At 40.2% G+C, this 62,121-nt stretch overlaps 1 protein-coding gene across 1 annotated transcript; it reads right to left on the reverse strand.

Annotated features, from left to right (window-relative positions):
* Positions 1-22,051: 22,051 nt before the first annotated feature.
* On the reverse strand, positions 22,052-60,338 carry npr3 (natriuretic peptide receptor 3). The gene is made up of 8 exons (XM_084729352.1): positions 59,381-60,338; positions 35,330-35,452; positions 32,143-32,318; positions 26,940-27,075; positions 26,080-26,174; positions 25,861-25,975; positions 25,682-25,766; positions 22,052-23,412 (listed from the first exon to the last, which is right to left on the reverse strand). Exons 1-8 carry the CDS (start codon positions 60,039-60,041, stop codon positions 23,301-23,303), a joined length of 1,503 nt encoding a protein of 500 aa, XP_084585478.1. The 5' UTR covers positions 60,042-60,338; the 3' UTR covers positions 22,052-23,300.
* Between the last annotated feature and the right edge of the window lie 1,783 nt (positions 60,339-62,121).

The following is a 62,121-nucleotide window of genomic DNA, read 5'->3' on the forward strand; positions in this document are numbered from 1 at the left end:
TTGTGGGACTACAGAGACCTTGGCTTTTGACCACCAAACTTTTGTTTAATCACCAAATGCAATTATATTACTGCCTGGTGTTCATGAGACACAGCATTCACATGCATGTAATGGACTTGAATCACCTTTAGCTGGGGACCACCAAAACTTAATCACTTAATCGTTGATTCCAAGTGGGCATTTGCGCCAAGTTTGAAGAAATGTCCTCATTCTTTTAGATATCACATTTCCAAGAATTTGACAGACAGCCTGAAAACATAATGCTTCCAGCTTCAACTGTTGTTAAGGAGATTTTTAGATTTTATAAGGCAAACAAATACTTAGTAGACTTTGGTGCCTCAATCAGTCTCAGCATTGGTACACAATATCTCCTAAGAGACCCTCTCACAATCCATGCACCCAACTCAGTTAACATGCATAGTACACTGGTTGTGACCATGGCCTTACCTTGCAGAGTTCAAAAGCACACAGCTGACACCCTACCCACCTCTTTCACTGATCCTTCTGATCAGGCACATATTGTCCAGGGGGGTCAAGTGTAACACAGTACACATGTGTTTTCTTTTATGAGTCGTCCCTGCAAGCACAGACCCTGATAAGGAACCTGACATGAGGGATAGAGAGATAGAACTGTATGAAAAACAAGGTGCCACCCTTTCTTTGACAGGCCTTTAGCTGGGTACACTGTCTTCATAGCACACAAACAACTGTTTTGTCAGCATAAGTAGCAAAGCTGTCTTGAGAGACAATGCCTTCAGAGAGGAACACTCCAAAGGCTCATAAAGATCCATCACCAAAGTCTCAAGAACCAGCAGCAATTCCCACTGAGGGGCTGAAGCACACATCACTGAATGTTGCCTCTTAACCCCTCGCAGGAAGCATTTCCAAGAAGGTGGGCTAAAACAAGTCTGACACCAAAACCTTTACTGCTTGTATGGTCTGTACAACTTGTACAGACAGTCCAGCCTGTATTAGCCTGTTCCTCTCAAGAGCCAAGCCTGGAGAGTTTGGTCCAGTGTGGATTAATGTGCCTATTGCTTCACCTTCCTGTGAAGGCCCCTCAGTCAAAGGGGATGGTCCACAGCTGGGCCACAAACATTTGGGCCATCTTTACATACCACAGTGCTGAATGGTGGTCCAGGCTACCAGGATGGCCATCACCATAGAAGCTGGCAGGAGACACCAGTAAAGGGGAAAGAGAGGTGGTTGTAGTACTCAGAATAAGGATATTCATCTGGCCAGTGCAGCAGCCTGATCAGTTTGAGGGGGCGGTGCAGTTGGTGGTACAGATGACAACAACAATGCAGGTTGTTGGCTGCAATGGCCATCTGCACACCCAGCCAGTGGGGGCATATGTGTGAAAAAATGATCTCAGACCATAGCTATTTTTGTAAGCTGGTACTGGGGTAAGTGCTTGGGAAACTGATCTAATGATACGTTCCTGTCTTATGTTGTGTCTTGGGACTAGATCAGTGAGTGTTGGAGATGTGTTCTTGTCTTGAATCCAATGCTAAAATTTCATAGCCTTATTATTTGTGTAGTTCTGAAAGGTCAAGGCATTAGAATGTGAAAGTGCAGTGAAGTGGTGAGTCCAGAGGGGAAATTTACCATGGATCTTATAAACTCTATTGTACAGTCTTGTTATAGGTTCAGTAGTTTCCTTTGTGGTGAGGCACCAGATTGGGAGACAGAAAGATATTGTTGAGAGAATTACTGCATGAAGATACGTGTTAGAGACAACACTGGTAATATATGGTCTGATCTTGGTATATACATACAGTTTCTGATTGAGCTTCTTTGTTAAATAATGAACATGATTTCAGTAAGTAAGATGTGAATCGAGAACTACTCCAAGATATTTCTAGGTTTCTGTAATGGATAGCTTATGACTAGCAAAGTGAATTGGGTCTGATATAGATTTCTTAGGTGAGTGGAAGTATATACATTCTGTTTTCTTGACATTAATAATTAAATGGTTAGCATTCAACCAGTAGTGTAGGATACCAAGAGTTTAGAGTTGATAATATTAGGATCTGGGTCAGAAATGACAGTGCCATCAGTATATAGCAAACAATTAGAGTATTTACACACATTGGGAAGATCATTGATGTGCAGTAGAAAGAGTAAGTTACGTGAATTTGTGTCATTAAATGTGGGCTCTGCTGATGATCCTTGCATGTTCTGGGGTGCTTTGAAAGGCTTTATAAGGAACACTGCAATATCTTTCTCATCTCATTAAAGTAAGGTTAGATTGGCTAAAATACATGAACTGGAGGCAAAATTGACTGAATTGGAGCAAAAACAACAAGCAACATTTAATGACAGCCTAAAACTAACCATTAATGTAGTATGTTCTGAACTGAACTCGCTGTTGAGACAGAGAGCAGAATTTTTAATGTTGAGGACAAGGAGGAACTATTATTTCAATGGCCCTAGACCTAGCCATCTTCTTGCTTTAAGGTTAAGGCAAAATGAAAAATTTTCAAACATCACATCAATTAATTCTGCAGGTGGCCTTCTAACAAGCCCTGAAGATATTAATACAGAATTTAGAGGGTTTTTCTCTGGCCTTTATTCCTCAGAAGTTACTGGGCACACCGGAAAGAGTCAGGACTTTATGAGACACCTAAATCTCCCTTCATTATCACAGGAGGAAGCAGACCATTTGGGGTCTCCTTTTACACTAAATGAACTCAAAGCAGCCATCTTTGGTATGAAGAGAGCAAAATCTCCAGGGTGGGTATATATTCCACCTGAGTTTTACTCAACCTTCTGGGAGGAACTTGGACAGTACATGTTAAATATGATTTTAGCATCTGTAGAAAAGGGCTCCTTTCCTGGGGATGTCAATATGGCTCTCCTTGCTGTCTTACCTAAACCAAATAAAGACCCCACTCTATGCAGTAGTTATAGGCCTTTAAGCATTCTGTGTGCTGAAGTAAAGGCGTATGCCAAAATCTTGGCCTCTAGAATTGAGCTACATATGACCAAGCTTGTGCACTATGATCATACTGGTTTTATTAAGTCCCGTCTAGCAGGAGACAACATTCGCAGACTACTTCATGTAATACACCTTTCGAAGGATATAACAACACCCTGTGCTGTGTTGTCACTTGATGCAGAAAAAGCCTTTGATCGACTCGAGTGGCAATATGTATGGGAGGTCCACGGTAAATTCGGCTTTGGTCAGGGCTTTATCAACTTGGTGAAGGTACTCTACAAAAACCCATCAGCCATGGTGACAGCCAACAATATATTATCTACCCCAGTCTCCATCTCTAGAGGTTCCCGCCAGGGCTGTCCACTCTCAGCTCTTTTGTTTTCTCTTTCTTTAGAACCTCTAGCCCAACGTATCAGACAACATCCCCTTATTGAACCCATTACTTTTTGCAATACACACCACTATTTGTCCTTATTTGCAGACGATATATTACTGTATGTCAATAATGCCCCCTTCTCAATCCCTCACATTCTGGATGTTTTTGCCCAATTCAGCTCTTTCTCCGGATATAAAATTAATTGGTCCAAGTCCCAACTAATGCCTCTAATGGCCCTAAACTCATCTGCACTTCCTTCTCACATTCCTGTTGTTAAACCTTTAAAATATCTGGGTATTGATATCCATCCTTCTTTACAATCTGTTTTCACTAAGAACTTTCAAAACATCCTGAAACAAGTTGAGCAGGATTTGGTCAGATGGATGAAATTGCCTAATTCCTTGTCAGCTCGAATTTCCATAATTAAAATGGATATTCTCCCCAGAATTAATTTATTTTCCAGTATGATACCCCTTCCTCCTCCAATTGGCTAATGGGACTTTATGTGGGGTGGTAAACAACCACGTATTAGGTTTTCCACTTTACAAAGAAGGAAAGAAGAGGGTGGCTTGACTGTCCCAAATTTTAAATTGTATTTTTGGTCGTATGTGCTCCGTCCTGTGTCAACATGGCTTGACCCCAATGCTAAGGTCTCATGGAGAGCAATAGAGGAGAACCTTGCCCACCCCCATTGGCTACAGGACCTTGTTTACTCTGCTGTGCCTCCTAAACTTGCTAAGCGCCAGCTCGGTCCAATTATGTCCTTTTTATTATCAGCATGGCGGCTTGTAGAAAAATACACTCAATCTTCTTTAAAATGGCACATGCACAGCCCCATATTTAATAATTTCAATCTTATTACAGGAGGAATCCCCTTTCAGTTCTCACAATGGTCTACAAAAGGTGTTGTTATTTTGTCAGATGTATGGGATGCTAAAGGAATGAGATCATTTGATGTTTTATTTTCTATGTATAATGTCCCCAGAAATTCATTTTTCTTCTACCTCCGCCTCAGGTTAGCAATGAAAACTTATGGGGTTCCTTGGGGTAAACCTTTAACAAGTCATAAACTCCATTCTCTTCTTGACGTGGAGGGTCACACTAGAGGCTTAGTATCAAGGTTATATTTACTTTTAAATTCTGTCTGCAAACCTCTGGCAATCAAACATGTCTGGAGTAGGGATCTTGGTTGCGCTGTAGATGACATTTGCTGGTCAACAGTTTGGAATAATTTGGATGGTTCATTGAAAAATCCAAACCATAAACTGATATATTTCAAATTTTTGCATAGGATGTACTTAACACCTAGAAAACTCCATTTAATGAAGCTCATACCCTCTCCCAACTGTGAGCTCTGCCCAAATGGGGAAACAGAGTCTTTCCTGCACATGTATTGGAATTGCCCAGGGGTAATGCATTTTTGGAGAATGGTATCCTCAACTTTATCTAATCTCCTTGATGTTAAATTGCCATGTTGTCCTAAGCTGCTACTGTTGAATGATACTTCCTCTTTGGGTCTACCGTCCCATCGTATACATGGACTTTTAGTTGGTCTGACAGCGGCAAAAAAAATGTTAGCCCTTCGTTGGCAGCCTCCTCACTGTCTGTCACGGAATCACTGGCTACATTCTCTGTTGGACATTGCATATTTCGAGTTGTCAGTGGCAAAAATGCATAATGCTAAATAATCAATTGTCAGTGCCTGGATCTCTTTTACTGACAAAGTAAAAGAGCTTTTGGATTCATAGTTCATTCTTGATTATTGTTATGTAATTCTACCATGTTGTTTAAAGAAGGGAGGTAGGAAGGGGAGGGAGAAAAGAGTGCAAAGAAAGATAATAAGCAAGTCTTATTTTTCTTATTCCTTACCTTTTTATTTATAATCAATTTATTTTCTATTTACTTATTTACTTAGTAATCAAATTTATTTATTTTATTTCTTTTTTCATTTTATTTTATTATTTTCTTCTCAGTTTCATTCTATGTAGCTAATTGTATTAGATGGGATGGCCGCCAAGGGTGGGAGTTGGGTTAAAATGTTTTTTTTCGTATTTGTATGTTTATATGTTTTTCATTCTATATCAATAAAACAGTTGATAACAAAAAAGAGTCAGTTAAAAAATAATAATAATAATTAGTTAAGGAAAAAGGATTTCATGTATGTAAGTTCATTATTTCATTATTTCATTGTGTTTAATTTAGATGAGAATGTTAAAAACTCAGCTGCTGCCATCCACTGGCCTATTGTGGTGTAGCGGCCGCTGCTTTGTTCAATTGAATGCAAAACTTTATTCAGGAAGTGCAAGAAAACAGAGACAAAATGGCACGTTTAGCCAGCTTAGTGATGTTCCAGCCACTTCGGCATACACCTGGTTCAAGTTGCATCGTCAGTATGTTTTATGTGAATTTATTATTACATGCTAGGTCAAAATATTATATTGTACTATTGTATTGTAATATTGCATTGTAATTGTACTCTTTGTTTACTTTCGTTCTAGTTTCACACTTTGCCTAAACAATAAACCTGGCAGAAGAAAAGTCCAGAGTCATGTTTGGAGTGTTTGACTGCCTGTCAATAAATACACGCTACGTATTGAGGACAGGACAGTGAAACGACGGCATCACAGCGAACTCGGTAACGCTGATTGGCCGACAACAGACGCTTCCAAGATGCCACGATGCCTCAGCTAAGCACGGCTACCACGGAAGTATCTCACCAGAAGCTATCAACGCCATCATGTCTGCCAAATCACATCAAACAAGATCTCAAGCCTCAAGTTCTTCTACTGGTTCAGCAGCAGCCAAGGCAAGTGCAAGAGTAGAGGCAGCAAAGACTTGTCTAACCTACAAACAGAAAGAAGTAAGTCTAAAGCTGGAGAAGGCTAAATTAGACGCATCCATTGAACTCCTGCAATGTGAGAAAGAGGCAGCTTCGGCCGCAGCAGAGGCAGATGTATTAGAGGCTGCTGCTCAATCACAAATAGATGAGCAAAGCATTGGACATTTAGATGATCTCTCTGCTTTTGAAAGTTCACATCGGACTGAAAAGTATATCATGGCCCAAACCAAGTTAGTAAAAAATGAAACTGCTGAAATGCAAGAACCTCCATCACTCGATAACCCTCTAGCTGACACAGTTGAACCCCCATGTGACACTCATTCCCCACACACCAACCCAGGAGACTGTGGACCACCACCAGAGATAAAAACTCATTCTAAACAGCCCGTGTATAGGCATCACCTTCCAGCTCCACCTCTCCTGTCCCCCCATCCACCTCCAGATAACTATAACAGAAATCACAACAGGACATCACAAGAAACAAAAGACAGCTATTATGATCCCACCTTCAAATCCAGGCCCTCAAGTCATAATGATGGAAACATCAGTGAATTTGTCAGATACTTTGCTCATCTGGAAATTGTGGCAACTGGCCTCCTTCAGTTCAACGACAAACCACAGTTACAGAGCCTGGAAACGCTCTTTTGAGAACACAGTAAGGGGGTTAGATCTAACAGCAAGTGAGGAGATGGATCTGTTGTTTAAGTGGCTTGGTAAAGAATCTGCTGAGCATGTTGAACAAATCAGGGCCATACACATTAATCATCCAGATGCTGGGTTAAAAATGATCTGGGAGAGACTCAACCAATGTTATGGCTCAGCAGAGGTAGTTGAGGATGCTCTGTTTAAACGAATTGACAATTTTCCAAAGATCACAAACAGATTATGTGAAGCTGAGAAAATTCAGTGACATTCTCATGGAGCTTCAGAGTGCTAAGGAGGAGGGAGATCTCCCTGGCCTCTCTTTCCTGGACTCTGCAAGGGGCTTAAACCCAATCGTGCAAAAACTCCCCTTCTATCTGCAAGAAAAGTGTGTTTCAGTGGGTGCAAATTACAAACATGAGTACCAGGTCTCTTTCCCTCCATTTTATGTTTTTGTAGATTTTGTTGATCAAGAGGCCACTGTTAAAAACGACCCAAGCTTTAACTTTGCCACTCACCTTGACCCTGCCCCCAGACCTGAGAAACCTGCCTGGAGATTTAACAGACAGAGAGAAGTGTCGGTACACAAAACAGAGGTGTTTCCAACCCCCAGCTATGACCCACATGGGAATGCAAAGAAGGCAGATGACTGTAACAAACTGTGTCCAGTGCACAAAAAGCCCCATGCCCTCCTGAAATGCAGAGCTTTTCGTGAGAAGTCCCTCGAAGAACGCAAAACGTTCCTGAGAGAGAACAATATTTGTTTTAGATGTTGTGCCTCTTCAACACATTTTGCTAAGCATTGTAAGGCAAAAGTACAATGTTTTGAGTGCGGCAATGAGAATCACAATACAGCTCTTCACCCAGGCCCAGCTCCCTGGAGCAAAGTAACTGACCCCGATGCAGAGCATGGCGGGGAGCAGGGTGCCACCCTGCCAAGTGAAATCACATCCAAATGCACTCAAGTTTGTGTTGAAAAGCTCGTTGGCAGGTCATGCTCGAAAATCTGCCTTGTGAAAGTATATCCAGCAAGTCACCCAGACAAGGCAATCAAACTGTATGCAATCCATGATGAATAGAGTAACCGTTGTCTTGTCCGTTCAGAGTTTTTTGAAGTGTTTGGTGACAATGGCCCTAGCTCTCCCTACTCACTGAGGACATGCGCAGGCCTTAAAGAGACAATGGGTAGGAGAGCCACGGGTTATGTTGTAGAGACTCTAGATGGTGCAGTTCACATCCCTCTGCCCAGCCTGATTGAGTGTAATGACATCCCCAACAACAGGGAGGAGGTACCAACGCCCAGTGCAGCACTCCATCATCCCCATCTAAAGAACGTCTCACACCTCATCCCCGAACTCTACCCAAACGGCCACATACTGATGCTTCTTGGACAGGACATCGTCAGGGTGCACAAAGTCCATAATCAGATAAGTGGCCCCAACGACACACCCTATGCACAAAAATAGACTTGGGGTGGGTTATAGTGGGAAATGTGTGTCTAGGTGGTGTGCACAAAACAACCACAGTAAATGCCTTCTACACAAACACGACAGAGAGAGGACGGCCCACACTGTTTCAGCCCTGCCCTAATCTTTTCAACATAAAAGAAAGATCCTGTGGCATACAAATCCCTCACCACATCACACCACAACAAAGTGACAGATCTAGTTGTGAAGCAGAGCACCTTGGATGTTGTGTGTTTGAACAAACCAAAAATGACAATCAAATCTCACCTTCCATCCAAGACGAGGCCTTCATGAAAATAATGGAAGAAGAAATTACAAAGGATGCAAACAATCATTGGACAGCTCCATTACCATTCAAATCACCACGTCAAAGGCTCCCTAACAACAGGCCACAGGGCATGAGTCAGCTAAAGTCCCTGATCCGCAGCTTTGACAAGAAACCAGAGATGAGAGACCATTTCTTAGCCTTCATGGAAAAGATTTTCCAAAATGGTCATGCTGAGATCGCTCCTCCATTAAAGGAGAGCGAGGAGAGATGGTATTTGCCCCTATTCGGGGTTTATCACCCCAAAAAGCCCAAACAGCTCAGGGCTGTGTTCGACAGCAGTGCACAATACAATGGACTGTCACTCAATGATGTCTTACTAAAAGGCCCAGACCTCAACAACTCACTCCTTGGCGTCCTCATGCGCTTCAGGAAAGAAGCAGTAGCCTTCATTAAGCAGATGTTTTACTGTTTCTATGTGCGGGAAGAGGACAGGAACTTTCTACGTTTTCTGTGGTTTCGTGACAACAACCTCTTCAGTGACATCACAGAGTATTGGATGAGAGTACACTTTTTTGGAAACAGTCCCTCTCCGGCTGTAGCAATATTTGGCCTACATCAATCTGTTCAGTGCCATTTCCACAGTGCCCTCCCCACTGTGGAAATGGCCGTGACTCTGCTACAAAAGACCCAAGATACCCTTGCCAAGTCAAACTTGAGGTTGCACAAGATTGCAGCTAGCAGAAAAGAGATCTTGGAAGCTTTTCCATTCCAAGATCATGCAAAAGATCTCAAAGACTTAGATCACAAAGCAGATGCACTGCCTATGCAACGCAGCCTGGGCCTCCTTTGGGACCTCAACAAAGACTGTTTCACTTTTAATGTGTCTGATGAAACAAAGCCCTTCACATGACGCGGTGTTTTGTCTACCATAAACAGTCTCTATGACCCGCTAGGCTTTGTAGCGCCCGTCACATTCCACGGCAAATCCATCCTCAGACAACTCACAGCAGATAATGATGACTGGGACGCTCCGCTGCCCCAAGAGATGGAGGAGTCATGGGTTCTTTGGAGAGAGTCACTGAGCGCGCTGTCTAACCTCTCAATCACCAGAATATACACTAACATCTCGCTTTCACAGGCTACGTACAAAGAATTGTGCATCTTTTGTGATGCGTCATCCAAAGCCATTGCAGCGGTGGCCTGTGTGAAGGTAACTGATGCAGACGGCAACTGTGAAATTGGCTTTGTCATGGGGAAATCAAAACTCACACCACGTCCTGAACAAACTATCCCCAGGCTAGAACTGTGTGCTGCGGTGTTAGCAGTTGAGATTGCTGATTTGGTCACAGGTGAGCTGGACATTGAGCTGGACAGCACCCATTTCTACACAGACAGTAAAGTTGTTCTGGGATATATTTACAACGAAACCAGATGCTTTTATGTCTACGTTAGCAATCGGGTTGCTCGGATTAGGAAGTCTTCACAAGCAAGTCTGTGGCATTACGTGCCTACTAACCAGAACCCAGCAGATCTTGCAACGCGGTCTGTCCCTGCACATCAGCTCGTGCTCACTAACTCGTTTACTGGCCCCAAATTCCTGCTCAAAGACAATCAAAGCCTCATCCAAGAAACTTTTGACCTTGTTGAACCCAGTTCAGACACTGACATCAGACCACGGGTCTCCGCCCTGAAAACCACAGCCGCCCTGAAACTACTTGGCTCTGAAAGATTCACTAAGTTTTCTCACTGGAGCTCCCTGCTCCGTGCCATTGCTCGTCTGCTGCACGTTGTTCATGTCTTCAAGCAAACTACCAATAGAGACAGTTCTTGTAAGGGCTGGCACTATTGTGTGATGGGAGTCACAGTGGAAGACTTTGAGCAAGCTAAAAACATTGTCATCAGATCAGTACAAGAAGAAGTGTACAGTGGAGAAATCAAGTGCATCAACACATAACAGGAAATTCCTAAAAGCAGTTTAATCAAAAATCTGGACCCCTTCTTAGACAACCAAGGTCTGCTTAGAGTGGGCGGACGTATCAGCGAAGCAAACTTAAGTCAAGCAGAAAAGAACCCACTCATTGTTCCCAGTCAACATCACATTGCAGGCCTCATTGTGAAACATCACCACGAAAAGACACGCCATCAAGGTCGGCTATTCACAGAGGGAGCTGTTCGTACAGCCGGTTGGTGGATTGTGGGTGGCAAAAGGAAAGTGAACTGTGTTATCCACCATTGTGTAAAGTGTAGGAGGTTAAGAGTGCCCCTCAGTGTTCAAAAAATGGCAAGTCTCCCGGCCCAACGTCTGTCAATGGAGCCACCATTCACAAATGTGGGCTTGGACGTTTTTGGCCCCGGAGTGTTTTTGCACAACGCACAAGAGGAGGCATTATCCAAAACAAAAGATGGGCTGTCATCTTCACATGTTTGAGCATGAGGGCAGTTCATATTGAAGTTATCGAATCTCTTGACACATCAAGTTTCATAAACTCACTCAGACGGTTTTTGGCTATCAGGGGTCCGGTGAAAAGCATCCACTCAGACCGTTGCACCAATTTTACTGGTGCTTGCAAAGAACTTCAGATACCCTCAAACATAAACAATGCAGCAGTCAAAACATCGTCAGGACAGGGATGTTCATGCACGCCCCCTCATTCCAGTGTCGACGGATCCTACTGACCCATTCATATTGTCCCCTGCTGTTCTTCTCACACAGAAAGTCAACACTCTCTCAGCCCCTGCTGGTGATTTTGTTGTCTCTGATCTCTATAGGCACCAGTGGCAGAAGGTCCAACACCTTGCTAATGCTTTCTGGGACAAGTGGAGACGTCAGTTTCTTTCAACATTTCAAACCTGGCGCAAATGGCAGTCAAGCCAACCTAATGTGAACCCAGGGACTGTTGTTGTTCTGAAAGACATTCAGTGTCCAAGAAATGAGTGGCCGCTTGGACTCGTGACCCGAATGTTTCCCAGCACTGATGGTAAAGTGCGCACTGTGGAGGTAAAGGTTTCTGGGCCTCATGGAACCAAGCTCTTTACCAGGCCCATTTCACAAATAGTGGTTCTTGTTCCCCCAGAGTCATAAAAATTGGGGGTAATATTATTTTCTGTGTTATAAGAGAGTGGCGTCAATTACGCCAGGCGGGGAGTGTACTGTTTAATGCATAAGAGTCAGTTAAAAAATAATAATAATAATTAAGGAAAAAGGATTTCATGTATGTAAGTTCATTATTTCATTATTTCATTGTGTTTAATTTAGCTGAGAATGTTAAAAACCAACTATTGTGGTATAGCGGCTGCTGCTTTGTTCAATTGAATGCAAAACTTTATTCAGACAAAATGGCACGTTTAGCCAGCTTGGTGATGTTCCAGCCACTTCAGCATACACCTGGTGCAAGTTGCATCATCAGTATGTTTTATGTGAATTTATTATTACATGCTAGGTCAAAATATTATATTGAATGTTTATTTAACGATTTAAGTATTGTATTGAGGACAGTTAAAAAATAATATTGAGGACAGGACATTTGTTTTTAGTGATTTTATGATATCAGTGAGCTGCGCTAAGTAAGTGCTTGTATTGGCATTTGGAGGCTTATATATGACAATACTTGTAATCACTTGTTGACATGTAAAATTTACAACTGTTGCAATGTCTCTATTTCAGTTTCAATTTTTGTTATAGAATGTGCATATTTCTGATGCACATAAAAGGCAACCCCACCACCATTTTTGTCAAGGTGGTCTCTCCAATAAAGATGGTAATTTTCTATTGAAAGAAAAGTATCAGGAATAGTAGGTTTTAACCATGATTCAGAAATTGCCATTATATGTGCTTTTGATTGCATGAGCATAGTCTTAATTTCATCAATTTTTGGGGCAAGACTTTGAGTGTTTAGATGGCAAATTTTAAAACTGAATTCTGCCAAGTTGAGTGACAGTAGGTGGATTTTTTCCAGGACGAATTAATCTTTTTCGCAGTTTAGCTGGTTTAACTTTAACTGGTTTAACTAACTAACTAACATTAGTACACAGAGCTGCAGCAGATGAGGGTGGGGGAATAGTTGAAATTGTTGGATGCTTGAAAAGGGGAAAAAGAACAGGCACTGTAATATAAGTCATGACATCATCCAAGGCCACCTCAGAAACACGTCGCTCTGGAGGAGCACTGAGGTCAGATTTTAACACCTGTGAAACTGAGGAAGGCCTTGATGAGCATACCAATAGAGGAGACTGTAGTGGTCTTGAGACCACCTGAGCACAAGGGGGAGCTGGTGAGCCAATACCTGATTGGAATTATGATAGTGTTGCAGAAAAGAACTCAGCTTGTGACAAGCACACCTGGCCCTCTGAGCATGCAGTAGACAACAGTCAAATTGCGGGAGCATTTAAAACTGAGTAAAATATGTTGTCTGTTAAGATACGTGCACCGAGCCTGCTAGGATGGATACCATCCCTCAGATAAAAGGAAGAACATTTCCAGAAGAGGTTACAATTGTCAATAAAAAACCATCCTGTGTGCTACACTGGCAGACTAGAGCCATGAATGGAGGCTGAGGATATGGCTAAAATGGCCAACGCTGTAGCTCAGTGGTGGCAGGGGTCCAGAAATGAAAATGCGCTTTCCACAGTCTTTCAACATGTGAAGAAGCCTGCTAAAATCCTGCTTTAAAATTTCAGAAGTCTGGTTGGAGACGTCATTGCATCCTACGTGGATAACAACATTCCTAGCGCTGGGATACTTTGCCAGGAGACCGAGGAGATTTTCGCCTGGATGTCAGCCACTTTGGCACCAGGAAAAAAGAATGCCTCCGCTGATCGTCTCCTGACATGCCTCATAATTGAATCACTGATGACCAGGGTGGTAAGAGACAGTTTGTGGTGGAGTATGAGACTGTGCACTCTGTATGAGAGCAGATGATGGAGGACGGGCAGAAGAAGAGCCCCACGGAGCCAGGGTGAAATTCAGCTGTGCACAGCGAGGTGTGGGGTGACCGGTTCTTCCAGGTATGTTAATCAGGTGGGCCTGGAGTGGTGGAGATCCGCTGGACTTATTTAAAGTCATGGGAAATGGAAATTTGTGTGAATCCAGGATGTCATAGCGGTTGTTTACCTGGATGTCACAGGCTATGGGAGTACGAAACGACAAACTCCCCCTCCTTTTGCGGTCGCCAACAACAGCTCAGTATCTGTGTGTGAGGGAGTGGAGCTGACTGGGGCTTTTGGTTTAGCCCTGAGCCGAGGCCAGGGGTCCTCAGGGAAGGCGGGTAGAGTGGAGTCAGCGGCCGGGGTAGTAGCAGTGGGCTGCATAGAGCCGATTAATGGAGCAGCGGCATCAGCAGTGGGTGGAGTGGAACCCGTGGCCGGAGCCATAGTAGCAGCTTGTGTGGAGCCAGTAGCTGGAGAAGCAGCAGCAGCCGGAGCAGCAGCAGAAACAGGTGCAGGTGTATGAGCACCTGCGGCTGGAGCGGCAGCGGGCAGTATAAAGGCCGCGGCCGGAGGAGTGGGATCGTCAGCCGAATAAGGAGCCGTGGCCTCCAGCTCTTCACTGGTGGCAGACACTTGTGCCGGACCAAAGAGGATAGTGTCCAGGTGTTTCTCAGCTTCCTGGATTTTGTAGAGAGTGGAAATCCTCTGCTCCAGCTCAACGATCTTCTTGCCGAGGAAGACACAGCTTTGACAGCCGGACGGCAAGGTAAGTGGAGCCATGGCTACCAGAGAGTGTGCTCAGCTTGTTTAGTTTACTTGAGACCAAAGCGTCCAATTGCTAAGATCCTTGCTCCGATTAAGAAGTGTAGTTAAAACAATCAGGATCTACAAAGTGTACCCTAAAAAGGTTGCTCAAAACTATATAAATATTCAGTTTTGACAGAACTGTTTGGCGAGGGACACAGCACAGACACAACACAGCACCAACACACAGTAAAAGCATTGGAAGTGGTTGTTGGTGACGAGGGCAAGGAATGATAAGGTTGTTGTAGTGATGACTCCATCTGTAGAGATAAGCAGGTCAGGTGGTCAAATGTGCAATCACTGGAGAAAAGAGGATATAGAGTGAGGTGATTCCTTATATACTGTGCCACACGTGCCATAGGGATGTCCTGACTGGCTGACTATACATAGCCAAATTTTTAGTGAGCGAATACACATGTGATTGACTCTTACGCATAGTTTCCACAGGCCTCTGTTCCAACTTCAGCTGTGCTGTTGAAACAAAGTTTAGTAGCAGAATTATCATTATTACTGATTTATTAACAATTCTTCTTAACTACTACTTGTACATTCTTTTGGTAAAGAAGGCTTGCCCAGGGCTTTAGGACTAAACCCTAACCTGAGTTTAGGGTTTAAGGTATGAATGTCAAGACCTATTTGTGATTCCCAAAACAATGACATTAACTCACCTCTATTTATAGCTTCTTCTGCTAAGACAACACTGCTGATAAATGAAAAGCCCCTCCCCCTTTCTCCCTTTGGTACCCTTTAAGCATGACTCCACTGCAGGTGACACCCCATCAAGAGGTTGTAAATGGTTTTGTTAGAAGACCAATAATTGTGGTCATGCAGACATGCAGATGTTGAGCAGAATTTGCTTCCTGCTGTAGAGAAGATTGCTGCAGTTGGGTATTAAGGAACCATTCTCAAACTACTCTCTCCCACTAGCATTTAACTATAGAGTATCTCTCCACATGAAGCTATGGTCACAGCTGTGGATTGTTAGGGGGTGGGTATAAATAAACAAGTAAATTGTGGGATACACTCATCGCTTGCAGGAAACATCCATCACCACGGATACTGATAGACGCCTTGCTCCTGTTCCTGTCAGCTCCTGAGCCCAGCTGTTGTGTAATATGTTCTTTTTGCTGTTTCCCTGCAAATGAAGGTCTCCAAAATCCTGAAGGCATGTTACAATCTTTTTAAAAGCATTCATGCAGTAATTTTGATCCAGAAATTGTTTGGAGGTTGAAGGTGAATGAATGCATACCAAATAGAAGCAGGCGTGTAGGAGAAGCCTGGAGCATTAATAAAAGGAATTTGTGTAAGCCTATCAAGCACTGAAAAGCTGATCAGGATGACGTGAAAATAAAAAAGTCAAGCCTGATCCATGGATCAGCACTCATCCAGCAGCACATGGCTGCCCAGTCCTGTGGCCTCACTGCAAATCGGTGTAGGATTCACCTTAAAAGGTTGTGTACCAGTGAAACACAGAAACTGCGTATGCACAAAAAATATTCAGACACGTTATAAACAAATGATGAATGCATAAATCACAATCAACTTAAACTGTGGTGCACCTTTTGTGAGTGTCATGTAACATCCACAGTTGCCTGTAAATGGCCAGACATCTCCAACCAATATTCATTCATACTGACTGCATGAAAATGAAGTGCTAAAAAAAGAAATTTCACTGTGAAAAACTGAAGTTCTTGTTGTGAAGGTGGAAAAAGAAGAAATATGTTGTTTGGTGGACACACTGTGGACATTATTTGCCAAAAAGGCATCAGAGTGGCAGCATATGGGGGCGCTGTGAATGCTGCTGCCTCAAAAGGTTGAACTCTCCAAAATAAAAAAAGAAGTGGTTCAACATCAGAGTAAAAGCCAAAAAGCGCAAAGCCTTGCACAGGCTGAGTGTTTGTGCCACAGACAGGGGAAAGGTTACACCTTACCTTTTAATGAGAAACTGGCCAGAGTTATCAGGGAATCCCTTCTGAGTGAATTGACGGAGGAGACAAAAGTGTGCCAGTAAACCAAATGCATTCAAGTTGTGTTTACACATTCATGTTGTCACAGTCACAGTTGACACATAAATAAACACATCATGAAACACAATATATGAAGATATGGACTCATATCTGTCTGAATGAGACATTTAAAAGTGTAAACAGTTTGTCCAGCTGTTTACCTTATTACCTTATTATTCATAAGTATAGATTTCTGAACATGCAAGCATTGTTGAATAATTACAGAACATATTTGAGGAGTTATTTTTGCAATAATGAATATCTCTGTAGTTGCTAAATCATGTTTTTGTGTGTATGTGCGTATGTAAGTTACAGTCCGTTTATGCAACACAAAACAGAACGTAGTTTAAAACTGAAGTTCAGGAGCTAGACTACAGCACTCTCAGCTGAACACTATCACCCACTTCACTAATTCAAAACACCTGTGTCTCCCACAAATCCAATCACCTGCATCCTGCTAATCAGACAAATGCACATTTTCATTCCGCAGGTAACACACAGTTCGACACCTTGGACGGTGGTCCTGAAACCAGTCAGTCACAAATTCTACCACGTCCATCCCAGAATCCCTTGACAAGGAGCTGACTCGTCCTCCCTATATCCACCCAGGCCTCCACCACAAGCTCTGGTTCCACCTCAAGACACATATGTTCCACAAATACTTCCATTATTGATTATTAACTCTTCTTTCTTTCTCTCTTTCTTCCATAGGAATGACGGGGAACGATGCACCGAAGGTCGCCAAGACAAACCCAAACAAACGACCTCTCTTCACCTTGAGCCCTCTCATCCCTCAACCCTTCTACCCCTTCATCCTTCTCCCCATGACCCTTACTGTACCATCTATTGAACTATTAATTATGATGAGTGCAGAGGATGAGTTGAGGGGTGTCACTGTGTAGAGGATTCACACCCTGTGGAAAGAAGCTGCCCTGTGGTATGGCAGTGGATACTCCAAAATAATTTATCAAGTTTTCATTTCATTCATTACATATAGTTTGAACATGATGAGGTTCTTCTGCTTTATTTGTGGTTCAGGCTGTTGCTAGTTCAGGTGGCTCATACATACAGTTTGAATGTGGGATTCATCTGTTACCATCACCGCTGTCTATCTGTGTTGCCATGGAAACCTCAGCCACACACAGGGAAGGCAACAAGGTTCATTTATTTATCGTTCTACAACACAGGGTTGTACAACAGAAGTTGCAGACCCAGTAATATATTGTTAAGTGCAGAGGAGACTTGAGGAGTCTCACAGTCTGAGGGGAGAAGCTGCCATATGGTCTGTTGGTACAGCAGTGGGTACTTCTGTATCACCTGCCAGACTGAAGCAGGGCTGGTGCTAAGGTAGATATTTTATTTTTGTTTCCTTTAGGCTGTGCACAGGCTCCTCACCTCCCTAATATCACAAATTCACAGTGTACGGATACCAGTGATGTTCTGAGTGTTTTTATCTCTCGCTGCAGATTCCTTCTGTTGAGGGCCATGCACAATCTAAGGTAACTGAGGTACATTTATTTATCACATATACCATCATACACAGTATGACATATAGAGTGAAATGACTCTGACTCTGCATTTCAAGTTCAAGTTCAAGTTGTTTTCATTTCCACATAGTATACAAGTATATGGGAACGAATTGCCCAAGGTGCTAACGCAAACATATAGATATATAAAAAAACAAAAACAAATGTATAACCATAAAAAGATAACGAGACATCTTGCACACAGGAAAAAGAACAATTGCAAACAGATCCCTGAACAATGAGGCATTTGCCTGCTGGCTTTTTAAAGTGCAGTGTGTGCATCATTCCATACATCAGTGTCCAGAATGGTCTTATAATCATAGGTCAGACAGGTGGGACAGGCGTTACAACACACATTGATACAAAAAGTAGCACCATTTGTGGCAGTTGGAGGGGCTGCTGCATCTATGCACGCCACCATCTTAACCCTTAACCCTTTAAACTTTTGTCTCTCTTTGTTTCAACAGCTTATCACTTTTAGTTCAGCTTATAAAATGTTAAGAAAATCAGTTTCCTAATATTTCCTTTATAATGTGAATGCTCAGGTTTGTAAGATTTGCAATGTTTTTTTTTGTTTGTTTGTTTTATCAGCACTGTATGTTATCAGTATGGAGTTACCATACTCAAGTTTATTGTCATGGCATAAGTTGCCTTAAAGGGATAGTTTACCCAAAAATGAAAATTCATTTATTCACCCTCATACCGAACAAACACTGCTGGAGTTTCACAGGAAAACAGTGTTTAAGAATCTTCCAAACAATGGAAGTGAATGGTGACCAGTTTTCAAACAAAAAAAAAAAAAAACAACATAAAATGCCTTCATACTGATCATCCAGTATAATCCAAGTCTCTTTAAGTCCTGACATGCCATTTGCACACCATCACACCACACACACACAGTTCAGACATTGTGCATGTGGTTCCAAGCTAAAGATCTACAGTGAATATTCAGACTAAAAACAGAAAAATTGTTGAGCTCTGTCTCATCTCACTGTCTCATAACAGTGTCTGGTCACATCTTTGTGATGTGTTGTAATTTGTTGGAATATAATGTGACAAATATATTCAAGCCATTTAACTTTATACTGTATTATTATAAAGGCACATTTGCACATCATTTTATGTGTCTCATATCCACATCACATCCAGATGCTATTTAACAAGCATTTGTTTACACCTATATACACTTACATAATCTTAACAAACTTCTGATCAAGCTGATCTGGGAAAATAAATTAGAGGGTCTTAGTTTGGATTAGAAGCAGCCACAAAAATGATCTGACATAATTTCTTCATTCAAAAGAATCTGACCAATTAATCTGTTCACATGACATACATTATTGCTATATGCAGGCACTGCATAGGAATAATTGAAGATGATAAATATAATAGATGTTCCTCTTCTGAAAGAGGTGAATTTGACTTGTGGCACTATCCAAAACCTCAGGAGTTTATTATTAAGGGTCTCATATCTTCACCTATGTTTTTAATGTACAGTGTTAACTTTCCTTGTGAGAAAATTAAAAAAAACAAAAAACCTTATTCTCTCTATTCCAGCCACACTGGGGTCCCATGGACCACAAGAGATTGCCTGGTTGATGTGCTGTTCAAAAAGGCTGTGACACTACCACTGAGCCATCCAGATGTAAGTGTGCATGTGAAGTCTTCAGCCTACCAGCCAGACTTGTTTTTGCTTGGCAGTCTCTACAGTCTCACTTAGGGGCATGTTTTTGTACTTCTTTTCCATCCTCTTCACCTCTGTTGGCTGAGTGACATCCTTTCCATGGAGGACATGCTCTGCATGTTGCACTGATGATCTTATACCCAAGTATCTCCAGAATTAGCTGACATAAGATCAGGTCACCCATACTTGATAACTGGGACAAATCATGTCCTATAAAAAACAAAAACAAAAACCTTAAAAATATTCAGAATTAATAAATTAAATTACTACTATTATTCTACAAATTTCTTGGTGAAAGTGTATTTCCTAAGGATTTATATGTATGAAGTATATGTAAATTAGAAAATGTTCTCATCTACTTTGATTAATTTAGTTTCCAAACTTGCTCTGTGCCAGAAAACACCCTTCAGGAATGCACAACTTCAAATAAAAAAGGTGTTAAAAAAAACTTCAAAATCTATTTAAAATATATATATATATTTAGTTCATAATTCATAACAATGATGTTAAAATATTTCATGGTCCCAGTTTCTCAAATGTGGAGATTTTCTGCTTGTCCTTTTAACTGATTTAATCATTTTAACATATTGTCAGTAAATGTAGAGATCTGGACTGTTGTGGGACAAATTGTGAGGCTGAGTCTTTGGGCTGTGGGGTAATTGTGACAACATTTGTCATTATTTTCAGAATTTTTGCTAATCAAATAATCGATTGACTAATGGAGAAAATAATCAGTAGATAATTCCATCCTCACATTCACACAGGCATTTGACAGTCACCAAGTAACCTAACCTTCATGAGCCGGAGCACATGTAGGAAATCCACGCCAACATGGGAAGACCATGCAAACTCCAGATAGAAAGGCCCTAGCCAGAGTCTTCCTGCTGTTAGGCAACAGTGCTAACATGGTACAGTGGTTAGCAAATAGGATTAAGTTAAATAAAATCACTGCAGATAATATATACATTTTGAGAAAAATGTTTTAAAGCAACAGTAAATGTCTTCCGAGTTTGTCATGCCACAGAAAGGTTTTATTAACCACCCAGCTAAATTTGAATGATTAAAAAATTTCTGAGTACATAAAATGAGGTCTCAACATCATGACAAAATGAGCAGTTTTGTCTGCTCTGAAATGCCGGGGGCATGTCCACTCCACTGTCTCAAGAGTCAAACACTGCAAACACTACAACCTGAAAATAATCTCAAACATACATAAGTGTAAAATGTGTTTAGAATAAACACAGATTATGAATTTATTATTATACATTATAGTATGTATAGACTTATATACATATATTTATAAATTTGTCACTTTGAAATTGAATACAATAAATGTGTTTACCCTCAGAATATTTTCCCCAACACACAAACTAAAGGAAGCTTCTTTACCAAGTTCACTGTCTTTATTTTGTTTCATAAAAATCTTATCCTTAAATACGGCATGAATATAACAACCCAAATGACAAAGAGTTAGCTCAAAAAAAAAAAGATGTGGAGTGAAATATTTTTTTATGATGCAGTCACTTCTGTTTACAGAAAGCATCTCACACTGCCTTTATAACACATAAACATTTATCTATCATGAATATCAAAATTATTTATGACTTCAGTTCCACTTTCTGATAAGGAATACTTTATAAGGGGTTTATAATTTTGGAATTTATGTCTTTGGTAATGTAAGTGATAAGATCCCAGAACACAGTTCATATGCTAAAAAAGTTGTAAATAATAATAAACTGTAGTTTCATTCATTGAGAGTCTGTGTAACAGACAACCAACAACCACAAGCCTACTCAAATTGTTCTTCTTACTGGCTTATTACTGATCTATAAAGCAATATTAATTCAATAAGCATTAATCAAGCATAAAAATATGCCTTATCAGAAAAGTAGTTCCACAATTTGTTACACAAATAGAAATTGAATTCATGAAACTCATTAAAAAAGGAAATACTGTAAATGAGGCAACCTGAAGGTGTCAAAGAGATGTACTTTAAAGATGATATGTTATCCAGAGTTTCTCATATCAAGAGCAATGTGGTTTGTACGGAGGCTGCTGGATCTCAGCTGAAAACCTTACAATATCAGTAGCTTAATATCAGTAGCTTATAGCCGATCGATATAGAACTGACCTATATTTCTTTTTAGTTGGTTAGCTCTAGTTTTGCTCTGGCATTGTTGTTTACCACCTTTAAAGGGAGAGTTTGTATTTTTCTTAATGGGGTTGTATGAGGTCAGTGTATCACCAACAGTAGATAGCAGTCGACATGCCCCTAGTTTGGAGAAGCAGCAGGAATACCAGTGAAGGAAGCTGAGCAATGTCCTGCTGAGGACAGGGTCAGCAGCAGCACGTATTTTAGACACCTAAAAATCAGTTTAAGTACATATTTAGAATATTTTCACCATTTTGCAGTCGGAAAAGTCTGTCTGACAGCTGGGCAAACTAAAGTTAAACTGCTTGTAGAATTGCTCTCACCCCACCACCAGACTCCCTTGACAAAATCAGTCATTTTACAATGAGTCGCTGTGTTAGTTTCTTTGTGTTATTGTGTCTTGTGTATACAATAATAACAGATCGAGGCAGCAGTAAGACCAGCAACGGTTGTGCTCAGCGAGATAAAATGACTGTTTTCACCCATGGAGTCTGTTGCTTAGCCAGAGGGCAAAGCTCTTTGTCAACTGGTGAATCTTCGTTTCCAACCCTCACCTATGGTCATAAGGGGGTCATGACCAAAAGAACGAGATCTCAGATTTGGTGACCAAAATGTGTTTTCTCAGGAGGGTGGCTGGTATCTCCCTTAGGGATACAGTGAGAAGCTCAGTCATCCGTGAGGGACTTGGAGTAGAGCTGCTGCTCCTTTGTGTAGAAAGGAGCCTGCCAGGCATCTCGTAAGGATGCCACCTGGTCACTTCCCTAGGGAGGTGTTTCAGGCACGTCCAGCTTGGAGATGGGGCAGACCAAGGACTAGGTGGAGGGTTTTTATCTCCACCTTGGCCTGGGAACACCTCGGGATCCCCTAGTCAGAGCTGGTTAATGTGGCCAGGGAAAGGGAGGTCTGGGGTCCCCTGCTGGAACTGCTACGTTCGGATAAGCAGTTGAAGATGGGTGGATGGAGTCTGGTTGCTTTGGACAGAGCCATATTTGTCCCATCAGAAAAGTCCCTCTGATAGAAAGTTAAAGTGCTGCAAATATTCTAAATGTAATGTACAGATTCCTTAGGGTGCCTAAAATCTATTTATCTGCCGATCCTGTTCACAGCAGTGCATTTCTCAGCCTCCGACACCTGTACTCCGGTTTCTTTAAACTGTGGGCTTGCTGATCACCATCAGGTAATAAACTGACAATGGATAAGTACTACATACAAACCCACTTTAAATAATCCCAACTATCCCTTTAAATATTAGGCCCCTTTTGTCCTGTTCTAGAAACACAAAAGTAGACCTCACCAACCCTACTAGTGCATGCCAATGTAGTGTTAGATATACCGTCTGTTCTTAATCATTCACAGTCATGATAACCACCATCCAAATATTAAAAAAATGAAAGAAATTGTGTAAAAAAAAAAAAAAAACTTAAAGAATATTATGGCCAAAGCTTTCTATACACCAATACAATCATATAGCCTTGTATGGAGGAAAATCCAAGGAAGTGGTGCTTTGTGACTGTTACAACTGTCCTGAGTTACAATAAGTCAAAACATTAAAAGGATACAAACACAAAATGTCTCATTTTTAACAGCATGGCTCCACTGACAACCATTTTAAAGTCTTTGGTCACATTCAGATGTGTGATTCTCTGTGAAGGGACTGGTGCTGCTGCCCATTACGCTGCCGAGAGGTTCGATCTGATGGAGTCCTCTCGTAACTGACGGTGCTTCCCAGTGTCACACTCTTCACTATGTGTGCGACGCTCAATGGTAATCCTGTAGTTTTTTCTGCAGAGGAGTGAATCATTAAAGAAAAAATCAGTATGTTCACTTTCACAATTGTTGCTGTCAGTTAATGAGTCATCAAAATCACTCAGTTCAGGAGGCAGCGACTACAACAGTTTTATCAGTCCTTTTAATAAGTTTGCGATGTTGCGATCGCAATAATTCACACAAATTTAACCAATCCCTGTGAACTTTGTGTGGCCTTGCAATTTTATCCAAACTGCAGCTTTTCTGCAAATTTGATATCATACATGTATGTTTCAGTAGCCAATGTTTTTTTTATTATTCACAAGTTTTTTGCATTTATATATTTTTATTTTGTCACAAGTGCTGAAAAGAACACAATATTTTTCATTGTTATTATCATCTATCAATGTTCTGTGCACTTCTTCATCTACAAATAAAGCAGATTTTATTTTTGTACTTGTGAACCTTTTTGGTGAGGTTACTTAGAACACTGAGTGTGGTTTTGTTCTCTCTGGAACAAGATGCCTTTGATTGTAATGAATTATATATGAAAAACTGCAACTTTATTTTGCATTGCAAAAAAGCCTGAAAACATTGCAACATGCAACAATTTGTTTTAGAAAAGCTGCTGTGAAATCAGGGATCTTAGGCTGCAACAATCCCAAAAACAGCCTGCGAAATACTGGAGGCACTGGTTTTATTATTTATTTGGTAGAGAAAACTGTTGTTAAAGTCCATTTCATTTGACAAAGTGACACTTTTTTCATATTTATCCTACAGTACAGTGTGCAAAGGTTTTCTGTTTTGCTGTCAATCCCAAATAACAGAATTAAAGTGTGTATCCATATAGCTTTTTTTCTAGCGCCAGGGTCATTTGTCAGTTGTTCCTAATGCAAAAGCATGTAGCCATGGGTTGCCAGGTTGGTCAAAAACAGCCAAAAGTCAGGTCAAAACAGCCCAAAACTAGCACAAGGGCCAATAAAACTGTCACCAATAGGCAATGTCTGTGTATGAGCTGATCTGGAGTCAGTTTGGTAGAATTTTGGCATAGAGTGCTGAAGGGATGGTGTATATTTGTAGCCCAACTCGGAAGTTAGCTTTGCTTTGACACCGATGAGTTTTTTGTATTGGATTTTGGATTAGTGCAGAAAAATGAGGTCTGTGGCAAAACAAAAGTTTATAATACTATATACTATAAGACTTGTTGTTCAGCAAGATCATCTTCACCAATGAACATCACTGTTGATTTTTAAAACTTACAGGAGAAATCTGTAATATAATTAGTGTAATAAATCATAATATGACCTTGATATATCATCAGAGATCAAGGAAACACATTAATTTTAAATACTCAACTCTCTGACAACAACATTACAGCTGTGGTGTCCTTTGAAATTTCTATTTTAACTGTTAAATTGAGCAAAATGTTAATGGAGCTTGGCAGCAGTGAGACAGGCAGCCACTTTAACTCCAGAATGTGTTATTTCAGAGTAGTGGGTTCTTGTTTTCAGGGTAACAGGCTCAAGATTACATTGACAGACAGTTAAATAAAGTTGATCAACTTGCAATGCTGGACTCATCCTCGCTTTTTGTCAGTTAAAAATGTTGTGCACATCTGGCGTTTTTGCTATGTTCCTGCAGCCTGCCCAAGCTTCCCCAAGTCTGGGGAGGCAGGAGGAGGACAACTCCCTTTAAACAATAAATCATATATTAAACAGGATTTCAACTTAAAATATACAGTCTATGGCTCCAACTCACTATTTGGACTGCTGTAGGCTACTCATTTTAATTTTAATACAAAACCACACATCTGGCAATCCTGCAAAAACACACTGCACACTCAACTTTTCAAGTTGAAAATCAATATTTCAAAAAGGCACTGGTGTCATCACTGCTGCCCTCTTTTTAGGCAACTAGTCATATACTACATAGAGTGGGACTTTTCACCATGGTAGCCAAGACAATAGAGAAGAAGCTTGCTGTGGCTGTGTCTGTCCATCCCGAGCTTTATGATAAGTCAGATATAACAACAGCTGGACACAATGTTGCTGGTGATTGCTGTGACAGTACCATCCTACATGCTGTGAGCTGGTTAGCTTTATAAACAACCCTTAATGTAGCTTTAACTTAGCTACCTAGCTAATGTCAATAATAGTGTCAAACACATGCAGTGTTTTTTTCTATAACACAAGTGCTTCATCCCAACACTCCCCAAAGCCTGCCAGCACTTCTCATCCAGAGAAAAACCATACTTGAATGTGACAATATCAGTATACCTTAGGAGATAAATATCACCTATTGTTACCTGAAAAAGTAGAATGCTATAAGCATTGCAGCTCCCAGAACAGCTCCCACTATGACTCCAGTCAAAGCCGATACTCCTAGACCACCTGTTTGGAAGAGCAGTTCCAGTGAGAACATGTAGATAGCATAAAAAGTAGAATTTAATGTCACAGGTTTCAGTGAACAGTAGTGGTCATTTACATGATTTGTCCGGTATGTCTGCGGGTTTATATCTTCCTCTCAGAGTGAAATGGTCAGAGTTGAAGGCAGGCAGCAGCTGAAAAGTTCCATTTACACCAAAGTAGTTGGCCACCACCTGTAAGTTAGTATGTCATATTACTTTTACCATTCTCTGCCTGCTAGGCAAGATATTAGCACCTTGGGTTTAACTCATCACAGTGTTGAAAGTTTGCTTCTTACCTCATATGTTCCTGCCTCGACATTGGTCATGGCCATCAAAGAGAAATCTCCATTTCTGTCACCATTGCTGTCCATGGATACCTGCCCAGCAATCCCTGTCCACCATCATCAAAACAAGGAGAATATCATTCAGGAGTCAACTGTTGTCCAACTGATAGTAAACCATGACAGTTTGTCAACCATAACCCTAAGTACTTGCATAAATACGTTTAACCCAGCTGTTTGCAAGCTTGACAATCAAAATCAACATTTTTGACCAAAAAAGAAAAAAAAAAATCTGTCTGCAGCCCCAACTATTAAATTCTCTCTTTTTTGATTTGGCATCCAAAAAGAGGAAAGAGCACCAAACCACAGACATAAGTTAAGACAAATTTTAGGTGACAAAATCTTATATTAATATTTGTTATTTTTTTTATTTTGTGTGCAGGCTACATATTTTTTTTACAGTTGGCAAATGTAAGAATCACTTTACACTGTACTGGAACTGATGGACTGGCCAAGTCAAAGTCTCGGTTTGAATCCTATTGAACAAATTTAGGATTTAGTAGGTTCAAAGAGAAAAGTTTTGGTTATTATGTGTGAAAAAGGACTATTTAGTTGTTTCGGTTTATTTGCCAAATAAATAACAATAACATTTTTAGTTTTAAACAAATTTTTTGAAAGATTTCTATAATATTTCTGTTTTCTTGTTTTTATGACAGGTTGTCTAATAAATTTGTTAAGCACTGTATATTTGATATACCTCCTTTCTTGTGAGGATCTTGCATTAGCATCAATTCCATTGAGGACTGGTTTGGAGAATTAGGGTATGACAGATTTTTTTTGCTTAACAAAGTTCCACTTTGAGCAATGTCTTTTACCTTCAAATGTTCTGTTCCACATGAGTGAGGTGATCTCTGTTCCGTTCTTCTTACTGTATCCATTTTTCATGGCTTCATGCAAGGCGATGGCATACAGCAACATGGCATCATGGAATCCCTCAACAAACATGTTGACCTGAAATGGAACAAATATATGGACAGAAATAGTCACTGAACTGTGAATTTGAATCACATGATTTCACTGAAAATTCAACTCTCTGTCCACATTCAAGTCCCACAATTTAAAGTCAGTTCAACTCAGAACTATTTTAAGTTTACTGAATACACATCTGGTCATTGAGGAAGAGCAACTGAGTGCAGATTTAGAGAACTCCTTTTCACATACTGTAATGACTAGTTTCTCTCAGTGATATCAATAACTATCAATAGGAGCTTAATATATAATACACTTAATATACACACACACACACACACACACACACACACACATTTTGCATCAGTCTGACAATGGCACTATAAGTCATAATGGTGGCTATATTCAAGCTTTCATAGAACTTATTACTAAATTATTTAATTTTAATTATTCAAAGCGCACCATTTTGCCTGTCTGATTGTGTTTACTTGCTCTGATTTTGTTGATTAAGTCCTCTTTCCTTGCTCTTTGTGCTTCTACCTTGGATAAGCAGGCTATGTAGTTAAATTGTTTATTTTCTGTCTGTCTTTATGATCGCCAGTCTGCACGGAGTCTTTTATTTTGAAAATCAACCACATTCTCCCCTGTTTTCCGTGCCTGACTTCCTGCCCGTTTGACCTGCTCTGTGGCAACTGAGGCGCCATCCGTCAAAAATAGACTTGCTGCATATTCTCTGCGGACCTGCCGCACCTGGTGTAAATTAGGGGTCAGTGTGATTGATGGACCAGGAACTCGTGGACTGACAAATGTCCCCTGTTATCTGGAGTGCAAACTGCTATTAAATGCGTTAATTTTTTGACACTTTTTTTTGTAATTAATTAATCGTAATTAACGCGTTAAAGTCCCACCCCTAATATATATATACAGTCAAGCCCAAAATTATTCATACCACTGGCAAATTTTGCTTAAAGTTACTTTTATTCAACCAGAAAGTTTTTTGTTTTTTTTTTTGACCGGAAATGACACAGGCTTCCAAAAGATAATAAGACGATGTACAACAAAAATTATTTCTCAGCTTTTATTTACCACAAAAAGTGGCATGTCCAAAATTATTCATACCCTTCTCAATAATCAATCGTAAAAAACCTTTATTGGCTCTTACAGCAATCAAACACTTCCTATAATTGCTGACCAGCTTTTTGCATGTCTCCAATGGTATTTTTGCCCATTCATCTTTAGTGATGAGCTCCAACTCTTTCAGGTTGGAGGGTCTCCTTGGCATCACCCTGATCTTTAGCTCCCTCCACAGGTTTTCCATTGGATTCAAGTCAGGACTCTAGCTGGGCCACTGCAAAATGTTCATGTTTTTGTCCGCTAACCATTTCTTCACCACTTTTGCTGTGTGTTTTGGGTCGTTGTCGTGCTGAAACGTCCACTGGTGCCCAAGGCCAAGTTTCTCTGCAGACTGCCTGATGTTGTTGTTGTTGAGAATCTTGATGTATTGCTCTTTTTTCATGGTGCCGTTTACTGTGATTAGGTTCCCTGGTCCATTGGCTGAAAAACACCCCCAAAGTGTTAGGTTCCCACCACCATGTTTGACAGTGGGGATGGTGTTCTTAGGGTGGAAGGCTTCTCCTGTTTTACGCCAAATGAAGGATACATCATTGTGGCCAAACAATTCAATTTTTGTTTCATCTGACCATAAAACAGAAGACAAGAAGTCTTCTTCTTTGTCCAGATGAGCATTTGCAAAGGCCAAGTGGGCTTTTGTGTGCCTTATCTGGAGAAGTGGTGTCCTCCTTGGTCTGTGTCCATGGAACCCAGCAGTGTGCAGTGTCCGTTGGACTGTCTGCCTTGAGACGTTGCCACCAGCACAGCCCAGATTCACCAGGATGGCCTTGGAGATCCTTGGATTCTTTTTCACATCTCTCACTATCCTCCTGGCCAGCACAGGTGTCACTTTTGGCTTCTGACCACGTCCTCTGAGATCAGAGCAGCAGATCAGTGCAGAACGTGTTGTATTTTTTAATAATACTTTGCACTGTAGCCACTGGAACTTGAAAACATTTAGATATGACCTTATAGCCCTTTCCAGACTTGTGAGCAGCCACAATGCGAAGCCACAGGTCCTCAGTGAGCTCCTTTGTCTTAGCCATGACTGTTCACAAACCAACTGCAGAGAGCTGCTGTTTTTCACCTGTTGAGTTGATTAAAACTGCTGTTCCCAATGAATCAGGGTAATTAGGATGCTTTAGAACAGCTTGGACTATTTGGAATGGTACAGAACTTTGAATTTTCCCATAGACTGTGACAGTTTGCAAAGGGTATGAATAATTTTGGATAATATATATATATATATATATATATATATATATATATATATATATATATATATATATATATATGTATACATAATGTATTCCTACATTCAAGGTCCTGAGGTAATCCAAACGTAACAGAAAATAATCAAGATACATTAGGCTTTTTTAATATTGTGATACTTGGATTAAGATGCTGACTACATTTTTTTAATAGGTAATTAGGCATTTTATCTTAATAGATTTTAAAGTAACCCTTCCTGAGGACATAAATAGACATCCAAACGGCTGTCCTCCTTGTGAGTACAGAGGGTGTTGAGGCCCTCCAAACCAAAACAGCGTCCGTGGAGTTGTAAAGTCATTGTTCTGAGGCGACAGAGGAAGCACATGTCTGTCGGCATACGGAAACAAACATGCACAGGGGTTGTTCAGAGATCCATGGCTGTTTCTTTTAAACTTGGATAGATTTTGAAGTCTTGTTTTCTTTCTTTGATCCCTTCTCCTTATATGAGTTGGATAAGACAATCAGATTGCTTGAGGCTCGGTTCGGTACAGTGCATTGTTAAAATTTAAGAGGTGTGTTTACATTGGCTCCTCTGCGCAGACCTGCAGACATTTACAGATCCTTGAAAGAACCTTTCTTTCACATTCTCCCATGGTTGTCTCTCCCCCATCACACTTCGTGGCTCTAATCCCACTAAATCCTGGATTATACTCCCATGGACAGCTGTGGACACAACGGATGCATACTACAACATAGTTCTGTTATGAACTGATATTTACTGATTGGAGTCCATGTAAAGGATGCATTCCACACCTGTGTATTAGATTAGCATCTAGAGGATCAGCATAATGGTCGTGTATCTTGTATCTGCAAGGTCAGAACAAATTGGTGATACGTGGATGTCCACACAGACCCAAGGCATGCTCCCTCCGATGACAAACCTCACACACAACACAACCTCAGAAGAACCTGTGGAGAGGAAGTCATGTATGGTCCCCTTACCTAGCTGAATACAGATCAGTGGCAGTACGGATGCAACAGATTGCAGTTGTCCCATTTTCCGTCGGATCGCCCCCACAGTTCAGCATGCATGTGATCTACAGACTACATGTGACTATCATTGTGTTAGACACAGTTGTACTGTTGCTGTTACTTTTAGATAAGTTATATTATTCATAATCTCAATGCAGAATTGCAGTGAAACTGTGATATTTAATGAAACTTTGGTCATTCCTGCTGTCTTAACTTCTACACAGCTCCTCTCAGCTCACTGGAGCAGCTCTGTGTCTGTCTGTCTCTGACACAGGGTGTGTGTGGCTATAATATACACACATTCCTTTTAACGCCACTATTTTTTTTTAATGCACGATTAACACACGTTCTGTTACATCTGTGGTTTAAACACTACAGATTAGGGCTGCATGATATTGGAAAAAACTGACATTGCGATTTTTTTTTAACCCTGTGATATATATTGCGATATGAAAAAATACAAGAATTTTCACCAGATGACTTGATAGCACTTTATGTTATGCTGCACTGCCACCATCTTGTGGACAATTAACCTGCACTGATCTTGTGACTCACTCCACATACAGGGTCGTGGTCTGCTTTGGCAAACTGATTAAGAACGATTGTGATTGTTGGATTGCTGCACGCAGTGTGTGTCAGGTACCCTTGAAATTAGATGAGAACACGTTTAGTTCATTTGCTTCCTACATCGCAGGATCTGCAATGTGACTATTGCACACACGTACATTGCGATGACGATGCTCAAACGATATATTGTGCAGCTCTACTACAGATTAAAATATCTGTCTCTGTAAAGTCCAAACAGACAGAGGTTCGTCTCCTCCACAAAACTGTGCTGCATTATTGTAAGTTACGATAAAGAGTCCAGATGTTGTCTCTCCTTTTCATCTCCTCGGTGTGTGTCAGTGCGCAGTTTGCTGTCTGCTGTGGTTTAAAACATCCTCACTGATGTAAACTGTCAGAGTGACACTGATGTAAATGATCCTGCTGCATATTGCACATCATTTCATTATTATATAGACTGAGCTGAATAAAGGTGAGGATTTTTATCCTCAGAGGACAATATTTTATTAAAGAAATAAACTATCATTAACAATGGTAACACTTAATAAATAAATAAATGCATATAAATAGCGACCTTTTCCTAAATTACAGCTGGCTCTATGTTGTTGAAATTTCACATCTGAAGCCTGCAGTGCACCATAGAAGCTTCAATAGCCCATCTATTGAAGTATATTGATATATACACATCGTATACATATATTATTTTTAATATTACATTACATTGGGGATGACTCAAAACTGTAGTATGATCCAAACTGTGAATTTTGTGATCAGATCAGTACCAAGTGCTACCGATCTCCCATATAATGATGTCGCTACAGACATGGGTCCAGTAACCTTTTGATGAGCCTTGACCTGGAGGCTCATCAAAGGGTGTACAGCGGTGAACAGTGGTCTGTTCTATTCTGGGATGTTCTGGGGAGGAGAGCAGTAGACACCAACAGGTGGAGGTGTGATAGAGGAGGATGCTGTATGCACAGAGCTTCATGGCACAAATTTTACCCTAACATGGTGTTTTAGGGGACCCACATTTTGTTTTCTAATGTCAGCCAATTATAAATACATTCAAATACAACTTGACTCATCAGTGTCTGTAAATTCATCATGTATCAGGCAGTAATTTTTCAGAGAGATTCCATAAGATGCATTCAAGGCTGAGAAAATAAGTGTGAGATCGACAGACATACGTACACTTCCACAGTCTTTGCAGTCATCAAATCCAGCTTTTTTGATGGACTTTTTCATTTCCATGGAGAAGCTTTCAAACTCAGGCTTGACTGTCCTGAGCAGTGTCACAGTGTTCAGAGAAGCATAGGCCTGCCTGGCATCACTGTCGTATTTATCTCCTCTCTTCCATGACCCATTGCCTAGAATTCAGTTTTAGAGACAGAACAAGGTAGATTTTTCAAACATTGTTAAACATTATTGTTTGATAAAGGTCAGTTCTAGAAATACTGATCCCTAGCTAGCCACAGTGTAGTCCTTACAGAACAGAGCAGATGCCTTCAGGAGAAAAACTCTTTTAGGGAAAAAAAAAAAGTAATTATATAAAATGGCAAACAAAATATTTCTCTAAACCAGCATGAGCTGTTTTGAGAAAACAACCTGATGAAGGTCAGCATAAGTTCAATTAGGAAGAAACATCTATAACTGTCTTTCTCTCCCCCTCTCTCTTTACCCTCTTATTCTCAATCAGCTATCTATGGGTGTTCACTCTTTAAGTTAACCAACCAGATTTAACCACAACCACTTTATACAAGATGATGCCACACATTTTGGATGGAGTCCAAACGCCAAAGACTTTTCACATTTCTTATCTTGATTGTGCACAACTTCAGTTATATTCCAAATTTATTTCATACACTCAGAATGAAGTCTGTCCTGATTGAAATGAGCCCTGCACAGTTTCCTCTGGATTCTGCACAAATGACATTCAGTGCCATCTTCATTACTGTTGTATGAAGTGTGCCCTTTATTGAACAAGGCTGAAAGTAGCACTGTGGGTTGAGGAGATCAGTTGACAGCATTCCTGGTCATTCACCATTCATTTAGTCTTATTTGTATCCACCACCTGAATCTACAGATCAGTATGAAATTATTAGCCCCCCCATGAAAATTTCATTTTTTTAACTATTTCCCAAGTGCTGTTAAACAGAGCAAGGAATTTTTAACACAGCTTTTCCAAACATCCGAGTTTTATTTTAGATGCTTACATTATTTTACTTTGCACACAGAAACAAAAACTAATTATTATTTACAAATTATTATTTATTTATATATTTATTTATATTATTTACTAATTATTTCACAAAAAACAAAAACTACCAGGGTCAAAATTATTACCCCCCCCCTGATGCTAATAGTCAGTTGTGTATCCTTTTTGCTGAATAACAGCCTGTAGTTGTTTGTTGTAGTTTTCAACAAGTCTCAGACACATCTCCTGAGGAATCCCAGCCCATTCTTCTTTGGTGAATCTCTCAAGCTCCTCCAGATTTGATGGTCTTCTGGCATGAACCTTGGTCTTCAGTCAGTCCCACACATTTCAATGGGATTCAAGTCAGGGCTTTGTGCAGGCCAGTCAATAATATTCACTTTGGTCTTTTGGAGGTAGTTCTTCACCAGGAGCAATGTATGTTTTGGGTCATTATCATGGACAAAGTGGCAACCCAGACACAGTTTTGCTGCTGACTGCTTGAGGTTTTCTTTCAAAATCTTCACATATCCTTCTTTCTTCATGATTCCCAGTTCCAGACACACTGAAGCATCCCCACAGCATAATACTCCCACCACTGTGTTTCATTGTGGGGACGGTGTTCTTTGGGTTATATACTTCTCCCTTCTTTCTCCAAACATAAGCAACATCTCTATGACCAAAGAGCTCTAGTTTGGTCTCATCTGACCAAAGGACACGCTTCCAGAAAGCATAATCTTCCTCCAGGTTGTCCTGGCAGCAGTCTTGCTTGAAGGTCTCTCCTCTGCAGAAGTGGAGTTTTTCTTGGTCTACAACCTCGCAGTCCATTCCTGTGCAGGGCTCTAGTGATTGTCTTCTTGGAGACTACAATTCACAACTTGACTAAGTCATTCACTAGTGTCTTGGCAGTTGTTCTGGGGTCTTTAGACACATCTCTCACAAGCTTTCTTTCCAGAGTCTTTGAAATCTTTCACTTCCTACCTCTGCCAGGCTTGTTCTGTACTGTGTGGCTCTCTTTGAATTTCTTGATGATACTTCTCACTCCAGTTCTTGACACTTGGAAATGCTGTTATAACTTTGTATATCCTCCTCCTGCTTTGTGAGCATCAACAATTCTTTTTCTCAAGTCTAAACTGATTTCTTTTGTTTTTGTCATGATGCTTTCTCAAGTGACAGCTTACTGAAGTTTTTATACTGTGTGTAAATTGGAAGATAACCCTCAGTTTTAACCTGATTTTACAAGCTTTGAGCATTACAAAGTTAAAGCACATCGTTGCACAACAGTGGTTTGTGCTATGGCTCAATAAAAAAGATCAGTTCTTAAGGGGGGTAATAATATTGACCCTGGTCATTTTTGTTTTTTTCTGAAATAATTCTGTTATTGTGTACAAATAGAAATAATTTATGCTTTCTAAATAAAACTAGAATGTTTAGAAATGCTATGTTGAAAATTCCTTGCTCTGTTAAAAAGTACTTGGGGAAATTTTGAAAACAAAATTTAAATTTCATAGGGGGGCTAATAATTTTGTCCTCATCTGTATATCCAGATTCATTCATTCTTGGCGTCACAGCTTGGTTTGGTCACCTCTCAGTGTAACTGTAGTACAAACTAGTGTGACTCATGCAGGCTTCATGGAAGATAATAGGACTAAGACAGCATCCATCCCTGCAGCCTACCTACAAACACACTGTCCTAAGCCAAGCCAGCAGGATATTTGTAGCACAGGTTTTATCTGTTTAACATGAATGTATGTGGCCTGTGGATTAACTGCAGTGCCTTGAAGGTTTTTGTTGGTCAAGTGCTGTCTGTTGCTTTAAGATAGAAAAGTGCCATCAATGCACCTGACTGCACATAATAAAACCAACACACCCATGAAACTAGTTGTGCTGCACTGTGCGCCACTTTACACTGGCGTAAGATGGGGCCCATAGTCATCATTTCATTTCAAATCTAATGTCCCAGATGTCATGGACCACAGGCACAGGTTGTCATGCATCATTTACATGTTCTCACAGAGTACAGAACCAAGAATACAGAAAACATGGAACTGTTTAAATATGTAAGGACTACACTGTGGATAAATAGAAAGCTTATTCATACATTAAGACTGCAGAAAATGTACAATAATTCATCACAAGCAGTTTGTAAAAAACATGCATTGGAAAGTAGTGTGACATGACCTTTACCATAAGAAGAGGCATTGAAGAGTTCAACATTAAAGAACATATAATTGCCGTTGGTCAGCCGTCGTCTGTGAGCAGCCAGCATGATCTCTCGAATTTTGTCTGCTGCCATGCACATGATGACCACTGCAGAAAAATGACAGAGACAAATGCAGTTATAGTCATTAGACAGATTGAATTAGAAGTTTGTATGAAAGCATAAAACTCAAATCTTAGTAAGAGTAATGTTCATGAGATCACTGAGGGAAACTTTTCAGAATTTTCAACAGCTCATTACTGACAAATGAGGACAGTCCATGATTGACAGAACATTCATCAAGAGACCAATGGAACCACAGTGTAAACACTAATTAACTATTTCTCAGTTGGATTAGCACAACATAAGACAATAAACTGTACAGAAATACTGAAAACTTACTTAGATTGATGGACATTTATCTTTTGGAAGTGTAAGTCATAGTGATTGATATCACTGTTTGTGTATTGTCAGAAACAATAAAATACTGGATTTAATTTAATACTGAATATCAAAGAAGCGCACAGCTCGACAGCCCTCCCTGCACTTGGCAGGTCTGATCACAACCTGATTCACTTTTTGCCACAATCCATTAACAACTTGCGACCATTGGTACAGTCAGAAGGTGGTCGCTGGAGCCACATGAAACATCACGGTGAGGACTCACACACTACATCTGTTAAATAAGTGAATTGATGAAATCAATACGTGGATGTGCCAGAATTTCCTACAACTAAACACAGACAAAACTAAGATAAATGTTTTTGGCCCTAAAGAACAAAGATTAAAAGTGAGTGCTCACCTTGAATCCATGACACTAAAACCTAAAAATCAAGCCAGAAATCTTGGTGTCATTCTGGACTCAGACCTAAATTTCAACAGTCACATAAAGACAATTACTAAATCAGCCTACTACCACCTTAAAAACATAGCAAGAATTAAAGGATTTCTGTCTGGGGAAGATACAGAAAAACTTGTTCATGCTTTCATTTTCAGCAGGCTGGACTATTGTAACGGTGTCTTCACAGGTCTGAGTAAAAAATCAATCAGACAACTGCAGCTTGTCCAGAACGCTGCTGCCAGAATCCTCACCAACACCAAGAGAGTGGAGCACATTACACCAGTGCTTAAATCACTGCACTGGCTTCCCGTGTGTCAAAGGATAGACTTTAAAATTTTGTTACTTGTCTACAAAGCACTAAATGGTCTCGGGCCTAAATATATCTCTGATTTGCTTATACGTTATGAAACACCAAGACCCTTCAGATCATCTGGAACAGGTTTACTCAGTGTTCCCAGGATTAGAACCAAACAAGGTGAAGCAGCCTTTAGTTTCTGTGCTCCCCACCTGTGGAACAAACCAGAACACCTGAAGTCAGCTGAAACTGTCGGTTTATTTAAATCAGGTCTTAAAACATTTTCTGTTTACTGCAGCCTACCAGTGAAGTGGATACGTTACATATTTTTAGGATAATCTGTAGCTATTGTTTTTATATTTGTCTGCTGCCGCTTTTGTTTTATGTTTGCTTCTTTCTTTAAATGCATTTCTGTAATGTTTTAAACTATTTATTGTCCTGCTTTTAGCTTTTGTTTTTAATTATCTCAAACATGCATTTTCAAGTTCTGTAAAGCACCTTGAATTGCCCTGTGTATGATTGGTGCTATATAAATAAAATTACCTTGCCTTGCCTTGCCTTACAAAACAGGATACATCAGCTTCCCTGTGGACAATGTTGTTTCAACCTGGACTGTAACCAGTTTCCTCAATGATAAGCCCTATATCACCAGGGACATCAAGGCAAGCAAGATCAAGGAGGGCAAGGACATCTGCAGGGGGAAGATAAAGACCTGGCTCAGCAGAACAACACCAGGGAAGTGCGGAGAATCATGAGGATTATTAACGGCTACAATCAACCAAAAATGTAGGACTAGCTGGGCCGACAACCTCTGTTCTCAACTGGATTCCCAACCTCCACATTTTTCAACTTGTGACCTGGGCATCAACACTTCCCTCTGCACTTTGATACTGGACTTCCTGACCAACAGACCAGAACATCTGAATGTTGGCACACTACAAGTTGCCAAGTCCTTCCTCTACTCCCTCTCCACCTATGACTGTACATGGTTCTACTACCATTGTCAAGTTTGCAAATGACCCAGTGGTGGTTGGCCTCATCAGCAACGAGTCAGCTTATAGGAAGTCCAGCACCTGGCAGTGTGATGCCTTGACAACAGCCTCTCCCCTCATATCATTAATACCAAAGAGGTCATTGTGGACTTTAGGAGGACCAAAGGTGGCACACACACACACACCTGTATGTATCAACGTAACGGACACCGAATATGTCAACAACTTTAAGTGTTGTTTAAGTTTAAGTGTCCACATCTCCAGTGACCTGTTTTGGACCCACAACACCTCAACCCTTGTCAAAAATGCACATCTGCATTTTTTCTTCCCAAGGAGTCCGAAGAACACTCACCTTTCTCCTGAGGATGTCCATGTTTAGTCGACTATACAATTGAACATTGCCACCCTTGCTAGTTAGCAGTCAGTTAAATTATTTATCAATATTTTATTCATGTACCATGCCAGTTTACTATTGCATCTAAGATATTATGAAGCTGCCTACCAGTACTCAGGGCTACAGCACCATCAGACAGCAGCCCCTCTCGCCCAGCACAAATGCCTGGTGGCCCACAATCTAGAAAAATGAAAATAATCACACTCTACAATCACCAGATCGTGTTCTACATGCCACCGAATTCTGTGGCCCTCTGCACCATGCAATATGAACATTACACATTAACCTACAAAACATGACAACAACTAACTAAATGCCTCAACTTTTCAGACCGAAAAGGATCACAGAGTCTGGTTATAAATGACTTAATTCAGCCAGAGCTGACCTTAGCTGGCACACAGTGTGGCTAACATTAGCAGTGCTAGCAGCAGCAGCCTACTCTGCTTGCAGGTTAATGTCTGTGTCTGTGCTGAATGTGGTCACATGTTGCTCCAGTCGAGTGGTTATACACCACTTTATTCTGTCACAGCCTACATTCAACCTTAACAACTTCAAATGGCTCTTAATACACAGTATTTTGGGAGCAGTAACATTAGCAATAAATTATTTGTGCTCAATTTTAACTGCTTTCCAAGTGTTTTCTTACTGTTAGACTAGTCAACTAGTCTAAATTAAAATTTGCATTTAGTTGACAGGGAAATTGATCCCCAGGAACATCCCTACTGTCACCCCAGATTCTGGCAGACTTAAACAAAGGCGCCATCAATCCTCACCACCTGCATCCTACACCACCATTGCAGAGGGTGGTGAAAATTGTCCAGCGCCTCACCAGCACCAACACAAACAGTGTCTGCAGAGGACACGCAGCATTGTCAGGGAAACCTCTCATCCCAGCCACAGATCATATGCCCTCCTCCCTCCTGGAGTCTCTGTTCCAGGACCAACAGGTTCAGGAAGAGCTTCTTCCCTCCAGCTGTCACAGTGATAAACAGTTTCTTGTAAAAAAAAAACATTTCCTTCTATCCAGCTCCACCAAAATGAAATGTAGCCAACAAATGTTACTCACATCACATTAGTCATCACAAACATGTCCACTTCCACTGTAAATATAAATTCTTCTCTCTTCATCTGCCACCAGTTACATTGTGATGTTAGACACTGGGAGAGGGGAATATGTTTTCAATGTAATGATTTTTCATGGCACTGTTTTTAAAGGCTCTTCAACATACCTGTTGATCATGTCTATCATAGCAAACAAGTATGATGTGCACATCAGCACAAAGGTTTCTGTGGTTCATTTGCAACAGTCTGGTGCTGTGTAATTCTGGCTTTCCAGAGCACATCACTGTGATTAGAGGCTGCAGATGGAACAGATACCTGCCGTGTTCAGATGGCTGTCAGTCAGCTGAGGGACTCTTTATAACATATCACTTTAGTGAATAACAGACCTGCAAGAATCACACATTGATTTTTATTCTCTCTCACTGACGTAATCAATGTCCTAATCAGATTAAAATTGTGTATTTTCTGTGTGATTACGTGTCAGCTTGTTGATGAAAGTAGAATAAAGAGGAATCATTGCACAAAAATGAATCAAGGGGTTTGTGTAATTTTAGAGAGTGCTTTCAGCAAATAAAGTCACCAAAAGTTTACTGAAAATTGGTGTGGTGTGCATGCTGTGCTGCTTCAAGGTGGGAAAAAAGCTTCAAGACAGACTTAGAAAAATTGGCCACTATCCACACTGACTAGTAGAAAACTGAAAACTGAGGGTCTGCTACACATTTGTGGACTTTGCAGACAAGAAGCCAGTCAGCATCAGTGAAGGAGAAGGAGTTACATAGTTAGAATTCTCCCTTTATCTACCCATGTGCTTCCAGGTGTCAGGCACAGTGAGCAGCATATTGGTACACTGCCAACTGTGTTGCCAGTGATGGAAATTCAGCAGTGCAGCTATTCTCATTTCAAGGTGTATTTGTTTTACTAAACATTTAATCATTTAGAGTATTTTAGTGAGCAAAGTGTTTGCCAAAAAATATCAGATGCAGAAATGTCTTTCACTGGCTTGATATAAACTTTTCCTTTGGTGTCCCAGTGATTAAAAATAAATAAACCAACAAACAAGTAGCTACACAAACAAGGGTTGCAATTGAAAACACAGTAACCCCAGCGTCCCTGTTAATAAGGAAGATTCAGAGTCTTGCTGGAACATTCCTCACAACTCTGTCACTTAAACACACCTCCTGAAATATCCCTTGAGTCAGTGGGACAAACTTCACCTCAGTCCTGCCAGCACTATAGCACCCTTTAATTACACCGGGCTCGACACACACTACTGGCCCTGTGTATGCTCTGCAAGCCATTCCATGAGGCAGCGCTTGCAGCCAGCAATATTTCAAAACTTCTGGATTTTCCTTTTTGCTAGGGCACTGATGCTAGTTACAAATTAACTCAGGAATGGGGCAGCACATGGTGCACTTACTGAGTGCCCACAGTGTATTTCAAGTGTCCTGTTCTGGCTGTAAACTTGTAAATTTGGAGCATATGCAAATAGGGGACTGTTGTGCAAATTAATAATGCCATTACTCCAAAAAAAAAGGATTTATGTTGTTGCTTCTGTCTGTCAGAGAGGTGAACAGGAGAAAAAGAATCCGTCTCTGCTGGACAGAGCAAAACCTTCACATACATGGATGCTGTTGATTACCAAAGTGAGTGAACGAGAGCGGGATAAGTGGACTGATTTACATGTTTGTTGTTATTGTCTTTGGTTACATATCGCTGTCCCTGCCCTTTCAGGCTGGACCTTAAGACATTTGTGGTTGTACAGTAAAAGCGAGTCATTGCCTTACAACTATGCAGGAGTCCAAGGGGAGTTCTCTCCAAACACAAAGACTTCATACAGACTCAGGATGGGAGTGCATGTCCCAGGAGGATCAGCATCAGAAATGGACCAATCACAGGAGAGGTACTTTATTTTCCCTCCTAAGTGGTTCTTACATGTTGTAATATTGTACAGTTAATGGTACAGAAATCTGTAGCAAATTGATGAGGGGGGTTTTACAAGCAAAGTGTTGGAGAAATGACTGAAAGAGAAGTGGATACAAGCAGAGTCAGCTGAAAAAGTTTGTGTCATTCTGAAATGTGATGGAACAAGCAGGACATAGTATGAACAGCATTGAAATGATAAGTTTGATTCAGTAATAATAATGAGTGAAGTTTTCCCATTATTAGTAGATAATAATCATTGGAAACTCTCTCCATAGTATATACACACAATACCTACTATTATTATGTTTGCTTCATCAGGGTGGTGTTCCATAAGCAGAAAAATATTAAACTTATCTGAACTGTGGTCACAATGAACTTCTAAGGACATTAATACAAGTAATATAATCAATCTGATAATATGGTTGAGGCTGAATTCTCACTCATGAATGAACTTGTGGATGAAAGGTTTTTTTCACGTCCTAACCTTGTGGACCCATCAGCCTGATATTTTTTCAGGCACATGTATGACTGTATGCTCAAGAACCTCTCATGCGGAGAGTCATTATTTTTTTATATTTTTTATTTTTTGAAAAACCACAAAAAAACTATTTTATTGATTTATAGAGATTTCTTACTCCTCTTATATCATATGTTATGGTCAATGACAGTTAGGCTGCATACTGCCACCTCCTCTGCTTTTCGCTTGCGCAGTTGCCATTTTGGAGTGTTTGAGGTCTGCCAGTAAGCAAATGAGAGATGCAGACTTCACTACAAAATTCAGAACCAATTTTCCTGAAATTTGGTTTATGTTAAATGTGAGAAATTGAACATGACAGCAGTAAGTTGTTGGAATTAAATTCAGTTTCTGGGGGTCTAATTAACTCTATGCCAAAACCTTCTAAACAGCCACAACTTCCACTGGGACAGGCAGGTTCCAACCTGTGAACAGGCCACATTGAGTGTCAATTATATAGAATTTCAGCCTTTGTAAATTACTCCAGAAATGTAGATTTCTCCATCTGCTATATTGTTGTTAACCTGTTGGGTTGCTGAAATGTTCTAAAGAAATGACAAAGTGTTCTAAATGAATAAAAAAAAATCTAAATAGATAACAAAATGTTAAACATGAAGAACAATGTTTAAATGGAGAAGTATGGAATTATCATCCTGTTTATTGTTTCCTTATTAAGTTCATACAGTAAGGTGAACCCAGGATGCTCAGTTGCGATGCCATGACACTACTGTATGCATCTTAAAGAAAACTGAGACTACACTATACAAAAACACTTTGTTTAAAACTTTGTAAATCTCTACTGGTTGCATTTGACACCTGTGGTGGCATTGCAGCAGGTACTTCACCATCTGTTGTCTGGTGGAGATCTACACTGAACTGAGTGACCTCTTCTGATTGTTTGCATAAAAGTGGCTGCGTTAGAGATTGGATTAAACTATTTAAACTATGATACTCTTATTCCTTCTAAAGTCATTCCCAAAGACTGGATGGTCTGGAAGTTTTAAAAAAGTTTTACCAACTAGTAATGTTTTGTTGAGATAATTTATTTCTTCTTAAAATAAGCTAGAATCGTTTTAGAAACCCCCAAACTGTATTTCAACAATGACTGTGTAAACACAGTGAAGTGAAAGTAAATTATAGTGAATATTTCAGTATCACTGTGAATAATAAGTAAATTATCTCAACTAAAGATCTTAAACTCAAGAGTTTGATTCAAAACTCAAAAATCTGTTACAGAAAGTTGCCTTAAACTTTTAAGTTGTCTGAACGTTTTATTTTAGGTTTGTTTTCTTGATGAGAGGCAATGAAAACAATGAGATGACCTGTTATTCAGTCTAAATGTATTTATTTCTCACTTATAAAGTATTTAACACACACTGACAGCTTCAGTAATATGAATATAGCAGCCATGATATGAGTATATGGCTCCCCAAGTTCTGTTTTTTAAGCTGAATTCTTAACACACCAAACCACTCTTGTTAATGATGCAGTTTTTCTTACAGTACAGTCTATTTCTTAACTAGCCTGCACTAGTTTTTAGTGAGTCTGTTGCATTAATAAATGTAACTACATTCATTACTGAAGAAATTCCATTTGTCTTGGTCTCTCCACAGGAAAAAATGTCACCATTCACATAAATGTCTATAAGAACTGCATCTTTTAATAACAAATAATATTTTCCTCTCCCAACACTGTCCAGTTTGACTGAAGGTGAGTCAGCTCTGTTACATCATGTTGTTCATGTCAGCCACAGATCTACCTGTAATGCAATTATAACTGCACAGCCTCAGGCACTACCTTTGCCAGACCTGTTGGGTGATGACGTACTTACAGCCACAGTTTGGTAACCTGTATTTGCATTGAGGACACAGATGAACAGACAGTGCTGAGGATGTTTATTTTTATTTTTTTTACTTTTTCTATTTTTTTGTATTTATCACCATCATCATCATCAGAAGTTATGATACCTGGTACTGATTAAGTTCCCAGATCATTTTGGAAATGTGGTGACACCAACAGCAAAAAATCTGGTGGGTCATTAGGAGGTCAAAGCAAAAGTGTGCACACAAGAAATGTTGGTTACAAAATGGAGAACTGAGTGCACTCTGTACACCTCTACAGTAGGTACAATAAGTCAGTGAGGCAGGGGGTGAGTCTGAAAGGACAGTGAAATGTTAGAAAAACATCAGAGCTTGTCTAGCTGGTTTTTGGATCCAATTCCAGGTCGATAAACATCTGGAATTGTTCAGCTCTGGGTTTTTAAAAATTCTTTTGACTGTCCTCGGTCAGTAAAGTGTAAAATACTCAGGTAAGCAAGGGACAGTCTTTTAGTCAGCACTGAATGTGACTCTCACCCCTTTAAATGACAAATTATATGAGCTGCAGATAATTAACACTAATAAAACAATAATAATGTTAGTGCTCAATGCTTAATATTTTAGAAGGGTATTTTCTTCTTTTGTGGTATCATTTGTGGTCCTAACTAGCAGAGATTACAATTACATTTATTTATATCATTTTTTGTAACTAGTTACAAGTAAGTAGTTTCCAGCCCTGCTAGTATCCTGTTAGACATTTGTGTGAATTTTTGTCCTTTGTGAGGTCACAGTGACCTTTGACAACCAAAATCTAATCATTTCATCTTTGAGTCCAAGTGGACATTTGTGCCAAATCTGAAGAAATTTCCTCAGAGTGTTCCTGAGATATCGCACTCACGAGAATGTGATGAATGTGAGATTACTGTGACCTTTGGCTTTTGACCACCAAAATCTAACTGATTTGTCCTTGAGTCCAACTGGTCATGTGCATCAAGTTTGAAGAAATTCCCTCAATGCATCTTCAGACATCACATTCTACAGAATGGGATGATCCAAAAACATAATGCCTGTGGCCATGGCTGTCACCAGTGTGGAGCCATAAAGGTTTTTCAAGGATTTTCAAAAACTGAGAGTCACAGAGTTCTTCAACAGACAAGTCATGAATGTGCACAAATCAGTCCAGTGGTATGCAAGATCAGCTACAGAAAAGCTATAGGTCCGTTGATCATGCAAGTGATCCTGTGATCCCCTCCAGGCTCATGTGTGGTGGAGATAATCATGAAGACAACAATGGCAATAAAAGACATTAAAAATTCATCCTTTTACATAGAGTTGCATTGTTGGATGCACACACACACACTGAAAAGACATGAAAAAAGACATGGGGACAACATTCATTAAAATTGAGCCACTGCCCCTGAAAATGCCTGGGCATGACTCATCATTGGGGGTTATGTGTCAGACCATCTCTTTATCTTCACTTCTTCAGCAGAAAGATAAAGTACCCTAGTGATGAGAAGACCAGTTCTTTTAAGTAACCCAGTTTGTTTCACTCACCTCCACCCCCCAACCCAACCCTGACCCCCGCAGCTACATAGTTTAATGAATATTGTACATGCAGGATGAAACTGGCAAAAGGCCGGGACTCAGAGAAAAAGGTGCAAATAAAAATCCATCTGTTACTTCAGTGCCACAGACAGCTCCATGGATTCATCAATACTGCTGATATTTCAGAGCCGTGATCGGGGCCGCAGGTTCTAACTGTCCCAAACTCATAGGATCAATGAGTCAGACAGACTCACAAACTAAACAGCTCATTTGCATCTGCACTCACTCTGCTAAGGGATGGAGAGGGGGGACGGCAGGTCAACAAGGGGGATGGCAGCCCCACCTTGCCTCACAAGAAGGTTATGAGTTTGAATCCCAAACCAGCTGGGGGGCTGGAAAGTTTGTGGTCTCTCTGTGAGGAGTGTGCATGTTCTCCTAGTGTCAGGATGGGTTCTCTCCAGGTACTCCAGGTTCCTCCCACAGTCCAAAGACATGCAGGTTAATAGGTTAATTGGTGACTCTATGTATCAGCCTTGTGATGAACTGGTGACTTGACCTAGGTGTGCCCTGCCTCTCACTCAATGTCAGCTGGAATAGGGTCGAGCCCCCTTCAACCCTTCAAGGATAAATTATTACAGACAATGAATGAAAAAAGTTTGGAATGACCATAAAATATTCCTGATTATTTTAAAGTTATCAGAACTAATAAAACAAAGCCATGAAATTTAAATTAGATATTATGCTTAATTTATCTCCCCTAGTTTACTGTGTGTCCTGTCATGTTAACACCTGAACAAATCTTATATCTCAGTGGCACAACTAGTCTTGTGTGTTGATCAGTGTTGTGATTAAAGGTTTAGGTGGGAAGCAGAAGATTTTCAGATTTCATTGGGCTGGAGTATTCTTCAGGTTGGGAATGGCAGATTTAAGCAATCAAATGACATCAAACATGACATGTTTAGTGCAGTGGAAATAGAAGTTATACTGACATCAATTGTCATAATTTAAATACTAGGGATGTTAATGATTAATTATTAATGGGTTCATCTGCGTAAAGAATTTAACGTATTGAAAATGTATAATAATGTATAATCATTAATTCTGGTAATTTTTAATTCTGGTAATTTAATTGTGGTAATTACACCTCATTTGACCTTACTTTGTCAGGTGGAGGCATTTGTTGAAACAGGAAACTTAATAATTTATTGATTGCTTCAGGAAAATGCACAAAATTTGCAACCCCTTTAAATACTGAAACTCAGCATGAACAAGCTTCATCTTTCACTCTCAGTTATCCAAATTATCCATATTGATACATGTACCAGCTGCACCACTAATGAAACCCGTCAGTGAGAAGAATGGCATAGAGGAAACAACAGTGCAGTGTAAGTGATTGTGTCATCAGTGAGGTTCTCCAACAGTATCACAACACCTGTAATTACACACACTGCTGTTGCTATTTATAGTGCCCCTACCACTAATTTATCATGCATATCTGTAAACCATCACCATGGACTCACACAGTATCTCAATCATCATTAAGAATCATCAGAAGGAGCAGTGATCAATTTATAGAGCTCATATTGAAGCAGACTTTCAAGATCGAATAAAAAGATTGTTAACAGGAAAATAATATGTTCCAATGTAAATATGGATGATCAAATTCATCACTTCATTTAAAATTAAGTGAAGTTAAAATCTGTAAAATAGTCAGTAAGACTGGCAAACAACACCTGAGGCACAGGTCTTGTTTTCAAAGGAGGCCAGACAATGTGAAAATACCTGAGGGCCAACTGCACCTCCTGTCATACTTTTCTACCCTAATAATAACAGATACAACCGCACTGCGTTATTAAAGTTTATTTAATGAGAGGGCTGATACTGAGATCTGAATTGCAGCACACAGGCCTGGTCTGGTTTCTGAGCGGTGGTTGAAATCTGTGACATATCACATAGATGAAGATCTGTTAGTCTGGACCTCAAGCAGTTCTGCCAGAACATCTGGATGGTCGCCTACAGTTCATACACCCCGTCCCCTCCATGTTAGCAGATGATACTTGGGCCCAACAAAGAAAAGCACACATCAAATAAATTTTTCCCCAAAGTGTTTTCTGTTATTTTAGGTAGTTCTTATCATGCCGATGTTTGGTCAAGTGTTCACTTTTCTATAAGTTTGGTTTTAATTAGTTATTTGATGCTTTAAAAAAGTGCTGCACAGACTCTAATTCCACATTATGTCACTGGTGCAAATGGAAAAACCCATATCCAGGATAATTTAGCTTCATTTTTGTACAGTTGGAGCAAGTTATTCCTCTAAAGTTATTTCATTATATAAAGCTGGAGATAAACATCTTTTACTTATCTTTTACTAATTACAGGTCTCTGTCATTGCTCACACAGTTCTCTAAAATATTGGAGAATCTCTTCATTGGAAAGTATGGCTTCAGAAGAAACAGATCAATGATAGAGTTAATAGACGAAATAACAACTTGTATAGATGATAAAAAAATATATACACTATGAGTATTTATTAACCTTAGCTTGTGACATATGAATCAGTAAAGCAGAAAGGTATGGCATCAGACGGGTCATGTTGAACTGACTTAAAAACTATATACAAAACCAATAATTTGTGCAATAGGTGACAACAAGTCTTCGTGTTTGGATATTACTTGTGGAGATGAATTTCTGCGTGTGATACTAGACCACAAAACGTACTGGAAACTGCATAAAACGTATGTACAAACAAAGCTGACGAGAAACCTTGCAGTTCTGGGCAAAGGTAGGCACATACTGAATTGTAAAGCATTGTATACTCTGTACTAGGGATGTGTTTTTGCCTCTAATTGGTTTTTGGTTTGTTTTGTTGCTCAACAGTTCTTGTCAAAGAAGCAAACAGGAGTTCATGATGAGTTGTGTCCAAGCATCACGTGTTTGTTCTGTGTGTACAAAACAATATTATTTTGTTTTTGGCACTGAGAATCCACAGTGTATTATTAAAAAACAAACTAATGTTCTCATCTGAAAACTGTAATTTGTGCATTTTTTGGTATATTTTATATCTGGCTGTTATGCAGCTAACACTTCTTGTCAAAGACAAAACAGGTATACAGGATGGGTTGTGTCCACAGCATCCCTGGTGTGCTGCTTTAGATGACCTGTACAGTATTTTCAAAGACTCCTGCATAATTTAATGTTCTTAATAAGATGCTGTTTGGAATGATTTTCAATATAATAAATACTGAAGACTAAGAGTAAGTGTACAGTATGTTTTCTACATTTAATCTTAGCGATAAAATTGAGGTACAGTGTGACAAAAATTTGTGCAGCCCCCGGCAACAATCAGGGCTTCTCATGTGGCCCCTTAGGAAAAATAATTGCCCACCCTTGCTCTAAGGTGTTATGCAGCTACCCACCACTAGTCAGAGCTGCAGCCCCGTCAGACAGCAGCCCCTCTCGCCCAGTACAATGGCCCACCCAAATGTTGTTCACAAAGTGGACAGATGGACAGACAGCTTGTAAACCAGCCCAGTGTGGCAATGTTTGAATCTCAAAAATGAAAATAAGGTTGAATGTAGGCTGTGACAGAACAAACTGGCATATAACCACTCAACTGGAGCAATGTGTGGCCACAGTCAGTATAGACATGGACATTAATCTGCAAGCAGAGCAGCTGCTGCTGGTAGCACTGCTAGAATTAGCCACATTGTGTGGCTTAACTAACATCAGCTGCAGGTAACCAATGCTGTTTACTCACAGACACTGTGACCCTTTTCATTCCGAAAAGGTGAAGCATTTAGTGAGTTGTTGTCATGTTTTGTAGGTTAATGTGCAATGTTGTATTGTATGGCACAATGTGCCACACAATTCAGCAGCATTTAAAATATGATTGTAGACTTTGTTTTATGGCTTCAAATACAGAGCATTTTTTCAGAAAGTGGTTAACATTGTGCTCAATTTTAACTGCTTTCATTTGCATTTAGTGAACAGGGTAATTAGTCCCCAAGAACATCCCTACTCTGTACTGCTGTCTGGTAATACCATATTTGAATTATTATGTAGAGGTATGGAGAAACACGTATATATAAGCAACCTACAATAGAGCTGTAAGGTGGAGGGTGGGATAATGTAAAAAAGGGGAAATTAAATCTGAAACAATGTTTTCACACCAATTTTAACAGCATGTGTTTATCAATTTGTGGGGTGATTCTGTGGAACGCACTGCAGGAATGAATCAAACAAAGTAAAAATATTAGGCATTTTAAAGTTGTACTATATATATAAAAATGAGGAAGTAAAGGGAAGGGAATGTAAAGCATGTTAAGGGAGATACTGTTGTTATTGGTTTTCTCTTGTCACATTCTTTATTATGTGCTGTAATTGTGGGGATGGTCACTGGGATGGAGAGTGGATTTATGTAACTCATTGATTACTGATGGATTAGTCAGTCCCTCCAGGATTTTACAGGCTATTTTTGAGATTGTCACGGCCTAAAATGCCTGATTTCACAGCAGTTTTTCTAAAAATATTGCAGCACATGTTGTGATGTTTTCAGGCTTTTTTCACAATGAAATTGTGGGAGCAAGTGAAAACTGCAAAAGAAAGAAGTGATTTTTTTTATAATTCATTACAATCAAAGGCAACATGTCCTATGGGGAACAAAACCACAATCTCTTCTGAGTGTTCTAAGTAACCTCACCAAAAAGGTGAGTACAAAAAGTACAAAAACTGAAGAAGTGCACAGAGTGTTGATGAATGTCAATAACAATGACAAACCTTTCAGTTCCTGTGACAAAATAAAAACATATAAGTGCAAAAAACTAGTGAATAATAATGATGCACATGTACACCGTATTGAACATTAATGAACAAAATAAAACACAGGAAATACTAAGGCCAGCAAAACTGTCGTGGCGGGATCTACGCAGGACCCCCCGCTCCGGTCCTCTGTGTGTCTGTGCCTGGCTGCCTGCGTGTGTTGCTGTCACGGTTGCCTAGAGACAGACACCACACACCGGCGCTGCTCACAACACCCGCGCCTTTTAAAAATGTCCACTACAACCAATACTCCACCATCACCCCTTTACTAAAAACACTGGCACAAAATAAAACATACCACTGCTGCGGGCGCCCCACCCCACGGAGTCAGGCCCGTGGTGGTCATGGCCCTGAGGAGCTGTGGTGGGCGTCCCTCATTTTCATTTCTGAAAGGTGGCAACCCTATCTCTGAGCTTTTCTTTGTGCCTTCGGTGCAAGGTGTTGGACTGCTTAAAGTACGGTGCTAACCCGAATCTCATGACGTATCCAATTTTGTCCTTGCCACAGGTGAACGTCTTAGCGATGTCCGAATCCGGAAACATCGATTTAAAAATATCAGAAATGCCTTTGTTTGAGTTCAATGAGTGGTGATTCACCGCTGTGTTGAGACACCAAATAACCGTTGGTGTGCCGCCCATAGCCACCCTTATGTCAGCAGACGATGAGGCAGAGGTCGTGGTCGTAGCTGTGTTGGCTAGCTCAGCTGTCACGATACCAGGTGGTCGTGTTGCTGGTGGAGCACAGAAAGATGCTATCGACAGCTGCTGCTGTCTGCGGCCAACGGCAGTCTTGTGGCTAGTACCTTGCATATGAGACTTAACTGCATTTATGCCCATTGATGCAACGCTATCGTTTTCTTGTAAAGTGTGCAATAGGCTTCCCAGTTGTTATTTTTGACCGGCTTTATCCAGTCTTTGAATTCGGGCATCTTGAGCCAGGAGTCCGAGAACTTGCACTTCCCCATTTTTGTTTTCTTCTCCTCTGTTTGGGCGCCAGAACATTCGCAGTCGCGTGACGTCGCACCCGTACGCGCGCGGACCCGAGGCGATCTAGCTCCGAGTACGCCACCTACACATCGTTGTTTGTAATCGTCGCGAGGAGGAAAATAAATATTCATGGGTACTTTTTGGAGTCAAAGCTTGAATACCAATAAAATTTAATACCTCAGAAAATCGCGATTAAGACTTTTTAATACTTTTTAAGACCCCGCGGACACCCTGTTATCGTTTGTTTGTTTCTGAATTTTTTTTTCTAAATGTAAATTTTATTTTTTTTTAAATGTTCTAAATAAATAAATAAACAGAAGTTGAGACACAATGTCCATCTTTATTTTACACTCAGTGGTCTGCCATACAAATATGTGGAACCAAACAAGCTCTGCTTTTTCTTTGCAAATGTTTGCATTTCTAGGAATCTGCCTTTATCCAGCTGCTGGTAAGAGTTCACAAAAGAAAGTGGCTGAATGTTCTGCAGGACAATGAGCTCCAAAACTGGACTTGACAGCTACTGCATACCTCTTTGTTTGCGTACTAATATTGTGTTGTGGAGAGATGAAACAGTGCTGCAGCCCTGGTTCATACCAGGACATCATGAAATCCTGACAGTACAATTTTTAATACCATCAAAAATACAGATGCTCCTCTCCCTATTACACTGATATGGAGATGCTATATTGAGGTGATATATTGTAGAGCTCAGCCTACACCACCAGGGGTCTGTCTCTGTACAGGTGGACAAGACAGTGCAGCTAAGAAACACGGCGTCTGGGGAATAAAGTTACAGAACTAACTACTGAAAAAGAGACTGAAGCAGGTCGCGAGTGTGTGTTGTTTCCCACCTGCAGGAGAAACGTCAGCTCCATCTATGTTGAGGAAGGACCATCTGCGCTGGAGTGCAGTCAGGTTGAGCAGCTTCACACAAGTTTTATACAAATACCAACATAATACCGTATACTGTAGTGTAATGACAGGAAGGTATGATGGTATGAGAAAATAGGTATCGCCCAAGCCAATCAAACAAGAACCATTGACATAGGTGGTGATAGATGGCTTTGGAGCAGATCAAGTTAATAGTTGACAACAAATGTCAAATGTCATTTGTCATAAAATGTCATAACCCTTGTTGGTGAATGATACATTGGAGTTCAGCAGTGTTGCCACTATGTTTGCTGACTTAGTAGAAGAAGAAGAAGAAGAAGAAGAAGAAGAAGAAGAAGAAGAAGGCGGCATACTTTATTAATAACTGAGCGAAAATTACATTCTTTTCACTCCGTTGTAATTTTGTACATACATACACAGGCCCGAAATACACTCACATGCACAAACAGTACCTATAAACATGCATCTGAGAGAGGTGTCAGAGCGAGGGGGCTGCACACATACATATAAGTCAAGTGCCCCGCGCAGTTAGGGGTTTGGTGTCTTGCTCAAGGGCACCTCAGCCGTGCCCAAGAGGTGAACTGGCACCTCTCCAGCTACCAGTCCAAACTCTGTACTTTGGTCCATGTGGGATTTAAACTGGTGACCCTTCAGTTGCCAAGCTAGATATTCCACTTAGTCATTATGGACATGCCATTGATAGTGATTCCACTAACAAGTAAAATAAATCTACTGCTCTTGTCTGGCCTTTGAGACTATGGAGGTCAAGCTCTTATTTTCAGGTCATCATCAATTCCTGTTGATGATATTTCATCAGTTTTCAGGGCCATGGTATTATGAGTATTATGACCCAAACAAACATTTCAAATAATTTCTTCTTTTTGGGGCAAATGTTCTCCACCATTCTCATTAGACAATCTTTGATAAACTCACCCTCTGGAAAATGTTTGTCAGGCTTTACTTCTAATGTGCGGTCACTCCACCACTTGTCATGTGCATTAGCATGGTTTGTCTCTTGAACATGAATTCCTTAGCAACGGTAACAGTCTGTTTGCAAATTAGGCAAACAAATGTTTCAGCTTTCAGTTGCGAAATGTTGGAATTTTCATAGCTCCTGGAAGTAGCGACCCTCGTTATCAACCTCTCTCTTTTTAGCTGCAGTGTTCATGACAAAAACTACCAACCGGTAGCTGAAAGGGGTCACCAGTGTGACCAGACAAAGCAACAGAATAGTGTTGCCATCCTGAGGTGAAAAGAGAAACGATGACTGGAACTTCTATGATTCACTCATTCTGTTTGACAGTGCCATTGTGATTAGCCTGTAGGATGGACTTTGGAAGGTTTCATCTTTCAACTTATATTTGATGTCCACCTCATCATTTCTTTCTTCACATTTACATACTTCTTTAACAAACACCAGGTGTGATAGTTCACCCAAAAATGAAAATTCACTCAATATCTACTCACCCGTGTTGATGTGAGGATGGGTGAAGATCTCCAGTTCACAAAACACTCCTGGAGCTTCAGTGGAAAACAGCGTTGCAGCCAAATCCAGTACAACTGAAGTGAATGGTGACCAGTTTTAAAATGTAAAAAAAAGAACACAAAAAACCCATAAAATGTCTCCATACTGCTCATGTGGTGTAATCATTTACTTAGCCTCTCAGACCTGATCTGCGTGAACACGCCTGAAGCGGACACAGGCTCTCACCCAAGCGGCGCAACGCGAGATATACGAGATCTCGCAATGCCTTCACATCTGTGTTCACATGGTACCTGGATGTGACTCAGACAACAGAGAGACATCTGCTCACAAATAGTGACTTTTTATGCACACAGTTGCACACAGAAAATGGCCAAGGACTTTAACAGAGAAGAGGAACATAATTTCTTTGCTGCAGCTGTGCCGCTTGGGTGAGAGCCTGTGACTGCTTCAGGCGTGTGCACGCAGATCAGGTCTGAGAGGCTATAGTTGACATTTAGGCTAAAAACAAGGTGTAAATGGCGTCTTTTTGGGTCAAATTTTTGGACCCATTCTTGGATTACACCACACAAGCGGTATGGAGACATTTTGTGGGTTTTTTGTGTCCTTTTTTATACATTTTAAAACTGGTCACCGTTCACTTCAATTGTACTGGATTTGGCTGCAACGCTGTTTTCCACTGAAGCTCCAGGAGTGTTTTGTGAACTGGAGATCTTCACCCATCCTCACATCAGCACAGGGGTGAGTAGATATTGAGTGAAATTTCATTTTTGGCTGAACTATCACTTTAAGTGTGGGGAAATGCAAATGTGGTTCATGTGCCTACAGATCATTTGTACGTCTGGCTCCTGCATCAGTCCTGTTTGCAAACCAGTACCCAACCTGCACCCACAAAGCTCAGTTCACAACTAATCACTGAGGGAAAGAGTACACTGGTGAAATATTACTCAAATACTGCTAAACTACAAGTCAAACCACTGTTGTTGAAAAATACTTGAGTTAAGGGTTTTTAACACTGCATTTAGCCCCAGGTTAAGAGAGCAGTTAGCCCCAGGCTAAAGGAGTTGTTAGCCTAGGACTTAAAAGAGTTTTCACACTGGCACAATCCTGAACATTCCGAAGTGGGCTAACCCTGACTTTAGCCTGGGGCTAGCTGGTCCTGCTCTGGAGCAGGGTTAGCCCCAACCTTGTGGGGTTATCCTCTTAAAATCGACTAACCCCAAGGCTAAAAAGCATCAGTGTGAAATAGAGCTAAAACATTAGAAAAAGAAGATAACCAGCCAGGGTAACGCAAAACACCTCTGTGGGTGTACAGAGGCTTTAGCTAGAAGTAGGGCAGTGTGAATCATCTAACCCTGGGCTTAGCTTAATTCTGGGTTAACAATGTGTGTGTGAAAAGAGGCTAAGTTAGGCCAGGGTTAACTCGTAGCCCAGAGCTAAGGATAGCCCTGGGCTAAGAATATGCAGTATGAAAAGCTCTTAAAAGTACCAAGTATTCTTCTCAAAAACTACTCAGTTACTTTTTAACCATTGATGTTCACCATCAATAGCAGCATTCAATTAAAGGGGTTCCTGTTTCTCCAAATTTTCAGTCTCAATGACTCCCCACTCCTGCTTTGTTCTGCTCAGTGGTTACGCTCACCTCTCCAAACCCAGGTCTGCTGGAGCATTTTTTTTTGTCCGGTTGTCATTGGACTGTTTGCAATGGCTACAAAACATAGACGAAAAATTTGCTATTAATTCTAATTATAGTCTTACTCAGTAGCAAATTAGTAGATTACATAGTGCATAACGCATACTTAAGTATGACTAAATTTACAGAACATAAAAGTGCAAACACACAATGGCACAACACCTGAGTTAAAGGACCAATATGTATGATTAAGTGTCATCTTGTGGTGAGATGGTAAGCACCTCACCTCATTCCTCCCTATCTTAGCATAGAGAGAACCTAAACAGCCACAACACATTTTTAAAAATGCCAAAAGTCATATCTAGAACCAGTGGTTTGTCAGTTCTGGGCTACTGTGGAAACACGGTGGATCAACACAGTGCCTCCATGGTGGAGGACCACACACACAACAAATCTTATTTTCAAGTAATTATACGCTAATGATAAAGATACTTATGAATATTACATGCCATTTCTGCCATATTCTGCCAGTAAATCTTACACACTCTACCTTTAATTTGATGCCTCCATGATGCAGAGCCAACCTGAGCTCCAAACATTGTACTTTTGCTAAATGTAATAAAGAAAAACTAAACTGAAGGATAGTGTTCTACAGTGAGTCCTTGTCAAACAGATAATAAGCACATGCACAATGGCCTGCCTCTCCCTGCTAACACTGCTCAGTTGAAAGCTGTAAAATCTCTGCTGAAACCCTTCAAACCTCTCCATTAAGCACCTGACATGCTGGGAATACTAATTCCCTGCCATCAGGTTCACTTTGTGGCGCTGCAGCATTTAGCATGTATAATATATGCTAATTTATACAACAGCCACTGCTGTGATATGAGGTGATGTAATCAGGATCTGCTACTGTATGACCAGAGAACTGTAGCCAACTAGCTGCTTATCAGTGCTGAAGAAGCAACACAGAGGCAGCCTCTCATTTGGTTTCACTTTACAAAAGGAGAAAAGTGCTAGTAGTCAACCAGACTTAACATAACAAGTGCATGCACATTTACATTAGACTAGTAGCCTTGTATGTGGAAGATCTAGTAGTCCAACTATTGCTAATAATTAATGCATGATGTTATGTAAAAAAAAAAAAAAAAAAATCAAAATGAGTTGTTCATTGCAAAAGCATTTTGTTACCCTGGGGTCACTTTTTTCCCAAAAGAATTGTATGCTATTTGTTGTGAATGTCATGTGCGTGCATCATACTTTTTATTTGTCAGGGGTTGTTATAGGAAAACAAACGATGGAACATTTTTAACTGGCCTATTCTCTACAATAGAACAATTGCTTTCAATTAACAAATTAGTTACACATAAACGTCTCATCTGAGAGACTGAAAGCCATCTGTCCTGAAAATTGTGCAGAAGAAGACAATGACAGTGTATCACATGACTGAGCTCTAATCACTCACAGCTTTAGCCCACATGGAGAGAGGGCGTCCCATTTTGCTCACTTGCTCTTTGCCAATTCCTAATCCTCTAAACAATTTGAAGCAACTGACCCGTGTGGCTCCGCACGCAGAACGTTATGTAAGTATGTGTGAGTGATGACGGGTGCGGGGGGAGCAAGGACAAATCAAAGCAGATACCCATCACCAGTTTTCTCCTCAGTGTCGGCTCCTGCTACAGGAGGGATGGCTGAAGAGGCTGCAGCTAAATATTGTTATTAACCTCAACATTTTTTTCAATTATTAATCAATGAGCCCATTGAGATACTCACATTCTTGTTTTGTCTGAGCAATAAAACATTTAGTTGATTAATCAATTTGTCAATTAACAGAAAATTGATCAGCAACTATTCTGACAGCCAATTAAATATTTATGTATTTTCCAGCAAAATGACAGACTAGTTGCAAGTTAAAGGGCAGATTTACATTTCTATCAACCTGTGAAGTCATTCCTGTCCACACTTCATCTGAATTAGAGCTGCATGATACGATAAAGAAAGTTGCAATTGTTTGTCAAATATTGTGACTGCGATATGATTCACAATTATTAGGAATGATTTTTGCATCACAATTTTCATCTACTAAACTACTAAAATCCTGATGATGTGAGATTTGTTGGGATCTGTTCTGAACAAACATATTTTCTAAAGAGATTTGTAGGCCAGTACACCTCTGCAGCACTTCATTGTAATACTGTCTATAACCCATTTTACAATTATCAGAGAAAAATGCAGCTCCTGTGATTTAGATATTGCACTTGGCCATATTATGATTTCCATAATGATTCAACCAATTGTGCAGCTCTAATTTAGTTCTTACCATGGTTGGAGTATAAGTGATGGGATCAAATCCACAAACTGTTTTTGGTAAAGAATATTTTCTGAAGCTGAGCTGAAGCTACTGTAATATGAGGCTTCAGCAGTCTGACTGAGACAAATTAAAAGATTATCTTTCAGAATTGGCCTCTTTAATATAATATTCTCTCTGTTTCTAAATAGTGTTAATTTGATGAGCTGCAGTAGAGAGAGAGTTAAACAAAAAGAGACTTTGGTCATAAAAAGACTGTTACTTTGAAAGATATCACTTTAAATCAGTCTGCTGAAGCCTCATATTACTATGAGTTAAACTTCAAAGTGAAAACTATAATATACATCATAATATAATTTATACATACACATATATGTACTGAATATCTGTACTCGAGTACAAATACTGTTACATTACTAAAATATAACTCAATTACAAGTAAATGTACTGGTGTTAGAAATAGACTTCAGTAAGGGTATGTTAAATATCCATGAATGTATTGCAAATTGGTTCAATTCTTAATGGCAACTAATCAATTGATGATTAAACATTAACATCCTTACTCCAGATGTGTGCTGCCACAGTGTTTTGTTTTGTTTCTCATTTGTATGTCATTATTTTCATTGGCCCATTTGTGATCACATCACCTTGTTGGCTACTAAAGTGCAGAAGAAAGGTTTGGATATTAATTCAAGTAACTAAGTAGATTACATCCTGTAATGCATACTTAAGTACAAGTAAAAGTACAGACTTGAAAACCTCCTCATAAAAGTAGAAGTACCCAAAAAAATACTTAATTACATTAATTTGAGTATTTTTAATTAATGTGCGTATTATTGTAAGACATTTTTAAACTGTCCTTTAATCATGAGGACTTGCTGGTTTTCTGTCTTATGTTATCATCAGCTAACTTTGGACTAAATACTGAGAGCATATTTGTGAGACCAATTGTTAGTAAAGCCTGAATTCAGTGCCTAAAGGTATGTTGCATCAAAGCAAGAAAATCTTTGCCTTTTTTTCTGGTTATAGGCTGATGATTAAACTTGGACCTGATTGGTCATTACTGTGGATTTATCTTTTTCTATCTTTTTTTCTGGTTTTAGAGCAGGTAAGAGTGAAACCAGCAGTGGCACATAATCTCATCATGTAATATGTGAATAGCTAAATCAGTTTCACCTTTGATGAGTTTTCTTTTAATTGTGAAATTGACTGACTCCGACATGATGTCACATTACAATGTGAAAATATGAACCCCAAGCCCCAAAATCAATCATGTGAGATTTTAGGGTACATTAATTATCATGAATTCATACAGGACCTCATGCATGAAAAAACATGAATTCATTCATGCATTACATCATGAGGAATTCACAAGAATTTACAGCATCTCACTATGACTTAATGCAAAACAATGTTATTCCAGTCATGAATAAGATTCCTGAGTTATTTATGATGTTCATGTCTTTTACACAGGAAAGTCTGCAGTGACAGTGCAGTACAGTACAGTGTTGTAATCATGATTAACTCAGCATTACTTCTTCATGACTTCATCTCGTTTGTGGCCCTTCAAATAAATTGCTGACCCACGCTGTAACACCAAGAAAAAAACTTGTGGAATAATTGTGAAAGCACGTGTTAACCATTTGTTGCTTATGCACAGGCCTACATGATACATACACATGCATGATAACTCCTAACTGACTGACTTTCCAAATAGATAATACCCAAATATACATAAGGACTGACTTTATTTGAAGGGCCACAAACATGAAGAATTCATGCTGAGTTAGTCATGACTGCAACACTTGAAATTAAACATGAGCACTGGTGTGACTGGTCAGTTTTTTGCCCTGGAGACTTGCTTATAAAGATGACATGGACATCATTAATAACTCATCAGTCATGATGATTGAAATACCTTAGTTGTTGCTTTAATTAGTGTCCCGTTCTTGCATTTAAAAGGATAGTTCGCCCAAAAATGAAAATTCAGTCATTATCTACTCACCCTTGTTCTGATTGGGGGTTGGGTTTATTTTGTTAGTACACAAAACACTGCAGGAGTTTCACAGGAGAAGAGAGTTGCAGAATCTTCCAAACAATGGAAGTGAACAGTGACCAGTTTTCAAACTTCAAAAACAACTGGAAAAAAAACAAACAAAAAATACAAAACAGAAAATGCTCCCATACTAGCCCTCATTTTTTAGTCACAAGACTTGGATTACACCAGATGAGCAGTACAAAGACATTTGATGTTTTTATTCTGTTGTTTTTTATGTTTGAAAACTGCTCACCATTCACTGGATCATGACTGGATTTTAATTTTTGGGTGAACTATCCCTTTAAGTCCTGCACGCGATAGGTCTCAAGTTAATTCTTGTACATTCCTGGCAGTGCATGAATTCATATATGAATTTATGATAACAACTCAGGTAGCTTTATTATAAAGTGTTGCTTTAAACTGTTGACTTAAATTTGTTATTTGTGTGGTTTTGTGTATTTTGGAGGTTACAGTCGGACGCATTGAAAACTTCCTCACCTTCAGTGTCGTAGATGTTGTGGAGGATGTCTTCAGTGTCCAGCTGCTCCCCCTGGGTGAATGCATACGACTTGATGTTGAAGTCCGCCATTAGGTGATAGACGCCCTCCAGGGTGAAGTAACAGTTCCGCTCCTCTTTGTCGTCCTCGTAGATAAGCAGCGCGCTCCTCCAGGTGAAGTGCTCGAACATCGCGGTGAACGTCTCTGCCATCTTCACGTAGGACGGAGCGATGCGGGTCAGGTGCGAGTACTCGGAGCTCTTGCTGCTGAAACCGGCGGCCAGGGCACCTGCTGACACCACCGGAATGTCCCAGTGGGACGCCAGCCGCACCACCGCCGCAGCCTCGTACTCGCACACCGGACCCAGGATCAGGTCTGGCTTCTGTCCACACGAGCGGTCCACCAGCCTGAACATGGCATCATTGACACAGTCCGAGTTCTCGAAGTGGATGTTGAAGTGGAAGCCGGAGAACTGTTCGTCTGTCAGCAGCCGCTGCTGTGCGTAACGGATCGCCGGGGCTACGCGCGTGTGTGAGAACAGGTAGGAGTTATTCTGAGGCAGGAACACCAACACATCTATGTCCTCCGTGAAGGTGTCTGTCAGGACAGGACTCAGGAGCGTCAGAAAGTACACACACAGAGCGCTGAGGTCTGGCATCATGTGTCTTTTCAAAGATCAGGCAGAGTGTTGCAGAGATGTTCTTCAAATGTTTCTTTCTCCAACTTGGCTCCACTTGGTGTTGTTCATAGAGCTGCAGACACAAAGCTCCCCGCTCTTAATGCTCAATAACTGTATTTGTCTTTTAAAGAAACGAATCAGCCAGAATGTGCGTGTTTTACTCTGCATTGAGAGTTCCTGCGAAGGCTCCTGAACCTCCTCAGATATGCTCTCTGCAGTTGATCGTGCCAGGCTCGGTCCTCCAGCTCAGCTCAGCTCAGCCAGCAGAGCAGCAGCAGCTACACACGCTGGCTCCGGCCTGAGTTTTGAAGCATCTTTTCAGGATGAGTCCTGCGTCATCGGAGCGCTGCGCACCTCCTTCTTAAAGCGACACTGCCAGCAGCTCACAATGAACCTCTTCAGTGCAGCACCAGTTACTGTAGTTAGTGGGAATGATGGTTCTGTCAGCCTGAAAACAACTACCAAATACACAACTGTTTTTATTCATAATGAACATTTACCGGGGGAGGGGGACGGCCTCTGCCAGCATAAAAACTATTTCATGCAAGGGTAATTAACAGACACTGAATGGCTAATGCAGAAAAGTAAATAATTATGATAACCACAATTATACACCATTTTTAGTATCTTTAATGCAAGAAATGCAGCCTAACGTATGTTACAACAAGAAATTACATGAACCAAGTACATAAAAAGACATGGAAAGAATGTCATAATTAATGGAAAATAAGATGGAAAATAAAGCAACCTGGTAATACTAATAAAAATAATATAGAGATTAGAATAGACTACATAAAATGAAACTAGATAGAGAATAAACTTAAAAACCTGACCAGTCTCAGCAGCAAGCAGAGTTGTAAGTGCACATGTACTTTTATAGCCGTGGTTAATTCAGCATTACTTCGAAATTACTTCAAGTCTGTGGCCCTTCAAATAAAGAGTTAAATCACGTGTTAATCAAAATAATAACTGATTTGAATTTGTGTGTAATATATCATGCTTGAATATACATAAAGGCTGACTGACTGACTAAGGTGGAAAATAAAACCCACTTAATAATAATAATAATAATAATAATAATAATAATAATGATGATAATAATGTTAAATATAGAATACATAGGATATATAAAATCAAGTAAAATGTTCTGGAAAGAGTTCAGGTCAGCTGAGCTCAGGTGGTGTGTGGAGATGCTACATGTGAGCAGCTGAGCAGGAACAGAGCAGCCGTGTCTCCCTTATTTTACCACTGTGTGAGACAAGTGGTCAGAGAAGTTTCACAACACTGCAGTTAATGAGCAGGTAGATTGCTGCTGCCCCCCAATATGTGTCTTGGCAGAGCTGGTGTTGTGCAGAAATATGCACCCCTGCTGTGAAAAGCACCACCCCTGTGGGTAGGGTTAGGGGTGCTTTTCACAGCAAGCCAGTCTGCCAGGAAATGCACCCCCTGCTATCTCTCACTAGCAGGGGTGCATATTTCAGCACAACACCAGTCCTCCACATTAGCAGCTGCATAGGGCCCTGCAGCCACCAGGGGGCCCCAAACCCATGCACTGTTTTCAGAACTGATTGATAGTCCACCTGGAAGCCCCACATATCCACAATCCAGTTTTTGCAAATGTAATGCTAGCTACTACCAGTTCTCTGTGACAGGGCGACAAGTCATCATCATCATCATCATCATCATCATCATCATCATCATCATCATCATCATCATGTTTGTTTGACTGAAAACTGGCAAACAAGGACGTACATTTGTAACACATACATGCTCATCCTGTGAAACACAAGTCCCTGTGATGTCTTTTCATATTTGTATGATTTGCCATGTTTTATCTGCTCTGCATGTTCTGCATCTTCTCCTTCTGAATATATTATGATCATCTCACAAAGCAGCTGGAGATGACTTGACGGCTGCTCCTGGTTCAGGTACAGAGGAGACCACAACACATAATGTTGCTGCTAAGTGAATTATATCTTTATATTGCTGTATGTTGTTAAATTAATATTTTCAACAAACTGACCTTATAATTAAGATAATGCTTCAAACTAACAGACCAGCA

Source organism: Lutjanus erythropterus, chromosome 10 (assembly GCF_056507025.1).
Source record: "Lutjanus erythropterus isolate fLutEry1 chromosome 10, fLutEry1.hap2, whole genome shotgun sequence".
Taxonomy (NCBI): domain Eukaryota; kingdom Metazoa; phylum Chordata; class Actinopteri; order Lutjaniformes; family Lutjanidae; genus Lutjanus; species Lutjanus erythropterus.

Excerpts from the sequence above, each read along its gene's own strand:
- npr3 (XM_084729352.1), bottom strand. The coding sequence starts at position 60,041 with ATGATGCCAGACCTCAGCGCTCTGTGTGTGTACTTTCTGACGCTCCTG. Across the intron at positions 26,175-26,939 it reads GTGGAACAGAACATTTGAAG|GGATTGCTGGGCAGGTATCC; the intron begins GTAAAAGACATT and ends GATGGTGGACAG. Across the intron at positions 25,767-25,860 it reads AGACATACCGGACAAATCAT|GTGGTCTAGGAGTATCGGCT; the intron begins GTAAATGACCAC and ends TCTTCCAAACAG.